We start from the raw sequence: 72,089 nt of genomic DNA, 5'->3' as shown, positions 1-72,089 counted from the left end.
ACTAAAAATAAAATAAATTCCAATCTTAAAAAAAATAAATCTTTAAATTTCAAAATTAAATATCAAAAATCCAGAAATCAAATGTACAAATTTTAAGAATGCTAATTCAAATTTTAATGCTAAAAATTCAAATTTAATTAATTATAATAAAGTACCCTTTAATTATGAAATAATAAATAATTTAAGTCTTAAAACATTTAAAATTAAATCTTAAAAATTTAGGAAACAAAAGTTTAAATTTTAATTATTGTAATTTAAATGATAAAAATTAAAATTTAATTAATTATAATAATGTACCAGTTAATTAAGAAATAATGAATAATAAATTCAAATTTAAATACCAAAATTTAAGAAAAAGAATGTAAAATTTTTAACAAATTAAAAATAATAATAATAATAATAAACTCTAGTTTGATAAATTCAAAATTTTGGAAACAAATCTTAAAATATTCAAAAGATAAAAAAGATCAAATTTTAATATTTCTAATTTAAATACAAAAAATATGAAATTAGTCATTATAATAAAGTATCATTTAATTATGAAACTACAAATTCAAGATTAAAATTTGAAATTAATTACAATTATTCAATAAAATAAATCAAGAGGAAGAGGAATAGACGCACACAAGGAGAGTTTTCTTCCTTGTGGTGGTCACAATAACAAGGGGAAAGGATTCCCCTTGTTGGTGGCCGCAAAGAGAGAGGGGAGAGGGAGAGGAGAAGAGAAATTAGGTTAAGGTTTTCCAAAAACTTTACAAGCCAATTAATGATCTCATGTGTCTAATTTTCTCTCAATCATATCAATATATAGCCCTCATTAATGAGTTGGATTAGAAAGCTCAAATCCAACCCATTATCCCTTAACCAAAAATTAGTACATTAATCCGTTGGTTTGGTTCACAACTAAACCAAGTTGGTTCATGACTAATTCATGATTAAACCAAATATGGTCCAACTCTTCCATAAGAGATGTAGCTCATTCGTGCTTCCATTGCGACAAATATTTCCATATCTGTCTTATGTATGGTCCAACCAAATATTTATCTCTTGATCTAAGAATCCTATTCTTTAACTTATTTTACGTCTTTTAGAGACTCGTTAGTGCGTGTGACCCAATAGGTTCCCGGTTTATCTTGGTCATCCATAATTAACTACTTAATTATAGAACGATCATGAGTGACATCTAGTAGTACATCATAATTCCCAATTAGCCAAAAAATCATAGTTGATCTTAGAATTAATTCTAAACTCTTCAACAGCTATAGTGAGTCGTGTCTCGTTCCTTTCACTCATCTTATACTCATTTGGTTCGGAACATGGTCTATGTATCTTGTCCCCACTAGGTTGACACGTCACACCTAGCCCAAGTAATACTTTCTCATTCTACGGATTCAAATTACTTGTACATGTGTACGAGAGTCTCTCACTCTTAACATGTGATGCTTTAGCCAAAGACTTTGAGTAATAGTCCTAACGAGTGGTCATAGGGTATACGTCTCCTCGTAAAGAGCGGTGAATCATCTGTGGGTTATCCAAAAACCTTCAGACACTTTAACTTATACCCAATCATCCCGGGTCCACACTGTTAGAGTGTACACTAAAAGCCTATCTTTTTGTAAACATTTATATTTGAAATAAAAAGAATCACATTGGTCAATATCTACATTTATATGCTAAGTGTAGTTGTTCAATTGATTTATATTATAAATAACATGGTGTGTGGTGTCACACACAGAAAATCATGTTATCAATTCCTTATAAATTATAAACAGTAGCTCACGACTAAGATGGAAAGGAACAAACCATTGGAATAGTCCTAGTGTAATTAGGTATTAATTTATTTTGACTAATAAATTACACTAGTACACTCTGAGTGTATTGAGTAGAACCATTTAAGGTAAGTTCTTTTATGTTGACTTAATAAAAGAACAAGACCTTAGTTATTATGGAAGTGTGTACTCTTAATCCTAATATAATAACAAGCACATATATTTAGTATTCATTTCTTTAACTTATCAAAGGGTGAGATTTAGCTCGATAAATCAATAGGCCCGATAAGTTGGGAAATGATATTACTTATAGTGTGTGTTGTTGATTATAGAAGGAAACTGTGTCCTAGTAATCTAGGTTGAGAATGTCCCCAAGAGAAGCTCATAAGGATTGTCATGTTAAACCCTGCAGGTGGACTTAGTCCGACATGACGATAAGGTTGAGTGGTACTACTCTTGGATTAAGAAATTAATTAAAATGAGTTGTCAGTAACTCAATTAATTAGTGGGCATTCGATATCTTAAACACAGGGAGACTAACACACTCATGATGAGAAGGAGCCCATAATGTAATTTGGGATTGGTGCGGTAGTGCAATAATAACTCTCTAGTGGAATGAGTTATTGTTGATGAACTTGAGTTGTGTGTTCGGGGCGAACACGGGATACTCAAGCTCATCGGGAGGCCAAAACCAATTCCTCCTCTAGGTTCCTATCGTAGCCTCATTAATGCCTCAAGTCTGTTGGTGCAACCTTAGGTCAAGGTTGACCTGGTTGACCTGACTCGAGTTGACCTGACTCAAGTTGTATTTTGATGTTTGACTTAGGAAGATTGTCGGTGCAACCTTAGGTCAAGGTTGACCTAGTTGAGTTGCATGTTGATGTTTGACACTCGTGGAAGAGTTGTATTCTTGATATGGGACAAGAATAGATGTTTGGGAGATTATTGGTGCAATCGTAGGTCAAGGTTGACTTGGTTGACCTGATTCGGGAAAAAGTTCAAGTATGGAGACTTGGCACTGGAAAAGTCCAAGCAGGGAGCTTGGCACGCGAAAAGTCCAAGTATGGAGACTTGGCACGGGAAAAGTCCAAGTATGGAGACTTGACACTGGAAAAGTCCAAGTATGGAGACTTGGCATGGAAAAGTCCTAACTGGGATGTTAGGCAGTGTGGAAAGTCCTGGTAAGTGAAGCCAGGCAGTCGGGAAATCCTGGTGAGTGAATCCAGGTGAAAATCCTAGTGAGTGAAGCTAGGTGAAGGAGAAAGTCCTGGTGAGTGAAGCCAGGCATTCGGGAAAATCCTGGTGAGTGAAGCCAGGTGAAAATCCTGGTGAGTGAAGCTAGGTGAATGGGAAAGTCCTAACTGGGATGTTAGGCTGTTGGAAAGTCCTGGTGAGTGAAGCCAGGCTTGTGGAAATCTCGGTGTGAAGCCAGGTGAAAACCCTGGTGAGTGAAGCCAGGTGAAATTCCTGGTAAGTGAAGCCGGGCAAGGGAAAATCCAGATGGATCAAGGGTGATCGGACATCTGGTGATGGGAAGTCCAAGTAGGTCATAGGAGTGACCGGATACTTGGTACGGAGAGAAAAGTCTAAGTGAGTCTAAGGGATTGACCGGACACTTAGCGGGGAGTCCTAGCAGGTCAAGGGAGTGACCGGATGCTAGGCGCAATGTACCAACAGGTCAAGATTGACCGGATGTTGGTTTGGACTTGGTTTGGGCAAAGACCAAGCTCTGGATCGATCCACTGATCGATCCAGCGATACGCTGGGTATCTGATCGGTCTGGTGACCGATCAGATAACGATCAGTGGCTTACTGAGGCTCTTCTGATCGGTCTGGAGACCGATCAGAGACGAGCCAACTTTCACAGAGAGTTGGCTGATCGGTCCACAGACCGATCAGAGCACGATCAGTGGCTCTGTGAAGATATGGCTGATCGGTCTGGGGACCGATCAGACTAGAGCCTGATCGGTCCCATGACCGATCAGAGAGGCTCTGGACCGATCAGGGTGGAGCCTGATCGGTCCAGGTCCTAGCCGTTGCGACACAACGGCTAGTTTCTGTGTCTTCTTCTTCACAGGTTATAAAAGAGATCGAGCCTCTGCTTCTAGGTCTTCTTCTTCCTGATTACGGCGATTAGAGCTTTGCTGAGCTCTCATTGTGCTGAAGCTCTGCGTGAGTTTCCTGCTGGTTTTCTAGCTGAGTTTGGATCCTAGAAGCTGCTGTTTCATCTGGGTTCCAATCGACAACAAGAGGCAAGCAAGTGTTTTTACATTCCTGTTGTTCTTGTGTTCTTGTTCTTCTTGTACTCCTTATTGCTGTTGCAAAGATTGTGGTGAGGTTTCTCCACCCCGAAGGAGTTTATATTAGCCGGTTCTCCGGGGACTCATCCACCGACAGATTGATAGGGCTCGTCCACCTTACGGACACGCCGAGGAGTAGGAGTATCACCTCCGAACCTCGTACATCGCTGTGTTAAGGTTTGATATTCTTCCTTTCGTTTCTAGTTTAGTTTTCCGCTGCGCTAACGAATTGTAGGAAGAAACGAGCGATTTGGGGCGGCTATTCACACCCCCCCTCTCTAGCCGCGATCATCGATCCCAACAAGTGGTATCAGAGCAAGGCCGCTCTTCATTGGATCAACACCCGGGGGAGCACAAGCGCTAGAGAATGGATCGGTTCGGAGAAGATGTCACAATTCCACCTTTCTACGATCGCGACGACTTCGCGTTTTGGAAGGTAAGAATGAAATATTTTCTTATGACTAATCTTGAAAATTGGAGTTGTGTTCAATTAGGGTTCAAGCCTCCGATGGACAAGAAAGGAGAAACCCTAGAGAAGAAGAAGTGGACCAAGGAACAAGTCCACCAATCCCTAGTCAACGATGAGGTATTGAAAATTTTTGAATTTTCATTACCTAATGATATATTGTGTAAGATAGGTGGTTACAACAATGCCAAGGAATTGTGGAACAATTTAGCCAAGCTCCATGAAGAAAGCTCCATTTCAAGTCATGAAGAGGAGTCAAGTGAGCTAAGTAGCTCACACCATGGGGATGTGGATTTAGAAGTTGAGGGCCACTCAACATCTAAAGAAGAAGAGGAGGAGATTTCTTCTTCAAGTTCGGAGCAAGAAGAAGAAGTTTCTACCTCCGGAAGGGATGAAGGAGAGAGCATTCATCCATCCTCAAACCTAGGTAACTCAAGCCATTTAATTTCTAGCAAATTACACATAATGTGCTTTGAGTGTAGGGAGTATGGACATTACAAGAGTAAGTGTCCAAGGAGGATTAGGAAGACTCCACCGGCACCAAAAGTCAAGGAAGCCGGAATCCTGATACGCAAAGGCAAGGAGCACGTGGTGTGCTTTCAATGCAAGCGAAGGGGACATTATCGGAGCCAATGTCCAAGGGGGAGGCAACCTCACAAGGACAAGAGATCGAGCACATGTATAGGGGGAGCTAGGGCAAACCCTAAGGTAATCTCTAAGGCACATTCTTGCAATTCTAGTAGGATGCATGCTAGTAGCCTTATTGCTATTGTCAAGAATGATAAGCATGTTAATTCTAGGAACCAATATATGTGCTTAGGTGCCAAAGATGTTAGTCTAGATAAGGATAACACTAGGAAAGCCAACCCTAGGATTAACTCATCTAAGGTTAAGGGAAACCTAGATAGAAATCCCAAATCATCTAGACATATGCCTAGGAATACCTCAAAGAAAAATGAAAAATTAAAAATTGAGGTATTAGAGAAGGAGAATCAAGTCTTGAGGTCAAGACTTGATACTTTGGAAAAGGCTCTTAAGAACTTGGAGAAGTCATCTCTAGGGTCTAGGGGTCAAAAACCCAAGTCCAAGGACAAGAAAGGTTTGGGCACAAACCTAAGTCCTAAGTGGTCAAGCCCACTTATCATAATGTTCCATTCGATTATGGAACAAAACCTAGGGCTAGGAAGACCACCACCAAGGTCACAAGGGGAGTCACCCCTAGAGTTGATCTTGATGAGTCCCAAATGACCAAGGCTTTAAAGCCTAAGAGGGTCATTAGGAGGGTTGCTAGGGAAGTCATCCCTAGTGAATATTTAGTGAACCCAATGAGCTCAAATAGGTATTGGGTTCCTAGGAGCGTGATTTCATCACGCTAGATGAGTTAGGGTGTGCCAACCTTACTTGAATAGGTAGTTAACCTAATCATGGCAAAAGGTGGCACTTTAGGAATTTTCAAGGTGTGAACAAGCCTTGAAAATGAACTTAACAATTATTCCTAAGGTGATGTGCCAACTACATTTGAGGAGTTCTCTTAAGTCAATCTAATTGGCACATAGTGATCTAAACATCTTTGATGTATGATTTTAGATCTATTGCACTTAGGAATATAGAACCTATGGCAAAATGATCAAAATTATCAAAAATGGCAACTAAGGCTAGAATTAGGTATTTCCTATACCTTTACATGTTACTTGCCATATTTTGTTTGTCATATGCCATGTCATGACATCATACTTAATTTATCATCATTTGATATGTCATGATAAAGCTTAGGTTCTTTATATGTCATGCTTTAGTTAAGTTTCATACTTTATGCCATGATATCATGACATTGGCACATGTTTTCATTTATGATATTATGTCATGCCATGTCATCATCTCTTGCAGTAATAATCAATGAAATTGATTTAAGGATAGAAACACAATTTGATATTGAGATCAAATTGGTGTTTAGAAAATGCATGAGAACTTAGCCTAAGATGACCTAAACCCATATCTCACATCAAAATTGACTTGGATGTGTTTGATACACTTTAGATGTGTGTGAGATATTAGGATCATGAGTTAGGATCAAGGTGCATAGTTCTTGTACCTAGATGAGCCTAATTCAAGAAATGAAGGATCATAGGAAAGCTTGTGTACAAGTCATGTACATCTAGCCCTAAGATTATGGTCCTAAATTCAAATGGTTTTAAAATCATTTTAAAATTGATTTGAAAAATCTTGATGAAGCTTTCCTAGTGATAGCATTCATCATTGAACATTGTGATACAAAGTTAAGTTAAACTTGAACTATTTCAAAGTTTTTGAACTTTGTATCAAGATTGAAAAATGGAAACTGTTTTCATAGAAAACTATTTTTCCATGATAGTATATGTTATGAGGAATGTATCCTCAAAATTTCACAATTTTTCGAATTTTCTGGAATTTTCTAGGAGTTTCTAAATTTCGGGAAGGAAATTTCAGAAATCTGCCTATCAGAGTCTGGATCGGTCTAGGGACCGATCCAGGTAAGTCCTGATCGGTCTGTGGACCGATCCAGAGAAGCATGGATCGGTTTGCAGACCGATCCAGTGAGTTCCAGTAGCACGAGTGCGATCTGGTGAAGGGCTGATCGGTCTGGGGACCGATCAGGGCGTGCCGAATTTCTGATTCTTCAGCTATTGTCTGAAATTTCAGTTATGGAAATGGTGTTTTTGGATTTCTAAAGGTTTGGAACTCACAAAGACATTGTTGGTGCAATGGTCAAGGGGGAGTTGACCTTTAGGGGGAGTTTTACCTATTTGTCAAGGGGGAGTTGACTTTTAGGGGGAGTTTTTACTCCTTAAGACTTTTGAGGATTAGTGATATGGGATTATCGCTAAGTTGATTGTTGAGTTTAGTATCAAGGGGGAAATTAAGAGTTTCAATGAAAGGTATGGGACTTTCATTAGGAAGAAACTCTTGACCTTGATACCCTCTTTTTCTTTTTGATGTGTGTCAAAAAGGGGAGAGTGTTCATTGGAGAATTATTGGAGAAACCCAAGTTAGGTTATCGGGTTAACCTAAGCTAGGGGAAGAATGTCAAGGAATGTTCAAGGAAGAACATTGGAATTCTTTTTGATGTGTGTCAAAAAGGGGGAGAATTATTGGAGAACCCAAGTTAGGTTATCGGGTTAACCTAAGGGGAGAATGTCCAGAGAATGTTCAAGGAAAGAACATTGGACATTGGAAGATGATTGGAAAACCTAAGTTAGGTTATCGGGTTAACCTAACTTGATTATGGGTTTTGTCAAACATCAAAAAGGGGGAGATTGTTGGTGCAACCTTAGGTCAAGGTTGACCTGGTTGACCTGACTCGAGTTGACCTGACTCAAGTTGTATTTTGATGTTTGACTTAGGAAGATTGTCGGTGCAACCTTAGGTCAAGGTTGACCTAGTTGAGTTGCATGTTGATGTTTGACACTCGTGGAAGAGTTGTATTCTTGATATGGGACAAGAATAGATGTTTGGGAGATTATTGGTGCAACCGTAGGTCAAGGTTGACCTGGTTGACCTGATTCGGGAAAAGTCCAAGTATGGAGACTTGGCACTGGAAAAGTCCAAGCAGGGAGCTTGGCACGCGAAAAGTCCAAGTATGGAGACTTGGCACGGGAAAAGTCCAAGTATGGAGACTTGGCACTGGAAAAGTCCAAGTATGGAGACTTGGCACGGAAAAGTCCTAACTGGGATGTTAGGCAGTGTGGAAAGTCCTGGTGAGTGAAGTCAGGCAATCGGGAAATCCTGGTGAGTGAATCCAGGAAAATCCTAGTGAGTGAAGCTAGGTGAAGGAGAAAGTCCGGTGAGTGAAGCCGCATTGGAAAATCGTGAGTGAAGCCGTGAAAATCCCGTGAGTGAAGCTAGGTGAATGGGAAAGTCCTAATCGGGATGTTAGGCGTTGGAAAGTCCCGTGAGTGAAGCCAGCAGCTGGAAATGTGAGTGAAGCCGGTGAAACCCTAGTGAGTGAAGCTAGGTGAAAGTCCCGTTAGTGAAGCCGGCAAGGAAAATCCAGATGGATCAAGGGTGATCGGACATCCGGTGATGGGAAGTCCAAGTAGGTCATGGAGTGACCGGATACTTGGTACGGAGAGAAAAGTCTAAGTGAGTCTAAGGGATTGACCGGACACTTGGCGGGGAGTCCTAGCAGGTCAAGGGAGTGACCGGATGCTAGGCGCAATGTACCAACAGTCAAGATTGACCGGATGTTGGTTTGGACTTGGTTTGGGCAAAGACCAAGCTCGATCGATCCATCGATCGATCCGCATGGTTCCTCGATCGGTCCGGTGACCGATCGGGCGTGCTGAATTTGCTGAGTTTCCGATCTCCAGACCGATCAGGCCGAAGCCAACTCTCACAGAGTTGGCTGATCGGTCTGGGACCGATCAGCCTAGAGCCTGATCGGTCCACTGACCGATCAGAGCACGATCGATGGCTCTGTGAAGATATGGCTGATCGGTCCGGGACCGATCAGACTAGAGCCTGATCGGTCCCATGACCGATCGGACTGATCAGGTCCTGTCGGTCCGAAGGTGATCCCCTTCTGATCGACGGCTAGTTTCTGTGTCTTCTTCTTCACAGGTTATAAAAGAGATCGAGCCTCTGCTTCTAGGTCTTCTTCTTCCTGATTACGGCGATTAGAGCTTTGCTGAGCTCTCATTGTGCTGAAGCTCTGCGTGAGCTTCCTGCTGGTTTTCTAGCTGAGTTTGGATCCTAGAAGCTGCTGTTTCATCTGGGTTCCAATCGACAACAAGAGGCAAGCAAGTGTTTTTACATTCCTGTTGTTCTTGTGTTCTTGTTCTTCTTGTACTCCTTATTGCTGTTGCAAAGATTGTGGTGAGGTTTCTCCACCCCGAAGGAGTTTATATTAGCCGGTTCTCCGGGGACTCATCCACCGACAGATTGATAGGGCTCGTCCACCTTACGGACACGCCGAGGAGTAGGAGTATCACCTCCGAACCTCGTACATCGCTGTGTTAAGGTTTGATATTCTTCCTTTCGTTTCTAGTTTAGTTTTCCGCTGCGCTAACGAATTGTAGGAAGAAACGAGCGATTTGGGGCGGCTATTCACACCCCCCCTCTCTAGCCGCGATCATCGATCCCAACAAGTGGTATCAGAGCAAGGCCGCTCTTCATTGGATCAACACCCGGGGGAGCACAAGCGCTAGAGAATGGATCGGTTCGGAGAAGATGTCACAATTCCACCTTTCTACGATCGCGACGACTTCGCGTTTTGGAAGGTAAGAATGAAATATTTTCTTATGACTAATCTTGAAAATTGGAGTTGTGTTCAATTAGGGTTCAAGCCTCCGATGGACAAGAAAGGAGAAACCCTAGAGAAGAAGAAGTGGACCAAGGAACAAGTCCACCAATCCCTAGTCAACGATGAGGTATTGAAAATTTTTGAATTTTCATTACCTAATGATATATTGTGTAAGATAGGTGGTTACAACAATGCCAAGGAATTGTGGAACAATTTAGCCAAGCTCCATGAAGAAAGCTCCATTTCAAGTCATGAAGAGGAGTCAAGTGAGCTAAGTAGCTCACACCATGGGGATGTGGATTTAGAAGTTGAGGGCCACTCAACATCTAAAGAAGAAGAGGAGGAGATTTCTTCTTCAAGTTCGGAGCAAGAAGAAGAAGTTTCTACCTCCGGAAGGGATGAAGGAGAGAGCATTCATCCATCCTCAAACCTAGGTAACTCAAGCCATTTAATTTCTAGCAAATTACACATAATGTGCTTTGAGTGTAGGGAGTATGGACATTACAAGAGTAAGTGTCCAAGGAGGATTAGAAGACTCCACCGGCACCAAAAGTCAAGGAAGCCGAAATCCCGATACGCAAAGGCAAGGAGCACGTGGTGTGCTTTCAATGCAAGCGAAGGGGACATTATCGGAGCCAATGTCCAAGGGGGAGGCAACCTCACAAGGACAAGAGATCGAGCACATGTATAGGGGGAGCTAGGGCAAACCCTAAGGTAATCTCTAAGGCACATTCTTGCAATTCTAGTAGGATGCATGCTAGTAGCCTTATTGCTATTGTCAAGAATGATAAGCATGTTAATTCTAGGAACCAATATATGTGCTTAGGTGCCAAAGATGTTAGTCTAGATAAGGATAACACTAGGAAAGCCAACCCTAGGATTAACTCATCTAAGGTTAAGGGAAACCTAGATAGAAATCCCAAATCATCTAGACATATGCCTAGGAATACCTCAAAGAAAAATGAAAAATTAAAAATTGAGGTATTAGAGAAGGAGAATCAAGTCTTGAGGTCAAGACTTGATACTTTGGAAAAGGCTCTTAAGAACTTGGAGAAGTCATCTCTAGGGTCTAGGGGTCAAAAACCCAAGTCCAAGGACAAGAAATGTTTGGGCACAAACCTAAGTCCTAAGTGGTCAAGCCCACTTATCATAATGTTCCATTCGATTATGGAACAAAACCTAGGGCTAGGAAGACCACCACCAAGGTCACAAGGGGAGTCACCCCTAGAGTTGATCTTGATGAGTCCCAAATGACCAAGGCTTTAAAGCCTAAGAGGGTCATTAGGAGGGTTGCTAGGGAAGTCATCCCTAGTGAATATTTAGTGAACCCAATGAGCTCAAATAGGTATTGGGTTCCTAGGAGCGTGATTTCATCACGCTAGATGAGTTAGGGTGTGCCAACCTTACTTGAATAGGTAGTTAACCTAATCATGGCAAAAGGTGGCACTTTAGGAATTTTCAAGGTGTGAACAAGCCTTGAAAATGAACTTAACAATTATTCCTAAGGTGATGTGCCAACTACATTTGAGGAGTTCTCTTAAGTCAATCTAATTGGCACATAGTGATCTAAACATCTTTGATGTATGATTTTAGATCTATTGCACTTAGGAATATAGAACCTATGGCAAAATGATCAAAATTATCAAAAATGGCAACTAAGGCTAGAATTAGGTATTTCCTATACCTTTACATGTTACTTGCCATATTTTGTTTGTCATATGCCATGTCATGACATCATACTTAATTTATCATCATTTGATATGTCATGATAAAGCTTAGGTTCTTTATATGTCATGCTTTAGTTAAGTTTCATACTTTATGCCATGATATCATGACATTGGCACATGTTTTCATTTATGATATTATGTCATGCCATGTCATCATCTCTTGCAGTAATAATCAATGAAATTGATTTAAGGATAGAAACACAATTTGATATTGAGATCAAATTGGTGTTTAGAAAATGCATGAGAACTTAGCCTAAGATGACCTAAACCCATATCTCACATCAAAATTGACTTGGATGTGTTTGATACACTTTAGATGTGTGTGAGATATTAGGATCATGAGTTAGGATCAAGGTGCATAGTTCTTGTACCTAGATGAGCCTAATTCAAGAAATGAAGGATCATAGGGAAAGCTTGTGTACAAGTCATGTACATCTAGCCCTAAGATTATGGTCCTAAATTCAAATGGTTTTAAAAGCATTTTAAAATTGATTTGAAAAATCTTGATGAAGCTTTCCTAGTGATAGCATTCATCATTGAACATTGTGATACAAAGTTAAGTTAAACTTGAACTATTTCAAAGTTTTTGAACTTTGTATCAAGATTGAAAAATGGAAACTGTTTTCATAGAAAACTATTTTTCCATGATAGTATATGTTATGAGGAATGTATCCTCAAAATTTCACAATTTTTCGAATTTTCTGGAATTTTCTAGGAGTTTCTAAATTTCGGGAAGGAAATTTCAGAAATCTGCCTATCAGAGTCTGGATCGGTCTAGGGACCGATCCAGGTAAGTCCTGATCGGTCTGTGGACCGATCCAGAGAAGCATGGATCGGTTTGCAGACCGATCCAGTGAGTTCCAGTAGCACGAGTGCGATCTGGTGAAGGGCTGATCGGTCTGGGGACCGATCAGGGCGTGCCGAATTTCTGATTCTTCAGCTATTGTCTGAAATTTCAGTTATGGAAATGGTGTTTTTGGATTTCTAAAGGTTTGGAACTCACAAAGACATTGTTGGTGCAATGGTCAAGGGGGAGTTGACCTTTAGGGGGAGTTTTACCTATTTGTCAAGGGGGAGTTGACTTTTAGGGGGAGTTTTTACTCCTTAAGACTTTTGAGGATTAGTGATATGGGATTATCGCTAAGTTGATTGTTGAGTTTAGTATCAAGGGGAAAATTAAGAGTTTCAATGAAAGGTATGGGACTTTCATTAGGAAGAAACTCTTGACCTTGATACCTCTTTTTTCTTTTGATGTGTGTCAAAAGGGAGAGTGTTCAGAGAATTATTGGAGAAACCCAAGTTAGGTTATCGGGTTAACCTAAGCTAGGGAAGAATGTCAAGGAATGTTCAAGGAAGAACATTGGAATTCTTTTTGATGTGTGTCAAAAAGGGGGAGAATTATTGGAGAACCCAAGTTAGGTTATCGGGTTAACCTAAGGGGAGAATGTCCAGAGAATGTTCAAGGAAAGAACATTGGACATTGGAAGATGATTGGAAAACCTAAGTTAGGTTATCGGGTTAACCTAACTTGATTATGGGTTTTGTCAAACATCAAAAAGGGGGAGATTGTTGGTGCAACCTTAGGTCAAGGTTGACCTGGTTGACCTGACTCGAGTTGACCTGACTCAAGTTGTATTTTGATGTTTGACTTAGGAAGATTGTCGGTGCAACCTTAGGTCAAGGTTGACCTAGTTGAGTTGCATGTTGATGTTTGACACTCGTGGAAGAGTTGTATTCTTGATATGGGACAAGAATAGATGTTTGGGAGATTATTGGTGCAACCGTAGGTCAAGGTTGACCTGGTTGACCTGATTCGGGAAAAAGTTCAAGTATGGAGACTTGGCACTGGAAAAGTCCAAGCAGGGAGCTTGGCACGCGAAAAGTCCAAGTATGGAGACTTGGCACGGGAAAAGTCCAAGTATGGAGACTTGGCACTGGAAAAGTCCAAGTATGGAGACTTGGCACGGAAAAGTCCTAACTGGGATGTTAGGCAGTGTGGAAAGTCCTGGTAAGTGAAGCCAGGCAGTCGGGAAATCCTGGTGAGTGAATCCAGGTGAAAATCCTAGTGAGTGAAGCTAGGTGAAGGAGAAAGTCCTGGTGAGTGAAGCCAGGCATTCGGGAAAATCCTGGTGAGTGAAGCCAGGTGAAAATCCTGGTGAGTGAAGCTAGGTGAATGGGAAAGTCCTAACTGGGATGTTAGGCTGTTGGAAAGTCCTGGTGAGTGAAGCCAGGCAGTTGTGGAAATCCTGGTGAGTGAAGCCAGGTGAAAACCCTAGTGAGTGAAGCTAGGTGAAAGTCCTGGTAAGTGAAGCCGGGCAAGGGAAAATCCAGATGGATCAAGGGTGATCGGACATCTGGTGATGGGAAGTCCAAGTAGGTCATAGGAGTGACCGGATACTTGGTACGGAGAGAAAAGTCTAAGTGAGTCTAAGGGATTGACCGGACACTTAGCGGGGAGTCCTAGCAGGTCAAGGGAGTGACCGGATGCTAGGCGCAATGTACCAACAGGTCAAGATTGACCGGATGTTGGTTTGGACTTGGTTTGGGCAAAGACCAAGCTCTGGATCGATCCACTGATCGATCCAGCGATACGCTGGGTATCTGATCGGTCTGGTGACCGATCAGATAACGATCAGTGGCTTACTGAGGCTCTTCTGATCGGTCTGGAGACCGATCAGACAGCCAACAGAAGGCAGAGAGATAAGGAAACGATCAGAAGTTGCCCGCAACTTTCTGTGGAGCAATCTGATCGGTCTAGGGACCGATCAGACCAGGGCCTGATCGGTCCCAAGACCGATCAGGGTGGAGCCTGATCGGTCCACGATTCGACCGTTGAGTCACAACGGGTCGCTCCGTCTTCTTCGCTGGCTTCTGTCTTCGCTGTGCAGGTTCGCAGGTTATAAAAGGAGATCAAGACTTTGGTGCGACTGCTTCTTCTTCCTCACTACTGCGATTAGAGCTTTGCTGAGGTCTCATTGTGCTGAAGCACTGCGTGAGTTTCTTGCTGGTTTTCTAGCTGAGTTTGGATCCTAGAAGCTGCTGTTTCATCAGGGTTCCAATCGACAACAAGAGGCAAGCAAGTGTTTTTACATTCCTGTTGTTCTTGTGTTCTTGTTCTTCTTGTACTCCTTATTGCTGTTGCAAAGATTGTGGTGAGGTTTCTCCACCCCGAAGGAGTTTATATTAGCCGGTTCTCCGGGGACTCATCCACCGACGGATTGATTGGGTTCGTCCACCTTACGGACACGCCGAGGAGTAGGAGTATCATCTCCGAACCTCGTACATCGCTGTGTTAAGGTTTGATATTCTTCCTTTCGTTTCTAGTTTAGTTTTCCGCTGCGCTAACGAATTGTAGGAAGAAACGAGCGATTTGGGGCGGCTATTCACACCCCCCCTCTCTAGCCGCGATCATCGATCCCAACAAGTGGTATCAGAGCAAGGCCGCTCTTCATTGGATCAACACCCGGGGGAGCACAAGCGCTAGAGAATGGATCGGTTCGGAGAAGATGTCACAATTCCACCTTTCTACGATCGCGACGACTTCGCGTTTTGGAAGGTAAGAATGAAATATTTTCTTATGACTAATCTTGAAAATTGGAGTTGTGTTCAATTAGGGTTCAAGCCTCCGATGGACAAGAAAGGAGAAACCCTAGAGAAGAAGAAGTGGACCAAGGAACAAGTCCACCAATCCCTAGTCAACGATGAGGTATTGAAAATTTTTGAATTTTCATTACCTAATGATATATTGTGTAAGATAGGTGGTTACAACAATGCCAAGGAATTGTGGAACAATTTAGCCAAGCTCCATGAAGAAAGCTCCATTTCAAGTCATGAAGAGGAGTCAAGTGAGCTAAGTAGCTCACACCATGGTGTCCAAGCAAAGAGGGGCCAGCCACAATAATTCATAATAGGAGGGGTGTTTTGAATTTTTAAAATCTTCTCTTTGTAGATATCTACAAGTTTTAAAAGAGAGATTTTAAAATTTAAAACTTTCCTTATTTGAATTAGACCACATGGTTTAAAAGAGAGTTTTAAAAGTTTTAAAACTTTCCTTTTTTAACCATCCTCATGATTTTTAGAAAAAAGGAAGAGAAATTTTAAATTTTAAACTTTCTATTTTTGTAACCATGTTAAAAAAGGAAATTTTAGAAGAGAAGTTTTTAATTTTAAAACTTGGTTTTAATTTTTAAAACATTCCTTTTTTAACATCCACTTTAGGAAATTAAGAGAGCTTGTAAAATTTTATCAGAGCTTTTCTTCTTTGCTTATAAAATTTTTACAAGAATTATTTTCTTCCTTTTAAGGGTCCGGCCACCCTTGCTTGGTGCCCAAGCAAGGGGCCGGCCAATCAATGATTGATTCAATCAATGATTGAATTAATCAAGAGAAAGGAAAAGGAAAAATAAAAGGGGAAAAGGAAAAATAAGAGGAAGATTTTAATTTTTGTAAAAAGTTTTTCCTTATTTGTCTTGGGCAAGTAATATAAAAGAAGGGGAGGGGAGGCCTCATGAATTATCAATTCTTATTCTCTTGTTGGAGCTCTCTATTGTGGTCTGCCCTCTCTCCCTTCCCTTTCCCCTTGATCTCTTTGGTTCCTTAGTGGTGGTGGTGGCCGGATTTTAGAGAAGGAGGAAGAAGGTTTTGGGTGGTGTTCATCTTGGAGGATCGTCGCCCACACGACGTCCAAGGCGAGGTGAGGAATACTGCAGAAGATCTCGAGGTTATTAGCATACAAAGAAAAGGTATAACTAGTTATTATTTTCCGCATCATGCTAGTTATTTTTCTTTGTATAAATTCCAAACACAAGAGGCATTAGATTCTAGTTTTTCGAATTTGTTATTCGAGTTTGTGTTTTATTTTATTTTTTGAATTTGTTATTCGATTGTTCCTTTTGTTAAACCTAGAGCTATATAAGGAAATTAAATATTAGCTTTCCTTAAAAGGCTTTGTCTAGGCGGTGGTGGATGCTCCCATACCCAAGAAGGCCATGTGCCTCGCCATGCAGTCCTGAAAGCCAATTTTGGAAATTAATATTTAATTGAATTTATAACATAGGTTGATTTGGATCAATAGTGTTAAGTTTCGCTTGCGATCCAAATCTAAACCATTAAGAACAGATAAGTTAAATTTGGAATCAATAATGTTAAGTTCCGTTTGCGATTCCTAATTTAACTTCTAAAGAACACAATAGGTTGTTTAGGAAAGGTTCGACACTTGTACAAAATTTTTGTACAGTGGAACCGGTACGATCTTCCTAGGACCAACCAACAATTGGTATCAGAGCTAGGGTTTACCTCTGTGTGTTTTGGTTTTCAGTTAATTATGCACATGTCATACATAATTTAGGCAGGATAATAGTAGGATGTGCTAACTCTTTGGTTGCAGGCTCCAACTATTATGGCTTATAGATGTTGTGTGTGATTGGACCCTTGGACATATCAAGAGCATTATTTTTGTGTGTGCATGATTGTATGTGATTAATACAGGAAGAGTTGTATTAGCCCTAGGATTTTAGAATTTTATTTTCGATCTAGATTACATGTACATTCCTTCGCGGAATATAGGATCGATATATGTAAAATTCTATTTTTGTCACGGATCGTATCCTTACGAGGCGTGGTGCTATTAGAGAACCAGAGGCGCAGCGGAATAAGAAGCAAGATAGATGCGATGATTGGACCCGATGGCGGTGGCTAAAGATGGCAACAGCTAGAGTTGGTGCACACGGAGGACAGTGATAGAAAAGGCCATAATAGTTAGAAAATTAATTTCCAAATTTATTGGTTTTATTTACTGTGATGTGTGTGTGTGCATGTGATGTATGCTTGCATAGGTTAAAATTCCTCACCTTAAATAACTAAGTGGGAGAGAGATTTTTTAAATAAATTCCATGGTCTCCATTACTGGTTTGTAAGTGATGCAAACAAACTTACGCGTTGGCTCTGAGTGCCTTCCTCCATATCGGATGAGTTTGTTTGCGGATCACTAGATCAAACTTTCATTTTGGATGGTTATAGGAAATTAATTAAGAGTGTGTGATCTTCCCTATCGGAAGGGGCATAATCTTATTTAATGGACTAAGTATCAAGTAATGGTATACACTTAGGCACATTTAATAGTATCCTCCCCATCGGAGTCACTGCTATTATTTGTGTGACCGAAGGAAAACCAACTATTAATTTGTCATAAAAGATAGGTTGACAAGATAATAAAATTATAACCCTCCTCTTACAAATGTTGAGATTTTGTATACGTCCACACTATCGTGACATACAAAATTCACGGTGTTTGAGGAAATTTTATTTGTCAGGTTGACAAGACAATAAAATTAATGGGTAAAACCCCTCTTACAAATGTTTGAATTTGTATACGTCCACACTATCGTGGCATACAATATTCACGGTGTTTGAGGTAATTTTATTTGTAATAAAGATAGGTTGGCAAGGTTATTAATGGGTATAACCCTCCTCTTACAAATGTTCAATTTTGTATACGACCACTCTATCGTAGCATGCAAAATTTACGATATTCGAGGTGTTGGTGAATTTAAATGATATTGTTTTGAGGAATCAATATTATTTCAAATTCAAAGTTTTGATCAAATATTTGATCAAATATAGACCAACTATTAATTTTATTTGTCATAAAGTTAGGATGACGAGATAATAAAATTAATGGATAAAATCTCCTCTTGTTTTTTGTATACGTCCACACTATCGTGACATACAAAATTCATGGAGATTTTAAGGTGTTGGTCTTGATCAAATATTTTTGTGATTCTTAGGATGTTTGTCAATTCCCTAGTTGTTATGCTATAGAATAGACTTAGTAGTCTCAATTAGGATTGGAAACAAAACTTGGACTATAAGGTAGACTGTCCTCTTAGAAATGAGAACAATAAAAGTGTATTTTATTCATTAGTTGTTGAAACATGTTTAGTGGTATTATCTACCGGTACCTGGTGTGTAGATACGGGAGCCACTATCATGTCTGTAATTCATTACAGGGGTTCTAGGAAACCTGACAACTATATGAAAGGGAAAATACCGTCTACATGGGCACCGCTGCAAAAGTAGCAGCGTTGCAGTGGGAGATGTTTATCCTTTGAAAGGAATAAAACATTGATTGTCTTGACGTACTAAGTTTTAGAAAGAACTTGATTTCAGTTTCTAAAACTATTTAAGGATTGATATACTGTCTCTTTTGATAACAAAGTTGTTATCAAGAAAAAGAGGGAAGTTATATGTTCTGGTACGTTGGTTGGAAATTTATAACTTCCATGATGCGACAAATTGGAAATTAATAACACATCTTCTAACTCTAATAAGAGAAAGCAACCTTCGGAAATGAACCAATCATATCTTTGGCATCTAAGGCTAGGTTATATTAACTTAAGTAGGATTTAAAGGATAATAGCCGATGAACTTTTGGGTTCATTGGTAGTGGAAGCCTTTCCAACCTGCGAGTCTTACTAGGAAGGAAGAATAACCAAGAAGTTTTTAAATCTAAGGGGTATAGAGCCAAAGATGTGTTGGAATTGGTTCATTCTTATTTGTGTGGATCTATGACTATCCAGGAAAGAGGTGGTTTAGAATAGACAACTATTCAAAATACGGGTACATTTACTTGATGCGCCGCAAGTCTAAGTGCTTTTATAAGTTCAAAGAGTATTATGCTAATGTGGAATAACGTCAAGGTAAAAGTATCAAGACACTACTTTGAGATCATAGTGGCAAGTACCTCTTGGGAGAGTTTAGGAGTCACTTATCAGAAGTCGGGATTCAATCCCAACTAACTGCACCTGGTACACCCCAACATAATGGTGTAGAAAGAAGATATAGGACTCTTATGGAAATGATTAGATCGATGAGTTATTCAGAAAATTACCAAATTCATTTTAAGGATATATTCTGAAAATGGAAGTGAACATAGTACCTCCTAAGTCAAAACTCTCTACACACATAGAATTGCATAATAGGCGTAAGCCTAATTTGAAGCATATTCGGATTCAGGGTAGTCCAGCACATGTGCTGAAGGGAGACACTGATAAGATGGACAGGAGTTCACTTATTTATGGGTTATCCTAGAGAAACGAAAGGAGGTTTATAGTCCTAAAAATCAGAAGGTCATGGTTAGCACCAATGCCCAATTTTTCAGAAGAGGACTATGAAATGAATCACAAGCCCATAAGTAAATTTTCTCTTAAAGAAATAATAAAGGACACGTTTAATCTAGTACCAACTTTACAAGGTGAAATATCACAAGAAACTGCAACACGTATCACAAATGATATACAATTACAGACAGTGCCTCATCGTAGTGGGAGGGTTGTTAGGCAACCTAAAAGATTCATGTTTTGGGAAAGTCTTTGGACTTGATCCCTAGCGAACATGAACCTGATCCCCAGACATATGACAAAGCGCTCCAAGATAAGGATGCAACATCTTGGCAAAGAGCAATGAATACAGAATTAGTATATATGTATTCTAATAAAGTTTGGGAGCTTATAGAACCACCATATGGTGTAAAAGCCATTGGGTGTTAAAAGGTCTACAATAGGAAAAGAGGGATAGACAGGAAGGTGGAAACTTTCAAAGCAAGGCTTGTTGAAAAAGGAAACTTTTTCACCGGTAGCCATGCTTAAGTTTATCCGGATTCTTTTATCTATTGCTGCTCATACGGACTATGAGATTTGGCAAGTGGATGTCAAGACAGCTTTCCTTAATAAAAGTCTTGAAGAAAACATCCATATAAAGCAACCAGAAGGGTTCATTGCAAAGGGCTAAGAGCATCTTGTGTGAAAGCTCAATTAGTCTATGGACTGAAGCAAAGCTTCAAGGTCTTCGACATCTGGTCTAATGAAGTAATCCAGACCTATGGATTTATTCAGTGACCTGATGAGTTTTGTGTATACAAGAAGTGTGATGGAAACGTGGTGGTATTTCTTGTACTATACGTAGATGATATTTTTGGTAGTTGGAAACAATATCAAAGTGTTGTCGGAAGTAAGGGTATATATGTCCAAACAATTCGATATGAAAGACTTGGGAGAATGCACACATATTCTCAGGATCAAAGTGATCACAAGAAAGAATGTTGTGCTTATCCCGAGCTTCATAAAATTCTAGCTCGTTTTAGCATGCAAAACTCCAAGAAAGGTTTCTTACCTTTTCAGCATAGAGTAGCTTTATCTAAAGAGATGTCTCCAAAGACATCAAAGGAGATAAAAGGACATGAAGGCAGTTCCTTATGCTTCGGCTGTCGGAAGCCTAATGTATGCTATGTTGTGCACGAGACCGGATATCTGTTTTGCCCAGGGCATAGTTAGCAAATATCGAAGTAACCTAGGACCGGGACACTAGACTGTCGTAAAGCATATATTAAAGTAGCTTAGAGGGACTAGAGATTATATGCTAGTTTTCTAGGCAGATGATTTGATCCCTGTGAGTTACACGGATTTTGACTTCCAATCATATAGGGACAATAGTAAGACGACCTCGGGGTTTTGTGTTTACTTTAGGAGGTAAAGCCATATCTATGGAGGAGTGTTAAGCATAGGTGATTTTCCAGACTCCACCATAGAAGCTGAGTATATGGTAGGCTCTGAGGCAGCCACAGAAGTTATATGGCTCAGAAACTTCATGATGGACTTAGACATGATTTCTGGTTTGTCCAAAATTATTATAATTTTTGTAATAATAGTGGTGCAGTAGCAAACTCGAAGGAACCATAAGTCCATAAGGCAAGTAAACACAATAAAGCGCAAGTACCACCCAATACGAGACACCGTATAACGAGGAGAAGTTGTTGTCGCCTAAATTGCATCATATGATAGCCTGAGAGATCCTTTCACTAAGGACCTTAAGGCAAGAGCTTTTGATGGGCATGTTGAAGGGTTGGGAATCAGATGTATGGCAGCAGATATGTCAGCTTAGTCTTTTAGTATAAGTGGGAGACTGTTAGAGTGTATACTAAAAGCCTAGCTTTTTGTAAACATATATATTGAAATAAAAAGAATCACATTGGTCAATATCTACATTTATATACTAAGTGTAGTTGTTCAATTGATTTATATTGTAGATAACATGGTGTGTGGTGTCACACACAGAAAATCATGTTATCAATTTCTTATAAATTATAAACAGTAGCTCACGAAAGGAACAAACCATTGGAATAGTCATAGTGTAATTAGGTATTAGTTTATTTTGACTAATAAATTACACTAGTATACTCTGAGTGTATTGAGTAGAACCATTTAAGGTAAGTTCTTTTATGCTGACTTAATAAAAGAACAAGACCTTAGTTATTATGGAAGTGTGTACTCTTAATCCTAATATAATAATAAGAACATATATTTAGTATTCATTTCTTTAACTTATCAAAGGGTGAGATTTAGCTCGATAAATCAATAAGCCCGATAAGTTGGGAAATGATATTACTTATAGTGTGTGTTGTTGATTATAGAAGAAACTGTGTCCTAGTAATCTAGGTTGAGAATGCCCTCAAGAGGAGCTCATAAGGATTGTCATGTTAAACCCTGCAGGTGGACTTAATCTGACATGATGATAAGGTTGAGTGGTACTACTTTTGGATTAAGAAATTAATTAAAATGAGTTGTCAGTAACTCAATTAATTAGTAGACATTCGATATATTAAACACAGGGAGACTAACACACTCATGATGAGAAGGAGCCCATAGTGTAATTTGGGATTGGTGCGGTGGTGCAATAATAACTCTCTAGTGGAATGAGTTATTGTTGATGAACTTGAGTTGTGTGTTCGGGGCGAACACGGGATACTCAAGCTCGTCGAGAGGCCAAAACCAATTTCTCCTCTAGGTCCCTGTCGTAGCCTCATTAATGTCTCAAGTCCACTCATGAAAAGCCCTTCTTGGTATCCAAGAGGGGGTCGGCCCATAGCTTGGTGACCAAGCCATAGGGGTCGGCTAATTCCTTCTCAAAGGGGTCGGCCCTTTGCATGGTGTCCAAGCAAAGAGGGGGCCGACCACAATAATTCATAATAGGAGGGGTGTTTTGAATTTTTAAAATATTCTATTTGTAGATATCTACAAGTTTTAAAAGAGATATTTTAAAATTTAAAACTTTCCTTATTTGAATTAGATCACATGGTTTAAAAGAGAGTTTTAAAAGTTTTAAAACTTTCCTTTTTCAACCATCCTCATGGTTTTTAGAAAAAAGGAAGAGAAGTTTTAAATTTGAAATTTTCTATTTTTGTAACCATGTTAAAAAAGGAAATTTTAGAAGAGAAGTTTTAAATTTTAAAACTTAGTTTTAATTTTTAAAACTTTTCTTTTTTAACATCCACTTTAGGAAATTAAGAGAGAACTTGTAAAATTTTATAAGAGCTTTCCTTCTTTACTTATAAAATTTTTACAAGAATTATTTTCTTCCTTTTAAGGGGCCGGCCACCCTTGCTTGGTGCCTAAGCAAGGGGCCGGCCAATCAATGATTGATTCAATCAATGATTGAATTAATCAAGAGAAAGGAATAGGAAAAATAAAAGGGGAAAAGGAAAAACAAGAGGAAGATTTTAATTTTTGTAAAAAGTCTTTCCTTATTTGCCTTAGGCAAATAATATAAAAGAAGGGGAGGGGAGGCCTTATGAATTATCAATTCTTATTTTCTTGTTGGAGCTCTCTATTGTGGTCGACCCTCTCTCCCTTCCCTTTCCCCTTGCTCTCTTTGGTTCCTTGGTGGTGGTCAGATTTTAGAGAAGGAGGAAGAAGGCTTTGGATGGTGTTCATCTTGGAGGATCGTCGTCCACACGACGTCCAAGGCGAGGCGAGGAATACGGCAGAAGATCTTGAGGTTATTAGCAACAAAGAAAATGTATAACTAGTTATTGTTTTCCGCATCATGCTAGTTATTTTTCTTTGTATGAATTCCAAACACAAGAGGCATTAGATTCTAGTTTTTCGAATTTGTTATTCGAGTTTATGTTTTTTTTATTTTTTGAATTTGTGATTCGATTGTTCCTTTTGATTAAACCTAGAGTTATATAAGGAAATTAAATATTAGCTTTCCTTAAAAGGCTTTGTCTAGGCGGTGGTGGATGCTCTCATACCCAAGAAGGTCATGTGCCTCGCCATGCAGTCTTGGAAGCCAATTTTGAAAATTAATATTTAATTGAATTTATAACATAGGTTGATTTGGATCAATAGTATTAAGTTTCGCTTGCGATCCAAACCTAAACCATTAAGAATAGATAAGTTAAATTTGGAATAAATAATGTTAAGTTCCGTTTGCGATTCCTAATTTAACTTCTAAAGAATACAATAGGTTGTTTAGGAAAGGTTCGACACTTGTACAAAAAAATTTTGTACAATGGAACCGGTACGATCTTCCTAGGACCAACCAACATACACCTCAATGAGATGCTTGCTTAAGATGTCAAAGTATAAGTCTTCATGACCAAGATGACTTGTATATCTCAAATCGAAGGAAACTTACACTCGTGCTGTAGTAAGAACTTCACAGAAATATCTATATATTTGTAAAGAACCATATGAAGTCTTATAGTGAGTAACTCCAATGAACTAGTTATCATAATCAGCATCCACGTTTAACTCTTGGCATCCCAATGTCTCCCAGCTAGTGAGAAAATAGCTGCTTGGTCGAATCAAGGAGTATAATCTGTATTAGTCTTACAGAATTGATGGTGTCCGAATACATCAATTCGACGACTAGGGAAATTTTAATATATTTATAATTTCACTTGTAGAGATAATCACTAGTTGCGATCCAATCACAAATTCACTCATACTATGAATTATATTAGGGATATTCAGTAAATGAGTTTAAGACAATCAAACATATAATATACACTCAAATAGTGAATTTATACTTATCAAATAAATATAAAAAACATAAGGCAATTGCCTTAGGACACCCCTCAAATTCTAACAGGAAGATAATGTGGCAAAAGATCTTATTCATTTTTATGATTTGGATGAGGATAAGGATAAGCCAAATGATGTGGATAGAGATAAGGTTTCATCCAAATAAGGCTTCATCCATATAAGAGTTGATCTAGATAGGAATCTGATCCAACTCTATAAAAGGAGATGAAGGATTTATGTTCAAAGTATCCATTCTTTATATTACTACCATCTCTGCACTCAGAAAGTTACGCCATGAAGCTCTGTGACCATGGAAGCTCCAGGAGGAGTGCGCTGCATTCAGGGCTTCCAGATCGGTCGTCATCCTTTTTGTTTGGTTTATTTTACATATGTGCTAAGTCTTTATATTATTTGTGATTGTAAAACAAACTGTAAGCAGTTTCTTCACCTCTGAAAGGTTTTTATAAAGGAGAAAAACTAGTGGAAGGACGCCTCCTATGATTAGACCTTGAACATATTAATCCTAGGGGGTTGGGAACTAAGTAAATTGTCGGTGTTCTTTTGTATCTTTATTGTTATATTTCTGCTTCTACTAACCAATTATGATAGAACGAACGAAAGAACAAGCGATAAATTAGAAAATGTATATGAACAATGTATATAAGCAAAGTCTGGATGTACAATTGATTAGAAAATAAATTTATTAGATATGATTTTATTACTAAATTTGAACGATTTGTGAACTTTGGCATGCTGCATTATTATGGATGATCAGTGATTTTTTAACATACTCAATATTGTCAAGATGGAACATAACTGATAAATTAACATACCCACACTGCATGACAGAGTCTAATGCATTTTCACTGTCTTATAGTAGGAATGTATCTTTGTTTTATAATCATCACGAATTTTTATCAGTTGATCACCATTTCAGGTGAAATAAAAAAAATTCTAAAAAATGTTGTAGTCAGAAAATTTCCCCGAACAATCCATACTTCAGGTAAAAAAATCATTGAACAAATAGACAATTATGAATTTCTACCAGTATCTCAACTTGATTCTGATGAGATAAATAAATACATTGTTATGATGTGTAAATATGGTTAGAAGAAAAGGAGCATTTTTTGGGAGCTATCATATTAGAAATATCTACTCATTTGATATAATTTAGGTGTGATGCATGTTAAGAAAAATTGCTTCGATAATATCTTCAATACTATATGCCTGGAAGAACTAAAGATACTACAAAATCACACGAGGAATTAAAGAACTAGTCAACAAGCTAGAGTTGCATCAGAATGAAACAACTACTAAATTTGCAAAGGCTTGTTATACATTGGACAAAGATGATAAGCAAGCTTTATGTTGGTTGAAAGAAATCAAATTACTAGATGGGTGTGCGTTGAATATGGCTCGATGCGTGTATATGAATAAGTTAAAGATGTTTGGAATGAAGAGTTATAACTATCACGTGTTCATGCAAAAACTTATTCTAATAGCTTTTTATGATTTACTTCCTAATAATGTTTAACAAACACTTATGAGATTGAGTCTATTTTTTAGAAATTTGATAGCGATGTGTATTATGATAGTTGATATGCTTCAGCTAGAAATAGACATTTCTCTCATACTATGTAAGCAGGAGCACATATTTTTACCTAGTATTTTTGACTCAATGGACATCTACCAGTACATTTACCATATGAGTCATAAATAACTAGTCTTGTACAGTACAGATGGATGTATCTATTCGAATGATTTTTAAATAAATTAAATAATAATATTTATAACAAAGCAAGAGTAATATGTAATGCTTATCTAGTTAAAGAAGCATCTCCTTTCTGCTCCAATTATTTTACTGATAATGTGAAAACTAGACATTGCAAGTGTCCTAGAAATTATGATGACGCTCGATTGATAGATCCATCGATGCTTTCTATTTTTAAAGTTTCTGGTAATCCAATGGGTGCATATGTTTCTAAATGGTTAACTCAAAAATAATACCATGCTGTAAGAACATACATACTCTTAAACTGTGATGAAGTAAAATCTTACATAAAGTAAGTTAACTTCTCTAATCAAATATTTATCCTCCAGATAATTTGTTTGCTTGATATCCCAATTGTTTTAAAATTACCTTCTTTCCTAACTTATACGAACAACAACTATATCTATAAAATCCATCAATAGTTGCAAGTGATATAGCTGAAAAGTTAGAGGTCGAATTTACATTATGGTTTCAAATATATATAAGTTAGAGAATTTTTAAAATTTTTTAGTTTATGTGTATTAAGTCTGATCCTAATTTATATTATAATTAGTTTTATAGGTGAAAATCCGTAGAATAACAAATGTGCAAGATCATAAGATAATAAATCTTACATCAGGGCCCCTATGTAAAATACTGGTGTACTTTGGTTACTATGTTAATGGCCACAAATTCCACATGGTACAATAAGATTCATGGAGATTAACCTATAATTCTGGTGTTTATGCCAAAGAATCTATGGACAATAGTAACATTGAGTTTGATTACTATGATAGACTTGACGAAATCATAGAGATTGAATATCCTGCATTACCTATAAAATTTGTGTTGTTCAAATGTTCATGGTATAATCCAACCCCTAAAATAGGTACCATAATACATCCAAACTATAATTTAGTTAAGGTTAATACAAATAAAAGGTTCGATAAGTTTTAACCTTTCATTTTTATAGTATAAACTGGTTAAGTTTTCTATCTTGAATACCCTATAAGAAGATCTAGTGAATGGTTATCCATTTATCAAATTAAGCATCACTCGACCATAAAGATGTCGAACACCATCACTGCTCAAAATCATAATGCATTTCAAAATGATGAAGTGGAGAGACATTTAGTTGATTCACACCTCTAATCCATATCTCAATTACTTGTAGATGCTAATGTCACTTACGAGGAGATAGATGATGGAGAGATGTCCAATAATGAGAATCTTGTTGAACTAACAAAGTTTAGCGATGAGGACTTAGAAACTGTTAATATTGATTAATCAGATGTTAATGATAATTAAATATTAGCATTAATGTTTATCAAATAAGTTATGCTTCCATATTATTTTGTATTTATATTATCATGTTAGTAAACTTTATTAAGATGTATTGTAATATTATTTTGTAGATATTATTATGGAAAAAAGCAACAGGAAGTAACACTCCATGACTACAAGGTACATAGAGTTGTTGGGAACTCGTAAGTATTTTTTTATTATTAGTAATTCAAGTTCATATATGACTTTATTTATAATATAATTCTCATACCTTAATTTTTGTTTTTTTTGCAGTTTTACTCCTGATGGCCACTGAGTTATCACTTATAGCATCAGAAAATGCAAAGAATGAGTATGCGCTTCTGGTACTACGTGGAGGCATGTAGACCAAAAAATGAAGACGTTTTATTACAATGAAGTTGTAATAAGTAAATTTAATATATTTGGTATTCTATAATATATTTATCCTTTAATATACTAAATTTCTGACTTATAATTGTAGAAAGATATAATAGGAGGAAGGTCATAAGGAATAATTTAAAAATACTTAGAATAATTATTGTGCAAAACTCCACAGAGAACTTCTTTATTATATGAGAAAAAAGGGCACCAGGTCGGCGTATGTTTTAGTCGAGATATAAGGTGCATGGTAGACAAATGTTGAAAATGCTCGATCAAATAGAAATACAAAGCCAAGTGGCCCGAGTATCGGAATCGCTCAACATACATCATGATCCAAGTCTATTGTTGAGCATGTCATAGATCTGGTGATTTTAATTTAAAGTTATATAAGTAAATTTTGTATTTATTACCAAACTTATATAACTTTGTCCCAAATTATTTGTGTAAGCAGGAATGTAAACTAATTCACCAACCCACTTTTATGGAGGTCTTTCTCAAGACCCATAAGAAGAAGGATGACGCATTTGTCGATCCTCAATCCCAGGCCATACACATAAGATTATTAACTTTATTATATTTAATTATTTCTATCTTAATTAATTTTAGCAATTGTGATCAAATTAGATATTAATCATATTATATTTTTCCACACAGGAGGAAATGACAAATAGAGTGACTTAGACATCCTAATCACTAGCAGGGGGAAGTCATAGTCTTTATCCACCGAGGTGCTAAATGAAATATATTATGATGTTAACAGTGGATGGACAAAAAACTCCACCCTCTATGACCTTGGCTCTCAGGCCAAAGTTGTATTTGATCATTTGAGAACTCCTAGGGGTCGTGTTAGTTCCTCTTTTTCTACTGAGGTGTAGTCTCTGTTACGTCACCGCAAGTGCACGATTTCATCGTCAGTAATAAAAAGATATCGATCCCACACGGACTGATTATAAGCACTAGAGATGTCTCACGAAGAATTAGCTAAACAATCGACTAAATAAGAATTAATTTAGGTAAAGAAACTAGAAATAGAAATAAGAAAGTAAATGAGGTACTTAGTTTTTGTAAATATTCTAGGAGTTAAGTTTATTGTGATATTCATCAATGAAAAATGGTTCACCAATTAATATGCATTTGTAGGAAGTTGCTACTTTTCTCCTGTAGAAGATAATCAACAAGGGATCTAGATCTATACCACTAGTAATCAAATAGATATAATTCCCATGAAGTCCGTTAGCGGGACTGCCTATCACTAGCGTCCCTCGGTCATACAACACAGAAACACATCTCTACTCAATACGCATAATGGTGTAGGTAATAATTGCATTCAACCATCCCACTTCCTTGTAGAAACTTACTTCACCTTTCAAGGTGACACCCTAGACATCCGTTAGCGGGACTATCTATCACTAGCGTCCCTCGGTCATACAATCTAAAGTATCCCTCTATGAGATCCACAAGCATCACAAATATTCAATCAAACATGGTAATTAAGTCCACACACATGAATTCATCAAGATCAAATAGATACAAAACATGCTAACATCATCTAGATAAGAAATTGGCATATCTATGAGTTCTTACATCAAATCACACCACAATTACTCTCTTAATCCTAGAACAATAGATCTACTCCATAGCACAAAGATAAATATCCGAAGATATAAGGATTACAAGCATTCCAATCCTAACTTGAGAAAGAGAAGAGAAATGCTTATCTAGTTGCGATGAGTGATCTTCAAAACCAATCCTTAGCTTCCGGAGTTGATATGGAGATGGAGATGGCCTCGGATCATCGAACCAAGAGCGGAGATGATGGAGAATAGCACCAAGATGGATCTCCCCAAAGGGAGAGCCTTCCGCCCTTAGAAAGGGGAAGAAATCCCCTTTTATAGAGCTAGGCACAAGCACCACACGGCCCGTGACACGGTCATGTGGCCTTCACATAGCCTCGTGCATCTTCCTCTCGGCCAGGGTGACACGGCCGTGTGGATTCCACACTGCTGTATTCTTCTTTAGCTCTGGACAGCCTACACGGTCGTGTGTCTTACACTGCTTGGCCATTCTTGGCCTCTAGAAATCCTGCACGGCCAAACCCTGCTTGCTCTCTAGAAGTGTTGAATGGTCGTGTAGATCCATATGACCATACTCTGGATATGCTGCTAAGGTGACACGGTCGTGTGGATCCACACGGCCATATCATGCTCCCCCTCTGATGAAGCCACACGGGTTGTGTGCACCACACGGCCAAGGTCACTTTTCTCCTTGCTTCTTTGACATGGCCATGTAGGTAACATGGTCAGTGATATTTTCCTTCAATTGTTGTCCGGATTGACCACAAATACTGTTTCCTCTCCAAATTCATCTCCTATCAACAGAAAATATACAAAGAGTAGATCTTCGAACAAATAAGAGTAATTATGCTGAAAGTAAGACAAAGAGTATGAAAGTGCATAGACAAAGTATGCGTAAAATATATGAATGTGCATCAAAACATGCTTAATAAGTGTATATAATCTACGCACATCAGTCTTTAATACATGAAAATCTAGAATTATGCACTCAACTAGCCTTAATAGATTAGAGGATGGCCAATATGGATCAATGGAGGGCCACTGAGGAGCGGAGGAGAGCCGAGGATGATCGAAGGAGAGTCAAAGAGGATCAGAGGAGGGGCACTAATCATGAAGCCCTCATGGCCCATATGTGAGTGGTCATTAACTAATTTCACCCCGACACCATATGATTTTAAGTCACAAAAGACTCAAGACCTATCAGACAGTGTTGATTAGTTTTTTCTGAGATTTGTTCAACTATCAATTAGTTTTTTTATTTATCATATATAAATCATGCAAAATATATTTATTCTATTTTGATATTCTAATCTGCACATTTCTAGATATTGTATTACTATATGTTTTAGAAGTCCCTATAGACATATTGATCATCATCATCATCATCACATGCTCATTTCTATCCAAGTATCAAAATTGGTTATACATATATGCACAATTTTTAATTATATATAAATCTGATCATAATATATCATATTTTACTTTCTGCAGATTTTTCTATTATATGTGGATGTATTATTTTGAATATTTTCTATCATGGTATATATTTAGATATTTGATTCTGTATTATTTGGATTTAGATATGAATATTTGGATAATTTAGTTTGTTTCTATTATTGTGATTTTTTTAGATTTTGTTTATTTTAGATGATTGTGATTGTTTCTATTATAGATATTTAGATATTTTTTATTAGTTTGCTTCCATAATTTAGTACTCTTGTTTGTATGGATGTTAGTTTATTTGTGTTTGTATAGATTGTATGAAATGTATGTATGGATTGTTAGGATGTATGAAATGTGTTTGTATGTGTGGATTATATGGATGTGATTGTTAGGATGTATGTGATTATTTGTATGTATAAAATGACATCGTATGTGATGGTTTCTTGTATATATAGAAATTATAAATAGGGATGATCCTAATATAAATTATTCCATGTTATTTTTTTATTACTGATGGAATACTAATGAAATCAGTATTCTATTAGTAAATATCGATAATATTTATCGACAGAAATAGATTTTCCATTAGAAACTATCGTTATTATTTATCGATAGAAATAATGTTTTCATCGATATTCCCTAAAAGAATTCAGCGATGAAATCATTATTTTTGTTAGGGTTTACCGACGGAAATAATGTTTCTATCGGTATTCACTAAAAGAATTCACCGACGGAAATAATGTTTCTGTATGGTTTACAGACGGAAACATTGTTTCCGTCGGGGTGTTTTCGTTAGGGTTTACTAATGAAAACATTGTTTTTGTCGTGGTTTACCGACGAAAACATTGTTTCCGCCAGTGAATTCTTTTAGTGAATACTGACAGAATAGTATTTTCATCGGTAAAATTACTATGAAAATTTAATTTTCGTTGGAAAATATTACTACAGAAATTTAATTCGTTAGTATACAATGACGGAATTTAAATTCCATCGGTAAAAATGTTTCTGTTGAACTATCTTGTGACAAATGATTTTTTGTCGTAATTCCATTACTAAACGACTACACTGACGGAATTTTGACAGAAAATTCCATCGGTAATCACGGTTTTTTTTTATAGTGGTTGTTTGAATGTAACTTGTTGGTGCAATCGACCTCTAGAGTTTTGATATTTGTTTAAAAATATGTTTAATGTAGTTTAGTCAGGTAAAGATTGAACGGATGACTAACAAGAGCGAGTAGTCTACCGAGTGACTGACAAGTCAAGCAGGTCAAGGTGACCAAATGACTAGCAAGGGTAAATAGTCCACCGAGTAACTAAAAAGTTTAAGCAGGTTAAGGGTGACTAGATGTTTGGCAAGTGAAAAATCTTAGGAGAAAAGTAACCCTAGGTAATGAGAAGTCTTGGAGAAATGAACTCTAAACAAGGAGAAAATTCTATGGGGAGATAACCTTATATATTGAGAAGTTTTGGAGGAATGAACTCTAAGAAAGGAAAAAAAATCCTAGGGGGAGGTAATCCTAGATAATGAAAAGTCTTGGAATTTAGTCTATAAATAGACTAAATGTTCCTTGTAAGTTTGGTATTCAACTTGGTAAAATATACAAGAATAGTTTGAATGACTCATTAAACACTTACAAGTTAAGTTTACTAATGTTAATGAATAAAGATTGTGACCCCCTGAGCATGACGTAATGGTAAGGCACCCAAGAGTTCGAATCTCAGGGTTGGCAAGGAATGTGTCAACTAAGTTCAAACTATTGGGATTTGGCACCATAGTTTGCATAATCATGATCCTATGCGATCGATTTAGGATCAGGGTTAGATCGGTTGGGATCAGATCATAAAATCGTATAATCCTACCTAAAACCCTAGAAATTTTATAGTACATGATTAATAATTAGAAAAGATATTTAAATAAGTCATTTGTACTTAAATAAATTAATAATTTTGCATATACATGCAATCGTCGACACTTGACACTAATATTATTACCTGTATAAATTTAAATTAACTAATAATTTAACTACTATTATAACACAGTCGCACTCAATAATATTTATATTTTCATATTACAAAATGAAAGAGTATAAAATTTTACTATCACAATAACAATGATCACATTCAAACTCAAGAATATTCTCTTAGTTCACAAGATGACACAGTTTAAAAGCCAACAAAGCAGCTAACGCAACAGAAGCTATTGAATCCATTAATTCGAACACAAACGCTAGAAATAATCTTCTAAAGATCTATTTATTTTGTAGAATACCAGACAATAGATATTAAAAAACTCATCATTTTGGGAAAAAGAAACGGTAAAATATTATTGATAAAAAAACTAACTCAGAAACAAACAAATGTTTAAATAGTCTCAAAACTCTAATCTAATTTTACAAAAGACAAAAATAAGCTAAATTATAAAATAGTTCGGAAAGATAATTTAGAAAAAAAAAGATTAAAAATCTTCTTAGCCTTTGAAAAAACTTTAACGATATTTTTTTATCTAAAATTGTGCGGTTACCATTAAACCTGGTAATCAAGTGTAGATCTCTAAACGAGGTTTGATTTGATATATTATAGGTCCCATGGCTAAACCTAAGTAAAAAGTTATAACCTCTTAAAACTTTCATATTAGCAGCCCCTAACAAAAAAATGCGTAGAATCGTTTGTAATGTAGGATCGTACTGATCCTAAGAATCCTATTCGGATTCTACCAATCTCTTTAATCATGCTCCTATTCCACCGCAAAAAATGATCCTACACAATCTCGAAGTGATTTGGTGCTTCCGGATAATAGGATCGTGCGATCCTACAATCCATATCGTGATTTTACAAACTATATTGATTGGGGCAGCTGAGCTTCTGGGTCGTCAGGCCGCTTGCACTTTTGGATTTACCCGATGGATGGACTAGGGAGAAGGCCGACCACCTACAGGATTAGTCGGGATGTTAGGCGTGGATATCTGGATTACAAAAAAAAAAAGATTGTGAACTCATTGGTTATTTTTTATAGTTGACATTAGGTGTCCACTTTACACTAAGTAATCCTAGGGGTGTCTGACATAGTCTCATGAAAATTTTTAACCTACCATCAGGATAAATTGAGAAGTGCTTGTAGTAAATAATCAATCAGTTAAGCATTCTTAGGTCAACGACCCATTGAAGAAAATTCATACATTAATTCTTCAAAACTGGGATTCGATTCTTAGATGTCTGAGAAATTAAAAAAATATCTATCATTAGGCATGTGAACTCATTGTTTATGAATAATATTCATAAATAAAATTTATAAATTAATTTTATCAATAAACTTCTTATTAACTTTGTAAATAGAACTAGAAGCTTTTAAAAGAACAAGTTTGTAATATTGAGTTCACTAACCAAGATTAAAAAATTAAAATCTAATTTTTGAATCATAGATCAACATTTTATTTTGTATCTCAAAAATAAATCTAATTTGTTTCTCCTTAATTCGTTAACACGTAAATGGAACGAAGAGGATAATTAATAAATAAATAAATTTTGAAAAAACATGTTGAAAATCCTTCTCAAGAATTTGTTTGTGAGGCCGAGGTGAATGATTCTTAGATGATATTTTGATGGAGTATCCAAGTAAACTCACATATAAAAATAGAAATGATAAGGTAATAGGAGGGAAATTTGAAATATAAGAATGTAATTGAATAAAAAAAACAAAATATTGATTTAATTTTCATCAGAGACGAAAATTTAAGATGTATTTTTGATAAATTAAACGGCTAAAAGTTTGGTCTTGATAAATTTTCTGCAATAATTTTAGTTAAAATAAAAGGTAAAATATTTTTATTTATTAAAATTACTATCCATTGAGTACTATTATATTAAATTATTATTATTATTAGTTAAGATAGTTGTAATTTGAATTCCATTTAATATTGTAACATTAGTTTTGAACAAAAATGCATTTTTAGAATGAAAAAATAAATAAATGAGACGTTTGGATAATTTTTTTAAAACGGTAGTATTCTTTTAATGGAAATAATAATAAGGGGATTTCGAATTTTTTTCCTATTTAATATTTTTAAAAAAAAATGATATTTACTTTAATATATTTAAAAAATTTCAACGATTAACAAACACCACCGTCGCTTTGGCCGAGTGGTTAAGGCGTGTGCCTGCTAAGTACATGGGGTTTCCCCGCGAGAGTTCGAATCTCTCAGGCGACGAAAGGTTTTTTTATAATATTTTCTTCCACACAATTTCACAGATGTTGATTGCATGGGCTTTCGGATCATTTGGGCTTGTAACAGTTTGTGAATTAAATGTCCCTCAATTTTTGGAGGCCCAAAAGCATCTGTTCAAAACTGGAATATTCTATAATATATGACTTACTATCCTTTCTTATACAAAAATTTTGATACATGTTCGCGGGACTGATAGGCTGCTACGACAATTTTCCGATTTATCTTAATAAAATTAAAAAATATTATATTTTCTGATGGTGTTCACTAAAAAAATAAAAACAAAAACAAGCCTGCATTTCCTATATTTTTCCTAAACCAACAAGGAACTCAACTCATGACCCTTTTTTTTTTTTTTGTTGAAAGAAAACTTTAGCATAATAGTAAAATTATTCCACCTTGTAATCACAGATTCAAATCCCAAAAATAACCTCTTATAATTTTAAATAAACATACAATAAACCAGATACCCTACACCCTACACTGACTTACGTGGGTACAACAATTTTTTACATCTTTCCTTAGGATGTCTGAAAATGATTTTGAGAAACAATTTAAAACTTTATTTGCCAAACAAAAAAAATAAATAAATAAACTCAAATCAAATCCTATCTTATTTTTCCTCTGACTCGTTTCCCCAAAGAAAACAAAAAAAAAACGAACTTAATAGCAAAAATCGCCTTGGCCAAGTGACTAAGACTGGCAAAACGAATATCGGAAGTATATTCGATTAACAATTCAGAATGCTTGTTCAATGACTAGCACATATTGTAGTCTAATATTTATGAACTCTATCGAGCACTTACGAAAATAAATACTGCATTCATAAGAATTATTTCATAAAAAGTCATGTTCTACCAAGCTTCTGGCGACCAGTTACCCAAAATCCTTCGAGTTGGTGGTAGCTTTTCTGCCTAGTTGTAGTTTCATGCCATCCTAATAGTCACTGGCATGAGCAACATAAAGAGCACGAACACGATACGAGGTGGAGAAATTTACACAGAAAAAGGTTCGATCCATTGCCTTATCATACTTATTGTTCAAATCGTGGAAACAAACGAGCTTTATAGTTTTCCTGAACCGAACAGCAGCACTTAACCTGAGAGGGGAAATTGTTCGCCAATTGACATTGTCAGGCAGCAACCAAAACTGCTGCCTCTTCAAAAGACTTGTGTTCTTGGACCTCATCCTGATCTGCCCCTCTTCGAGATCACACAGTAGGCTGCAAGAGAAGAGAAATGTTACCCAATTCTGTAATACATCTTAGAAAGATGTTGCGATTTGAACGATGACCGAACAAAGGGGAAAAGCGAATTGCACAGAAAAATACCAGATGCTTCATCAGAGTATAGTGTGACACGAGTGTCTCTTTTGGTCTCTTTAGTTTTTGTTAATGACGAAAAGTTGAAAATTATGAGACCGATAAGTGATCCTGATGTAAGAAAACAGAAACTAGGATCCAACTAAGCAAACAAAATTTTGAGATACCTTTACGATCAATGTGTGAATTTATTTAAGTGATTTGTAGGAACAATTCAGAACTTTAAAGCACATTATAGCTATAACACATCTGAATTCTATGCAGACTGGTAAGCAAAAACAGCATTTAGAAGTACCACCACCAGAAAGAATAATAAACACATGCTCGAATTAACTACAAAAACAACATATGACCCTAATAATGTATTGCATGACAATGGTCTCGTATGCAGGTGAATCGATATATGATCAGTTAAGTGGACAGAAGACAAAACAATGACGTTGTGAGGAATAAAGTCATCAAACAGCTACCATATCAAAATAAGAACTTAGCCAAAAAAAGATAAATAAATGATAGACCAAGTGCCTAAGATAAAACTTCATTTCCATATGATAATGCATATGCCACAAAACAGTATGCATATTAATATTTCCATGGTCCTATTACATGGAAGAAGCTGAGTTTCTTTTCTCACTAAAATTCTCAAACAAGTGGCCAATTGACCGTTCGCAGCACTCCCTTCATAATACCTCCACCAAACACATACGTAAAATTTGGAAGAGATTAGTATCTACATCAACGCAATGATTGCTCATTGTGCCAGAATGTAAGTGACAGCAAATTTTGAAGCATATGCACAATTGTAAAAGAATAGAAGATATAACAAATGGTAATTTAATTATATTTTAATTTAAGAATTGGCATGACTTACACAATTAATTATCATATTTGAAAACTGTAAGAAGCATGATACACACTGCTACAAATGAAAAATAGTCACAAGAATATTAAACAAAGTTTAAAAGATTAAGATTAAGCAACAATTCAAATAATAAATTATATAATTCCTCATAACATTTGTTAAATTCTCGAACCTTGTCTAGCAGCATATTTATTTCAGGCATGAGGCGCCTAAACGCGCATAAGTGCTATGGGGCTTGAGGCACAATGCACAAGGTGAGGCGCACAACTTATCAAAGTAAGGCGCTCCGAATATAAATTTTTACAATTCAAACATATATAGGGAATTTCTACTAAAATATTTCATTAACAAAACTATAGTGGATAAAACATTAAAAAATAATATAAATATAAAATTCACTAGTAAATAAATATATTATACACATAATTCAAATTAAAAAAAAAAACTCCAAATATCTAAATCATCATCAAAATCTTCATCATCTTTCTCAATCATATCATTATCATCATCACCAGATGTTTTAGATTTGTATAGTTGAATCTTCATCGATTTCGTAAGACCAAGCGCCTTAAGCGTGCCTGGTGCCTCTAACAAGGCACATGCTTAAGGCGACGAGGCACAAGAGGCTCGCCGGGTTGCGCCTTGCGCCTAAGCGCAGCGAGACAAGCACTTTTAATAACTATGGTCTAGCAGTAAGCATGCCTAGATGTATAACATTTGTTGAAAATCGCATCATAACATTCTTTGCAAACTTGTGGGACTAAAATAGTGGATAGATACAAATCCATCCTTAGATGAATACTACCTATTATCCATGAATAAAGTATTTTTTTTAAAAAAAGTAATTGCCTGTATTCACACTATGCTTGGCCCAACCAATCAATAATGATCAGTATGTTTTTATCTGGCCACCAATTTAATTATGATCTGCGCAATGCAAATCAATTTCATCAACTTTAAATGCTCCAGATTATAGGTCAATCTAGTGTTCTTGATACTACTAGATCTACTAAAGAATAATCAAATATCATTCGTTTTGTTCATAACTTCTATGGTTTGATTAGGGCATGATCCACTGAGAAGTGTAGATAATCATACTATTGGATTTCACAGCGACTCCTAGCTGTTGCAAAATGATTTACACTGAAAAAGAATTTCATCAAAGTCTATTACCATACGGTAGCCTTTTCCACAAGCTAATAACATTAACAGATTTGAAGCTGCTGGCCTTGCTTGGAGCCAAAAGCAATAACAAAGAAGAATGGGCATATTATAGTTACCTTTTTATGAGTACTAAAAGCTTGGGATATGTAAACAAATTTATCAGAATAGAGCTTTGGAAATGCCTTTATTATGAGTACTAAAACTTTGGACATGCAAACAATTAATCAGAACATAGATTGCAGTGGAGTGCTTATTCAGGAAAAAATGACTTTATCATGAGACCCTCAGAAACAATGCAAACCTATTTAACATTATCACATATTTCAAGCAAGAGCAATCAAATTCAAACCTTAAACACACACAAAAAAGCAGAGTAAGTCCCGATCCACACCTCTATCGCATTGGATCGATTCAGTTAGTCTTGGGATCTGGCATAGGGAACAGCCCCGCTCCAGCCGCCCCTCTCGGGGGTGCGAACCCGAGGAGCTTCTGCAGATTGGTCCGGATGCTGATGGAGCAGAGGAAGTACATGAAGACCATGGAGCAATCAGTAGGATCGGTTCCGGACAGACCACGATGACTCATCTTGAGGACCAGAGGGACGGGCCTGAACGGGAGTTTGGCTACCACGCGACCCTCGAAGAGGGAGTTGAGAAGACCGAACGCGATGAAAAGGACGGCAGCGACCACCGCGCCAGACTTGAACTTGGACAGCGAGAGGTCGCGGGTAGCGTCCTTGAGGCTGGTCTCCACACGGTCCATCTTCTTAGCTCGGGACGAGGACGAGGACGCAGAGGGCGCGGAGGAGGACGCCGGCTTCTTAGAGGAAGAAGAGGAAGAGGAGGACTTCATGGAGTCGAGCTTCTTCGAGGCCTTGTCGATCGAGGAGCGGAGAGCCTTGTAGTTGGAGGTGCGATAGATAAGGACCCAGGAGATTAGCTCGCAGATGAAGGCTGTGGCGATGGAGATGCCCACCACCGCGAGGCTGTCGCCGTATCTGAAGGCCGGAAAGAACGACATGATCCGGAGCCACCCACCGCCACCGCCACGAAAAGGGTTGCGGCGGGGGAAGAGAGGTGGAGATCTGAACCGCCGTAGGCCGCAAGCAAAGAAGAAGGAGTCACTTGAGTTCGATTTACCTAAATACCCTCGCCCGTTTTATATATACCGAACAAAATATATAAAACTAGACATGAGTATTTAAAGCATCCGCAATTATTCATCGTCAATCAAATATACGAGTCTATGATGATGGAAATCAGACATCTTTTCCAGATTTTCGTATCCTCATATCGATGGGACGGATTTAACATCCCATAATAAGGGTAGGGATGACAATGGATCGGGTTCGGGTCAGATTCTATATCTTCTGTATCCATACCCATCGGGTATAGGATATCCAATGGGTATACTCATACTCATTAAAGGACCGGATATATTCTATACGTGTAATTTTTCTTCTTTCTATCGAGCTATTATCATTCAACAAAAACATATTAAAATTAACATCTTATTAAAAAATATATATATAATTAAAAAAATAGATTAAACATCTATATAGGCCTACTAATATCAACAAAAAATAGTAAGTTGATTTTAGAAAAAGAAAATTTTCTTTAATATATGTATATATATTATTTAATCGGGTATTCGGGTCGGGTATCGGGTATTGATAGTCCCTCCATACCCTCCTCCATTCGGGTCGGATGTCGGATCCTCCATCGGGTTCGGGTGGAATTGTCATCCCTAAATAGGTGCAAGATGCTTGGATGAATCTAATGATTAACACATCAAATATTATCATTATGAGGTCTGATATTCGAATCTCGGTAAAATTGAGATAAATGTTTTTTTTATGTGTTAGTCACTATTCCAAAGGTTAGTAGTCGTCCGTGATTTATCTCTTCCGTGTTAGTCCTGGGACGAGTTGACGGGAACGTTGGGGGGCGAACGTATTCACCTTTTACCACTGTATCTTTAAAATATGATCTAATCTATCCGATCGATGAGAAAATATAGGAATATAGAAATCTTGAGACATAGAATTTGATCATGATGATGAATCTGGACCAAAACAGTATCTCACTGGTGGCAAAAAGGTGAATACGCTCGCCCCAGCGCCCCCCGCCAACCCGTCCCACGGTCAACACGAAAGAGGTAAATCACGGACAGCTACTAGCCTTTGGAATAGTGACTAGCACATAAGAGAGGTAAATAGTATTTATCTCGACTTTGCCAAAACAGTATCTCACGATCCTAGTATTTGTGGATATCTCATTGTGTATGTGCAACCCTCTTGAATCCGTCTCCACGACTCAACTACAGGGATAGCCAAAGAAGATGGGTTCCTAAATCTCCTCTTGAGATCCATATAAAGTGCCACTCTTGTTTGGCCCTCGTGGGAAATCTCTGTTATGTGCCTCCGTCTAGTATATCACCATGTGATTTAGCTGTAGATAGCTCTTTTTGTCTCCTCAAGTTGGCACGATAGTCAAGATATAGGGCATAATTATATAAGATCTTGGGATTAAAATTTAACGTATTCGAGCATGCCTTATCATTTATACTAATGATTAATAGTCATTTAAAATTTACCTCCTTAATTTAAAGATGAATTGACAAGACACTAAAAATAAACGAATCATCTTTTATCATGTATAGATAGTTCTTTCTAACTGTATTGACCCAAAACTTATTTGGATTCAACAAAAAAAAAAAAACTCATAGGCCTTACCAACCCGGTCAGTCTCTCCATCAAATCAAGCAGTCATCATCTAAGTAGCAGCCAACGATGTCTCAACAGCAGCCAATAATTGAGTGTGTATTTACAGTAGCCTCTTTGATCAGAGGCGAGTTTCTATGTCTCGACTAACATATCCATAAGTCACCTCCGCGGAGGTACAAGTGATGAATCGACTTAATCCAAACTACTTCTACTTCTCTTATGATACAATCTGTAATAAACAGACTCAGAAAATAATTTGACAATTAAAATTAGGGTGAGATGACAACTAAAATCAAAGTGACATGATAATCAAAGTTAAGATAGGAGTATACTTTCCAGCAAACTTTGTGGTTTAACCGGTAGTAAGGCTCTTGGGTCTAGCCCAATCGACTTACAAGTCATGCGAGAGAGGGATGATCAGCTAAAATAAAAATCGGTTGGGCCTAAAGGACTTAATTCCATTACTCTTTATGCGCGCTCAACCAAATGAAAGACTGGTCGACCCTAAAACACTTAATCCCATAACTCTCTATGCGAGCCTAGCCGGATGAAAGATCAGCCAGTCCTAAAGTACTTAACCCCATAACTCTCAATGTGCACTCGGACGGATGAAAGATTAGCAGGACTTAAAGCACTTAGCCCCATAACTATCTATGTGTGCTCGGCCGGATGAAAGACTAGCCGAGCCTAAAGCACTTAGCCCCATAACTCTCTATGCGCGTCCAAGCAGATGAAAAACCAACAGGCCTAAAGCACTTAGCCCCATAACTCTCTATGTACGCCTGGCCGGATGACAAACCGACCAGGCCTAAAGCACTCAACCTCATAAATCTCTATGTGCACCCGGCCGGCTGACAAACCAGTCGAGCCTAAAGCACTTAACCTCATATCTTTATGTGTGCCCGGCCGGATGAATGACTGGCGGGGCTTGAGGCACTTGACCTTATAAATCTTTTTATATATGCCTGGCCAAATGAAAGGTCAGCTGGATCCGAGATAATTAACTTCATAAAGCTCTTCATGCACGGTCGGTCATGAAGCAGGCCAGAATTAAGAAACTTAGTTGCATACTTACTTCCAAATGGATATCTAGTACACACAGTTTATTAAAGGGTTGCTTAAACAGATTTCTAGCATGCTCAATGTATCATTTGAATCTCCGACGGAGTTTAATGCAAGAACAGGTATAAGGGTGATCGACCTTGTTAGCTGGACGAAATATATTTAGTAGACAAGCAATAGACAATATTTTAATAATATGTCAGAATTATCGGGGAATATTCCTTTGGGACCTCCTTCGGAGGTTATCTTGTTTTCTATTGGACAACCATTTATGATAGCATATTCCTGTAATGGCTTCATCAAAAGGCCTAAGTCATGCATGACAAAAGAGGTACATCTGTGGGTATATAAAAGATTTCTCAAATACTCATTACACAGCAAACTAACAAACTCCAACACATGATGTCACCTTATGATCATGGAGGTTATAAGAGATGGTATATAAAAGGAGGGTACTCTCTATTGGCAAGGTACGTAATCTATATCATTTGAGCATTATTCTCACGCGAAGACCTTTTTCTGCTATTCCTCATTCCTTCATCCAGGATCGTACTAACTTGAGCATTAGAGGGTCTTACCAAGGATCCCCTTCCCTGGTTTTCGGTCGCTAACCCTCTGTTGGATCATCGGCGTGTGCGCAGGATCACAAGGAGGCCTTTCCAAGAAGGGAAAAGTCTTGCTCCAGTCAACCATCTGTCCATCGTCACCAGCGCGCCATCTCTCCAACTTTCAGACATAATCAAATTTGGTGTCGTATGTGGGAATCTTCACTTGAATCTAAGACTTGGAGATGGAGGAGGCTAAAAAACTCACTACGATTACTTTAATGCAAGAGGAGCTAGAGATGATTGTCCATGCTCGAGTGCAAAAGGCACTACAACAACAACAAACGACTACTGTTATTATGCTACCACCATCAAATCCTGTAACATCAACAACAACCCACCAGAGGGAGAGAGGAGCTCAAGAGGAAGTCCCTCATTTTCTCCGTGCACCTTGATAACCATGATTTTATTTTATTATTTTCATTCATATAATCATGGTTTGATATAGTTTCATATATAGAACCCATATTTACACTACATTTTATACTTTGTGTTAATTTTGGACTTAATTATAAATTAGTCTATTTTCATGGTATTTTGATGCTGATATTTGTTCATTATCTTGTAGGTATCAAAAGGGTCATGGACCCGATCAGATTAGGCTGCATTTGGGCTCAGATTTAGGGTTAAACGAGGCGATCACATCTTGGAGCTATTTGGACCGTTCATCTTCAATCAAGCAAATCTGAGCTATCCGTGGAGGATCTGGTCCATCCGAAATACAAGGAAGCACATCATAGCCATAGATGAAGATCCAAGAGCTTTGATCCAAATCTGAGATGTCTCCACCGTTGATCAAGCCCTGAAAGATATGGACCGTCCGATCAAAACTGAGGAGGTTTAAAAGCTTCGCGTGAGAAGCTACAGTTGAGCTCGGTTCGCGATTTCTCACCACTGTTCATCGTCTTCAACCTTTGCGATGCCGAGGCTCCCGTCCACAATTCGAGATACATTTTAGTTCGGTCATCATCAGCAATTAATCTTAGAACCGGCGATCATCTTCCGGTCATTAGATCACAGTAGAGGGAGTTCTTTTCTGCTGTGATCTCCATATCACGGGAAAATCAGATCGAGGGAGTTTTCTTGATCTGGAAGATCCTATCAAATTGAAGGAGCTTCGGAGGAGTTTTTTCCAGAGTTCCTGTCTACATTCCATTCATCAAGGACTCGCGTTTCCAGATCGGAGCCGATCAACTAATTTGGGATCGCGACGCCATTTCCTCTGCTTTTCGGATGATGAATATCTGATGAGATTGCAAGCTCGTAGGGAGGTTTCTGCTAGTTTCAATTCTCATAAACTTTAGCTACAGAATTTGATCATTGCTGTGATTGTTCAAGGGAGTTTTCTTGAATTTTTCTATGATATCGCAGGGAGACAAAGCTTGAATGTTGCTTGAATTTGTGGATGATTTTTAATTGCATTTCTATTTAGTTTAAACTTTCAGATTTATTGTTTTCATTTGTTCTCCTTTACGTTGCAAGAAAAACCCCATAAAAGAGTGTTTTGTTAGATCTAACTAATATATCTTTGTTCTAGTAAGTTTAGATTTGTAGTTAAGTTTTGTTTCCTTACATTGATTCAACTACGATTCATTAATATTTCGAGTTCTGATTTTTACGGAATTTGCAATTTAGTTTAGTTAGTCTCCAAGTGATCTGTATCAGTTTACTTAGGTTTAATTAGAATTCAATGTTTAAGTGGAGTTGTTATTAGTTCATTTGGAATTAGTTTAGATTTATTTCGGGAATCAAGTAATTTGATCAGAACCAATTTTGTGAGCATGAATTTCTTTTAATTCTTTAGCATTTGATTTTAAGAGTGAGCGATTCCAATTCTGAGTATGCAACAATAAAAACCTTCAGTCAATAAAATGGAACGAATAAATAAGAATAACATCTAATCATTCTCACTTACTAGTTGCCTTTGGAAAAATACGACTTGAGACTCCATACTACATCTCTTATTTTAAGTATTGAACCGTTCCAATTTTAATTAATTTGATGCACCACGTGACATGTAATATGGTTGACACCAAATTTTGGCGCCGTTGCCGGGGAATATGACTAGAAAAGTGTGATTGTTCTAGATTGTGGAATTTTTGATTACTTTGTTTTGCATTTTATTTGCTCTCATTGGACTTATCTGAATACTCCTTTTGTTTTTGATGTCATGACCAGGACTTCGAAGGACAAATTATTTGAGTTAGATCCAGAGATTGAGAGGACTTTCAGGGCTTTGAGAATTCAAGAGAAAGCTTCAGAAGGCTCTGAAAATATCTTATCACATTCAGATATTCCCATGGCTGATCATAATAGAACCATGAAGGAACTTGCAGCTCCTGATGAGGCTTTCAAGTATTCGTGCATCACTTATCCAAATTTAGCAGGAGATTTTGAGTTGAGATCAGGGCTGATTCATTTACTTCCTAAATTTCAAGGGTTATCTGGAGAAGATCCAAATAGACATTTGAATGAATTCCATGTGGTATGTTCAACCATGAAGCCACAGGGAATTTCAAAAGAAGATATCAAGCTAAGGGCTTTTCCATTTTCATTGACTGGAGTAGCAAAGGATTGGCTATTTTATTTGCCACCAAGATATATTACCTCTTGGATTGATATGAAGAAGGCTTTCTTGGAAAAGTACTTTCCAGCATCAAGGACCGCTACTATCAGGAAGAGTATCTGTGGAATTCAACAAGTGGTGGGAGAGACACTGTATGAATATTGGGAGAGATTCAAGAAGTTATGTGCAAGTTGTCCTCAGCATCAAATTAGTGAGCAGTTACTAGTTCAGTACTTCTATGAGGGATTATTGCCTATGGACCGAAGTATGATAGATGCGGCAGCTGGAGGGGCTTTGGTGAATAAAACTCCAGAACAAGCTAGAGAGCTCATTTCTAATATGGCAGAGAATTCTCAACAATTTGGAAGTAGGGCTTTGACTACAAGAGGAGTTGGAGAGGTGCAAATGTTTTCTAGTGAACAAAAGGAGATAAGGAATTCATTATTGGAGTTGACATCTTTGGTGAAGCAATTGGCGTTGAATAATGTTAATCAAACTTCCACTTTGCCGAGCACACAATTTCCATATCAATCAAGGGGAGTTTGTGGTATTTGTTCTAGCCAAGATCATGATTCGGAGTTATGTCCTAATCTTCATCAAGACGAGTCTTTGGCAGCGTTTTCTAGGGCTCAATTTTCTCAAAAGTATGATCCTTATTCTTCTACTTATAATCCTGGTTGTAGAGATCATCCAAATTTGAGGTATAGCAATTCATTTCATCAACAACCACCCTTGAATCAAAATTTCCAGCAGCAATTCCAACCTTTTCAGAGACAATTTCAGTCATATCAGCAAATACCTAATCAAAATCAGCAACCTCATTTTCAAAATCAGCAAAATCAGCAAAGTTTCCAGTAGCCTGCAACTCAATTCCAGCAGCAACAAACACTTCCAGCACCTTCAAGGCTGAGTTTAACTCAAGGGAACTCTAGCAATACCTCAAGTTCTGATCCACAACAGGCTAGATTGGAAGAATTGATGCAACAAATCCTTCTTCAGCAACAAAATCAACAAAGGACAGATTCGGCAATTCAGAATATAGAGAGGCAGATTGGGCAGTTAGCTTCCAGCCTTAATCAAATGCAAGCCCAAGGATCTAGCCAATTACCTTCACAAACAACTCCGAATCCTAAAGGTAATGTTAGTGCTTTAACTTTGAGGAGTGGGAGGAGAGTTCAGATTTTTCAGGAGAAGGAGTTGCTGAAAAGTTTCCAGAAAATCAGCAAATAAATTTCAGCAGAGGAGGGATTCCAGAAGTTCAGAATGTGCCAACTTCGAGTTCAACTCAAATTAACATGGATCCTTTGGATTTGGAGCATTCGCAAAGAGGTGGGAGTTTAATTCCAGGAAATTCCAGCAGCTTTTGTCCAGCTGAACAAATTCCAGCAGAATTGCAAAATTCCAGCAAAGTTGGAAATTCAGGGGTTCAGAATTCTATCCAAGAAGATTCAGAGCCGAGCCTTCCTTTACCCTTTCCTCAACGCAAGGTTCAACCAAGAAGGGATAAAGAGGAGGAGAAAGCTAAGGAGTTCCAAGAGCTTGTGAATTTATTTAGCAAGGTGGAGGTAAATGTTCCTTTACTCACAATGATTAAGCAAATTCCAAAGTATGCAAAATTTTTGAAAGATCTTTGTGTGCATAAGAAAAAGTTGAAGGGGAATGAATTGATCAGCTTAGGAAAGAATGTATCTGCTCTTATTCAACCAGTTCCCCAGAAATGTGAAGATCCAGGAGTGTTTACAGTACCTTGCGAGATTGGGAGTAATTTTTTCAAGGATGCTATGTTAGATTTGGGGGCTTCGATTAATGTGATGCCAAGATCAGTTTTTCAGACTTTAGGCATTGGACCATTACAGCCTACAGGAGTTGTTATTCAGTTAGCAGACCGCAGTCAGACTCACCCAGCTGGAGTTATTGAAGATGTATTGGTGAAGGTGAGAGAACTTATCTTTCCTGCAGATTTTTATATCCTTGATATGGAGGGAGATTGCTTGGCTAGTAGATCTCCACTTATTTTAGGGCGACCATTTTTAAAGACTGCAAGGACCAAGATTGATGTTCATGCGGGCACACTTTCCATGGAAATAGGAGATACTGTGGTCCAGTTCAGTATTTTTGACGCTATGAGGTATCCTAGAGAGGATCATTCTATTCTCAGCATAGATATTTCAGAGGAGCTGGATATGGATTTCTTTTTAGGTATTGATTCAGATTTTTCAATGGTTGATCAGAGTGGTGTATTATCTTCGGTATTGGGAGACATTTCAGCCGTGGGAGTGAATGATGAGTTTAGTGGGTTATTCTCGATTGAGTCAGATGATTTATGCGTAGGGGATTGCTTAGGAGAAGCTCTACCCCTAGGATCGCCCAGAGGAGAAGAATTATGTGTAGGGGATTGCTCAGCAGCATTACCTCTAGGATCACCTAGTGTTGATCAGATACAGGATGATTTGAAGCCATTGCCTCAACATTTGAAGTATGCCTACTTGGAAGAGAATCAGCAGTTATCTGTCATCATAGCTCAGAATTTAGAACCAGAACAAGAAAGAAGATTATTGGAGGTTCTGAGACAGCACAGGAGATATATTGGGTGGACATTGGCAGATATACTTGGTATCAGTCCTTCTATTTGCATGCATAGAATTTATTTGGAGGAGGATGTGAAACCAGTGAGACAACCCCAGAGGAGACTTAACCCATTGATGCTTGATGTAGTGAAGAAAGAGGTGACTAGACTTCTACAGGCAGGTATCATTTACCCTATTGCTGACAGTCAGTGAGTGAGTCCTATTCATGTGGTGCCAAAGAAGTCAGGAGTGACAGTAGTGGCCAATGAAGAGAATGAGTTGGTGCCTATCAGGGTGAAGAATTCGTGGAGAGTTTGTATAGACTACAGGAAGCTGAACCAAGCAAGCAGGAAGGACCACTACCCTTTGCCTTTTATTGATCAGATGTTGGAGAGATTGGCAGGTAAGTCACATTATTGCTTCCTTGATGGTTACACGGGATATTTTCAGATTTGCATCGCCCCAGAGGATCAGGAGAAGACAACTTTCACTTGTCCTTTCGGTACATTCGCTTATAGACGCATGCCATTTGGACTTTGTAACGCTCCAGGAACCTTTCAGCGGTGCATGGTGAGTATTTTTGGAGATTTATTAGAGCATTGCATGGAGGTTTTTATGGATGATTTTTCTGTATATGGTTCATCTTTTGATGCATGTCTGAAAAATTTATCTAGGGTTTTAGATAGATGCATTGAGACAGACTTGGTACTTAATTTTAAAAAATGTCACTTTATGGTTGAACACGGTATTGTTTTAGGACATATAGTCTCTAGGAGAGGAATTGAGGTGGATCCTGCTAAAATTAGTGCTATCTCTTCTTTATCTTACCCCGCATGCGTGCGGGATGTTCGAGCTTTTCTGGGTCATGCAGGATTTTACAGGAGATTTATTAGAGACTTCAGTAAGATTGCTCTTCCACTGTCTCAGCTTCTTCAGAAAGATGTGGAGTTTCAGTTTGATCAAAGGTGCAAGGAAGCTTTTCAGAGATTGAAGGAGGCTTTGATTTCTGCACCTGTCATCAGGTCACCGGATTGGACATTACCATTTGAGCTTATGTGCGATGCTTCGAACTTTGCCATTGGGGCAGTTTTGGCACAGAGAGTAGAAGGAGCACCACATGTGATCTGCTATGCATCGAAGACCTTAGATTCGGCTCAAGCAAATTACACTACGACAGAAAAGGAGCTTCTTTCTATTTTTTTTGCTTTAGATAAATTTCGTTCATATTTGCTTTGTTCTCACGTGGTTGTATTTTCTGATCATGCAGCTTTGAAGTTCCTCCTTAAGAAGCCAGATGCTAAGCCTAGATTGATTAGATGGATGCTTTTACTCCAGGAGTTTGATTTGGAGATTCGTGATAGGAGTGGGAAGGAGAACTTGGTTGCAGATCATTTGAGCAGAATTGAAGGGGAACTGGATCACACAGCTATTGATGATGATTTTAGAGATGAGTAGCTTTTTAGGGTGCATGGTGAGTCTCCATGGTATGCAGATCTAGTTAACTTCTTAGTAGGTAAGGTTTTTCCTGCACAATTTTCAAAATCTCAAAAGGACAAGTTGAAAAGTGATTCAAAATATTATGTGTGGGATGATCCTTATCTATGGAAATTTTGTAGTGATCAGATTATTAGGAGATGCATACCTAATTTTGAGTTTCAGTCTGTACTTACATTTTGTCATTCATCTGAGTGCGGGGGACATTTTGGACCTCAGATGATAGCTAGGAAAATCCTAGAGTGTGGATTGTATTGGCCTACCCTTTTTCGTGATGCTTATGTATTTTGTAGATCATGTGATAGATGTCAACGAACTGGGAAAATAGGACCTAGGAATGAAATGTCTCAACATTACATGTTATTTTGTGAGATATTTGATGTATGGGGTATTGATTTCATGAGTCCATTTCCTGTTTCTTTTGGATTTTCATATATATTGTTGGCAGTTGATTATGTTTCTAAATGGGTGGAGGCCATTCCCACTAGGACTGACGATTCTTCAGTTGTTGTTAGTTTTGTCAGGTCACATATTTTTTTCAGGTTTGGAGTGCTTAGAGCTATTATTAGTGATCAGGGGTCACATTTTTGCAACAAATACATGAAGGCTATGTTGAGCAAATATGGGGTTTCACATAAAGTGTCTACACCTTATCATCCCCAAACAAATGGACAAGCTGAGGTATCGAATAGAGAAGTGAAGTCAATTCTTGAGAAAACTGTGAGACCTGACAGGAAAGATTGGAGCAAGAGATTAGATGATGCACTATGGGCTTACAGGACGGCTTTTAAGACTCATATAGGGATGTCTCCATATAGGATGGTTTATGGTAAAGCTTGTCATCTTCCGGTGGAAATTGAACATAGAGCTTATTGGGCAATCAAAGCTTGCAATTTTGATGCTAGCCTGGCAAAAGAAGAGAGGAAATTGCAACTCCAAGAACTTGAGGAAATTCGACTAGAAGCATTTGAGAACTCACGGATCTACAAAGAGAAGACCAAAAATTTTCATGATAAGCACATTGTGGGTAAGGAATTTCATATTGGTGATAAAGTGCTCTTATATAGGTCACGACTTCAATTGATTAAAGGTTCGTTGAGATCTCATTGGGAAGGACCTTATGTTGTAACTAATGTGTTTTCTTATGGAGTTGTTGAGATTAGGGAAGAGGCTACCAACCGGATTTTCAAGGTGAATGGGCATAGACTTAAGTTGTTTCATGAGCTTGGCAATGGGGAGGTTATGCAAAAGCGGAAGATTGATGATGCTATCTACTCATGTGAAGGGGAGTTTGTTCCAACTTAGTTTTCTTCTTATTTTCATTTCTAGTTGTTTTAATAAAATGTTTGTTTTTGTTTGATTAATAGATTTTTAATGTTGAAGTTTTGTTGTTGAAATTTATTTTGCTTTGAATAAGAAAATGGCACCCCCTAGCAAATTGTTCTATAGCATGTTAGAAATAGAGATTGTGAGCTAATTTGAGAATCTATTTTGGGGCTTAATGTCAAAAATGGACTTTAAATTTTCTCAAGGTTTCTACTTTAATGATGGACATTTGATTGATAAATTGAATTGATACATTTTCATGCCTAGTGAGGATGAGCCTTAATTGAGTGATGCTTTTGTGTTATTGCACTCTAGAACTTGCTTTGATTCTTTCAAAACCACAATCTAATGGATTAAATCATGTTTATGAAGGTAAATCTATTTGTTTCTTTCTTCCACACAAATTCTTGTTTTTCTTCTTGATAATCATCATATCAATTTTTGTCTTTTCATTTGTAAATCTTTTGGATGTGGATACATTGTGTGCTATATGATGGATATTTTGGCCAAGGTGGATTAAGTTGGAGTGTGGGGGGAACATTAGAGGTTTTGGAGCTAATGGATGCATGAAAAAGATTGGAGTGGCTCAAGATTGGATAGAGCATTTGTTAGAGAATTAATTTTGTGAAGGATTTCTTGTGCTAACTGATATTTCTGATTTTGAATAGCAAGGTTTTAAATTCAAACTTTTAATATTGCAATGCCAAATAGAATCATTTCTTGAGCTTAATCATGTTTTAAGCAAGTTTAAAGAGTTTGAATTCTGGAATTGTTACTTTGGTGAAATTTTCAAATTATTTGAAGATATGTTGAAGAAGGTTTTGAGATGCTGGAATTTGAGCATTCTGTTGGAGGGGATGCAATGAGTTATGCTGAAGCAGAAAAATAGAAATCTAGTTGGGTTTTATTGTGAATACAATTAGGGAGTGATGCAAAATTGAATCTGTGACTGAAATAAGGATGGAATTATGCAAGAATGTAATTCTGAATTTTCAGATACATATCATGGCCTTGGTGCAGTCATTGCAGAATCTGGTCATTAAAGTCAGAATTCGAAATTCAAGTAATAATCAGAGCTAATTGATACTCAAATGGTGTTTCATTGTTTTCCATTTCTTCTCAAAATGCTGTGAACAGAATTTTGAAAGCTTCACAAGGGCACGTTCTGTGCTGAATCTGAACATTACTGCTGTGCAGCAATTTTAGAAGTTTCAAATTCAGGAATAACTTCAGAAAGGTGGAATGCTTGGTGGTTATAAAGGCTGTGGACAGTGCAATTATTTCAGGATCTGTATATTGCTCAATTCTGCAGAAGTATGATTAAAACAGTGAGGTAACAAATAGATTTCAGTTTTTGAACTGTATCAAGTGTGTACCAACTCTGCAGAGCTAATTTTTAAATTCAGTAAGAAAGCATTTGAAGATTTTTTATTGTCGATTAGAAAATGACAGAAGTTGAAGTTTGAAGTGAAATCTGTTAAAAAATAACAGAATGCAGTAAAAGTTTATAAAAATGTTTTGTGCAACACTCAAATAAGTGAGGTAATAAACTGAAGCTATTGAATTTTCAGCAACATATGGAGTTTAATTACTTACCATGACTTCTCGAGCTGAATAAGATAGGATTTAGGAAGTATCAAATTGCTGAAATGGAGTCAATGAAGCTGCAGAATCTGTGACTGTTTGTTTTGTAAATGCAAGAATTCCTTTAACCTCATTGAATCTGATTTTGCAACTTTGGAACCTTTGATACTAAATTTTGGAAATGTATAGTTGGATCCAGTACTTCGAATCTGTTACTCCATTGCAACAACAAGCTGAAACATGAATTTTCAGAAACTCTGGAATCTGACCAAGCTATTGAAAGCTTCTGAATTAGTGATTTAATATGCTGAAAGAGTAATGCTAAATTCGAATCTATGAGCTTGGTTGCAATTAGTAAATCTATTGTAGTGTGGAGCTTCTCAATCCATTCTGAAATTGAACTTAAGAAGTTGCAGAAACAGTGAAGTTTTTATAGCTACTGAAATCTGATAAACATGGATCAAAATTTGTAATTCATTGGTAGAGCGCCATTCCACTTGTGGAGCACTTTCAATTGGAACAAGAATTCTGAAGAAAGGAGGACAATAGCTACTTCTTGATACACAACTCAAAACAGTGAAGAGAATTTGAAACGATTAAAGCTAAACACAGAAGAACTGAATTGTTGAATCTTGATGATACAGAAATATCAGAAATCCTGTTTTTGCTGTGATACTGAGTTAAAAGCTATTTGTTCATTGAAAATCTGGTAGCTAGTTGCTTGTGTGGTGTTGACAGAAGAAGATCTTACATCTCCTTAGTTTTTCTGAATATTTAGACTGAGATTTGATACAAAACAGGAATTCATTTTAATGGACAGAAACTGTATTGTTCACAGCAGCTGTACAATTCTTGTAACCTTTGTCTGAGCTAAATGAGGATTGATTTCATCTTTTTACTGATTGAATGCTAAATGAGGGACAATGTACAGTTCATTTATTCAGTTTTCAAGCTAGAATTACTTGGAATTCTAAATCTTGATACATTTTGCTAAATCCTTTGAGGTTACAAGAAGCTGCAAAAAATCAAGGGAATTGTACAGAATTTGCAATTCTGTTTTCATAGCTAATGTATCATTTTGTTGAGCATTTGTTGAGTTTAATTGCTCGAGACGAGCAAAGTTCGAAGTGTGGGGGAGGTAAGGTATGATCCAAGGGCAGAAATGTTGAAATGTTGAAGAAATGCTGAAATGTTGAAGTCAATTCCAGAATGCAGAATTTTGTATCAAGGGTGTGTTTTAATTCAGAGGGAAAAGCAGTGAAGATCTTGCAGTATTTGAAACAAATGGAGTTGCATTTTCCTTTCATGATGTTGTGAACGAATTCTATAGAATTTTATTGAATCAATTGCTGAAATTGGAATTGCAGAGCTGAATTCATGGTCATTTTGCAGTTAGTCAGTGATGTACTACAAGGTAAAGCTGTAGAAGTTCGAGTATGAGTAGGATCATTAGTTAGAACTTGAAGGAACAATTAAATGAGAGATGCACAGTGAGTTTTTGTAGCTTAACAGAAAGGAGATGTGCAGGGTACTAAAAGTCAAGCTTTTATTGTGCCGTTTGTGCCGGAAATTGTGAAAGGTTAAGAACTGCAATTAAGTAATGGAAATTGCTGAAATTGGTAATGAATGAAATGGTTTTCAAGGGTTGTTAGTTATGTATTCATTAAAGCTTAAGGGATAAGAAGTGGATTGTTGAACAGTGCTTAAGCGGTTGCAAGAATGTTAAGGAAGAAGTTTAAAGAGGGAAGTATGGTTAAGTATTCATTCATATAACACTCTTGTGTATCCATATCTTCCACTAGGACTTAAATTCATACTTTCTTTCTTCTCTTATCTTGTTGCTAATTTTTCTTTTCTTTTCTTTTCTTGCAACTAATGCTTTGACTTGTACTTAATTCACATGCTTACATTTTCTTTCCCATGATTAACCTTCATAGTATGGTTTGTATCCATGATCATGGTGGAGAGTAGAAGATAAGCAAGCTTATGGTACTTCATGAAGCGCAAGTAGCATGAGTGCTCTCCACTTTTGTGATTACATGAGAGATAGGATGAGGGCCACTAAAATTCAATCTTGTGAAGTTTTTAGTGTTAAATCAATTTCAATCTTCTCATGATGGATGGAAATTATTATGTTGTTAACTAAGAGTAAAGTTTTAAGTCCATGAATGCTTGAGATTTTGGAATGTGATAATCTTAGATGGTTTACTTTCTTTATTCTCTAATCATGTTTAGGAATTTGTTTAGGGGGTGCCATTTAAGTAGGATTTTAGTTTTCTTGACTTTCACGGGACGCTCAAGAGTAAGTGTGGGGGAATTTGATAACCATGATTTTATTTTATTATTTTCATTCATATAATCATGGTTTGATATAGTTTCATATATAGAACCCATATTTACACTACATTTTATACTTTGTGTTAATTTTGGACTTAATTATAAATTAGTCTATTTTCATGGTATTTTGATGCTGATATTTGTTCATTATCTTGTAGGTATCAAAAGGGTCATGGACCCGATCAGATTAAGCTGCATTTGGGCTCAGATTTAGGGTTAAACGAGGCGATCACATCTTGGAGCTATTTGGACCGTTCATCTTCAATCAAGCAAATCTGAGCTATCCGTGGAGGATCTGGTCCATCCAAAATACAAGGAAGCACATCACAGCCATAGATGAAGATCCAAGAGCTTTGATCCAAATCTGAGATGTCTCCACCGTTGATCAAGCCCTGAAAGATATGGACCGTCCGATCAAAACTGAGGAGGCTTAAAAGCTTCGCGTGAGAAGCTACAGTTGAGCTCGGTTCGCGATTTCTCACCACTGTTCATCGTCTTCAACCTTTGCGATGCCGAGGCTCCCGTCCACAATTCGAGATACATTTTAGTTCGGTCATCATCAGCAATTAATCTTAGAACCGGCGATCATCTTCCGGTCATTAGATCACAGTAGAGGGAGTTCTTTTCTGCTGTGATCTCCATATCACGCCATTCACGGGAAAATCAGATCGAGGGAGTTTTCTTGATCTGGAAGATCCTATCAAATTGAAGGAGCTTCGGAGGAGTTTTTTCCAGAGTTCCTGTCTACATTCCATTCATCAAGGACTCGCGTTTCCAGATCGGAGCCGATCAACTAATTTGGGATCGCGACGCCATTTCCTCTGCTTTTCGGATGATGAATATCTGATGAGATTGCAAGCTCGTAGGGAGGTTTCTGCTAGTTTCAATTCTCATAAACTTTAGCTACGGAATTTGATCATTGCTGTGATTGTTCAAGGGAGTTTTCTTGAATTTTTCTATGATATCGCAGGGAGACAAAGCTTGAATGTTGCTTGAATTTGTGGATGATTTTTAATTGCATTTCTATTTAGTTTAAACTTTCAGATTTATTGTTTTCATTTGTTCTCCTTTACGTTGCAAGAAAAACCCCATAAAAGAGTGTTTTGTTAGATCTAACTAATATATCTTTGTTCTAGTAAGTTTAGATTTGTAGTTAAGTTTTGTTTCCTTACATTGATTCAACTACGATTCATTAATATTTCGAGTTCTGATTTTTACGGAATTTGCAATTTAGTTTAGTTAGTCTCCAAGTGATCTGTATCAGTTTACTTAGGTTTAATTAGAATTCAATGTTTAAGTGGAGTTGTTATTAGTTCATTTGGAATTAGTTTAGATTTATTTCGGGAATCAAGTAATTTGATCAGAACCAATTTTGTGAGCATGAATTTCTTTTAATTCTTTAGCATTTGATTTTAAGAGTGAGCGATTCCAATTCTGAGTATGCAACAATAAAAACCTTCAGTCAATAAAATGGAATGTATAAATAAGAATAACATCTAATCATTCTCACTTACTAGTTGCCTTTGGAAAAATATGACTTGGGACTCCATACTACATCTCTTATTTTAAGTATTGAACCGTTCCAATTTTAATTAATTTGATGCACCACGTGACATGTAATATGGTTGACACCACACCTCCCTCACTAATCTGACATCCTTGAACACTTTTTCATACACCGCTTGACCTACTCCAAGAATCCTCTAGAGAAGTACCTGTTCGAGAATGGTGCAAAGGAAAAGCTCCACTGACTGATAGTTCTCCCGAGCGAATTAGTACCCCATTTTCTTAACGGGTGTTAGAGGATAAATTGCCAAAACATTATTAGACCCTAAACAGAGGAGAATACTTGGGATCAACTGATCATGTTGGTCCCTTGGTGGCCGGCAAGAGGGGAGGGGTGAATTGCCCTACAAAAATAAACTCAACTCTTTCTCGACTTATAGCTTAATTAAGAACACTTGTAATTAACAATTAAGAGACTAATTAAAAAGATAAAAACACAAGAAGAATTACTTGGTTTGCAATCAAAATATTGTTAATCCAAGGAAAATGAAGCACACTTTATGAAGATCTCCTTTGGGCGGAGTAACCTCTTACAACGTTAACAACTCACAATTAATAGTATAACAGAAAGAAAGGAATTATAAGTTATCTGATCTACTGAAATCATAGCTATATTTATAGCACTGTTCCGGGCACTTGGAAGGGTTCCAGGCGCCTAGAGTGAGATAAAATTCTATCCCCGACGTGTCAGTCAACATACACGTCAAACTTGATAAAAGTTGAGTTTCGGGCGCCCGGAAGGGTTCCGGGCGCCCGAACCACCAAAGTCAACAATGTTGACTTTTTTTGTCCGGGCCCTCGGCTCTGGTTTTGTTCACCTCGGTCCGAGTTTTATGCTTAAGCTCCGTTCGCTTGGATGATTTTGTCCATCCGGAATAGGGCTCACCCAAACCCAACTTCCGGCCTTCTCCTTAAGCAGTCTTTTTCCCCATCTTCTCGTCCCTCGAATGTCGCGTACGTTCTTCTCGTCCACTAGTATACTCTTCTACGGCACCTCGTCCCTCGAATGCACTGTGCCCGTCGGCTCTCTCCCGTGCCATCCTTCTGGCTAGTCGCGTCTTCCGCTTGACTTTCTGTGCTCCTAAGCTCCTACACACTTAGACACAGGGATTAAACCAATCAAAACCTAACCTAATTTAGTTGATCATATTAAAATAACCACGGGGTCCAATAATCTCCTCCTTTTTGATGTGAATCAACCCAAGTTAAGTTAGGACAAAAAAAATATGAAATTAAAGACATGAAATATTATGTAATAAATTGAAGATTGACAAATATACCTCCCTCTTAAACTTAACTTCTAATTCTTCCCCTTTGATCACATAAAAAAGAGGGGTACTAAATAAAATCTTTAAGGGAAAAAAAAAGATTTTAACAGAAATAATTTAAATGAAGCATGCAATTAAAAAAATTTCTAAGTGAGATTTGAAAAAAATTTCTAAGTGAAGTTTGCAAGTAAAGAAAATATTTTAACAAATGTTAAACAATTGACAAATATTGAAAGTATTTAATTTAATTAACTTTTTCGTACTTATCAGTTTGTCAATTAAATATTTAATTCAGAAATTAATTTCCAGGTTATGGCGAGGCACTAGGCCTTCTTGGTTATTGGATCATCAACCACTTCTAAAATAAGCTTTTTAATAAATTTAAATATTTAATCTTCTATCTGAAAACCTTAAGTCTAATTTCACTTTTAATTTAAATAAGTTTTTGGAAGCCAATATAGGTTCCTTCCTACAGGGTTAATCAGGTATTTTCTAGGGATATAAGATTTGGTTACTTTTCTAATCTGCCTTTGTAAAATCTATAGTACCAGTTTAATTCTCTATAGTTTCTAATCTTTAAATCAAAGACATTTGAACATGAAGAATTTTTTAAGTTTTTCTATTTCTTCCTTTAATTTAACATTTTCAAGTTTTATTTTTTCAAAATCTTCTATTAGGCATGATTTTGCTAAAATTCTTTCTATTTCTAAGTTTTCAATTTTTAATTTATCATTTTTACTTTTTAACTTGCACATTGATTTTGTCATAGATTTAATTCCAAAATAAAGCTGATCAGGAGGTAAGAGGCATACCTCATTTACCATATCAGACTTGAAGCCTAACTCTCCCCCTGCTTCGCTGCATTCATCTGAAGTTTCTCCCCCTTCATCGATGCTGGCTTCTAAGGTGCTTTGCACTTTATGGCTCGCCATCAGTGCTAGTCCAACATATTCTTCTATTTCTGACTCGGATGATGAGCTATCATCCCAAGTAGCCATTAGAGTCTTGTACTTGTTTTGCTTAGGGATCTTTCCTTTTTCCTTTTTGAGTTCTGGGCAGTCCTCTTTTAGGTGTTCTTCCCTTTAACACTGGTAACAATGAACCCTTCTTCTATTTCTTGGATTTTTCCTATCCTATATTTCTTTAAATTTGTTAGATCTAAAGAATTTTCTGAATTTCCTTACCATGTAAGTTTTTTGTTCTTCTTCTAAGTCTGACTCGGATTCATCCTTCTTGGTTGCATTTAGGGTCATAATTTGGCTTGACTCTTTTGTTATACCTGCACATCTAGTTTCATATAATTCTAAAGTAGAAAAGAGTTCCTCTAGGGTACTTACCTCAAAGTCCTTTGAGATGTAGTAGGCGTCGATTATCGAGGTCCATTCTGAAGTCCTGGGAAAGGCATTGAGTGTGTAGCATATCGAGTCCCGGTTGGTTACCGTTTCACTGAGGTTTTTGAGTCTGGTGATTAGTTCTTTTACCTTTGCGTGTAGGTCGACTACCTTCTCACCTCTTTCCAGACGGATATTCGTTAGCTTGTTCCGAAGTATGTCTCATCTTGTGAGCTTGGCTTCGGATGTGCCTTTGTAGAGTTCCAGGAATTTTTCCCAGAGTGCTTTGGCCGACGAGTAGCTCCCAATGCGGTTGACTTCTTGAGGCGGCAGCACACTCAGCAAGTGATATTTTGCTCTGTTATTTTCTATGGAATCATTTTGTTCTTTCTTCGTCCAAAGACTCTCCTCCTTCTCCTCTCCGTTTTGATCCATAGGAACTACAATACCATACTTGATTATTAAATGAATCTCAAAGTCAGTTTTTAGAAATACCTCCATTCGGCGTTTCTAGTGTGTGAATTCTCCCTCGAATTTTGGTGGAACGATGCTTAGTCCGGCCATTGATTTCTTTGCTTCAGTCGGCGATTAGTCCTTCTGAAGTGTCCTCGCTTTGATACCACTTGTTGGTCCCTTGATGACCGGCAAAAGAGGAGGGGTGAATTGCCCGGTAAAAATAAACTCAACCCTTTCTCGACTTATAACTTAATTAAGAACACTTGTAATTAACAATTAAGAGACTAATTAAAAAGACAGAAACACAAGGAGAATTACTTGGTCTGCAATCAGAAGATTGCTAATCTAAGGAAAATAAAGCGCACTTTATGAAGATCTCCTTCGGGCGGAGTAGCCTCTTACAACGTTAACAACTCACAACTAATAGTAGAACAGAAAGAAAGGAATTATAAATTGTTATCTGATCTACTAAAATCAGAGCTATATTTGTAGCACTGTTCTGGGTGCCTAGAAGGGTTTCGAGCGCTTGGAGTGGAATAGAATTTTATCCTCGACGCGTCGGTCAACGTGCACGTCGAACTTGATAAAAGTTGAGTTTCGAGCACCCTGACCACCAAAGTCAACAATGTTGACTTTTTGATCTGGGCTCTCTGCTCCAGTTCTGCTCGCCTCGGTCTGGGTCTTCCGCTCTGGCTCCGTTTGCTTGGGTGATTTTGGCCATCCGGAATATGGCTCATCCGAACCTAATTTCCGACATTCTCCTCGAGCAGCCTACCTCCCCTGCTTCTCGCCCCTCGAATGTCGCGTATGTTCTTCTCGTCCACCAGTGTACTCTTCCGCGGCACCTCGTCCCTCGGACGCACTGAGTCCGTCGACTCTCTCCCATGTCGTCCTTCTCGCTAGCCGCGTCTTCCGCTCGACTTCCTGTGCTCCTAAGCTCCTATACACTTAAACACAGAGATTAAACCAAATAGGACCTAACCTAACTTAGTTGATCACATCAAAACAACCACGGGATCCAACAGTTCATCTCTTTAAATTTAAAAATGTTGCCCTCCTTCAACAATTTACAAACTGTGTAAAGTGTCGAATGTTCCTCACTACATTCAGCGGTTCGCCCCAACGATGGTTCAAGCGACTGTCGGACAACTCCATTCACCGTTTCAAGGATTTTAAGACCCCCTGGAGCCTCTTTTCTCTCAAGTAGGGGCCCAAGGAGACCCTTAGAGCTTATATTAAAAGATTCAATCAGGTGGCTATGGAAGTCCCCATAGCCACCATGAAAATTTTTGTGAGTGTCTTTTCTCAAGAGCTTGCTGATAACGACTTCTTTCATAATTTAGTTAGAAGACCTCCAAAGAACTTTGATCTTCTGGTCGACTGAGCATGAGCATCTAAATTCATCAATGTGGAAGAAGCACAAGCCACTTGGAAAAATAAGGTCGCCACACCTGCCTCAACTCCAACCTCCGAGCGGCCGACACCGCTTGCTCCTCCACCTAAAGGACCTTGGGTGGGTCCTCAGTTTCGCCATCAAGAATCATGGTCTCAAGCCGTGCAACATGTAGAGGCCCCTTGAGAAGTACCGCACCTGTGGTGTAGATATCATTGGCCAACTACTCATGACACGTAGGATATTACTCTCTGATAAATTGCCAGAACACCAATTAGAGATTTTGTCAGCGCACCCCATCACCTAACAGTCGCCCTTATCAAAAACCAAATGGTTCACCTAAAAGAAATCAATGAGAGATCGAGCGATGCCAAACAACACGTCCACCGCCAACTGACTGGGCGCAAGTTCCAGCACAGGCTCAACCAAAGCTAACAACCCGGCAGGAGGAAAACTGCAATAATGTCGCCCGAGGCAACATCAACATGATAGTTGGGGGCCCGACTGATGGAGATTCCAACCGAGAAATAAAGTCCCACGTTCAGCATTTGAAGATTCATGCGGTCGGATGCAGCACATAGCAAGCGACCGAGCTTGAAATTAGCTTCAGACCTAAAGATTTGGAAGGGGTGGAAACACCCTATTACGATGCTTTAATAATTAAGGATATTATAGCCAATTATAATATTTCTCGTACTTTTGTTGACACAGGGAGCTCAGTTAATATCATTTTCAAGTAGACATTTGAGCAGTTACAGATAGACTCGAGCAACCTACTGTTGATGCGGTTAGCACTAACGGTCTAACTCAAGTTTTGATGAATGACAAAATAAGTTAAGTTAGTTTCATTGTTATCTAACACTCTAACAGAGTGTCCAAGAGAAGCTCAGACAGGTCGACGGGCTGACCTGATGTCTGGCACGAAGCCCAGCTAGGTCGACGGGCCGACTGGATAGCTGGCACGAAGTCCAAACGGGTCGATGGGTTGACCGGACATTTGGCACAAAATCCAGCTAGGTCGACGGGCTGACCGGATAGCTGGCACGAAGCCCAGATGGGTCGAAGGGCTAACCAGACGTCTGGCAGGTAAGTGAAGGTAAGTCACTGGAGGGGAGTGACTGTGAGGATGCGTTCCCGGGAAGGGAACAGTAGGCATCGATCCGACTTAGATCCATTTCGGATACCTAAGTCGAGATCATGACTAGATTCCGGTCTCGAGGAGACGGAATCTAATTACTATTCTTTTTTGATCATAAACTGTGCTAACACTCTATTTTGCAGGATATTTTCCATTTATGCTTCGGACTAACATTTTCTTGCAGGGAAATGAAGTTGTTGGAAAATGGAGCCCAGGCGCCCGGAAGGGATCCGGGCGTCCGGAATGCAAGTTTTATCCACAACGTCACTTCGCCACGTGGAGCGCCCCTGGTTGGCTCGGGTACGTCATATTCAGGGTGCCCGAAGGGATCCAGGCGCCCCGAACCTCCTATATAAGGAGGGTAAAGGCTGGAGTCAAAAACAAGAACTTACGATCTACTCTCCTGTACTCTTGCTACGCTGTGAAGGCTCTCCGACAAAGTGCTAATTTGTTTGTTCTTTTTCTTATTGTTGATTGTTTTTTTTTGTAATTTCTGTACTTATTTTGTAATAAATATTTCGAATTATTAGTGATTGCCCAACGAAAGCACTCAACGAGTGTGGGCTTTGGAGTAGGAGTCGACACAGACTCCGAACCAAGTAAAAACTACTTGTGTCATTCTTTCTGCTTTCGATTTTTTCGTTGCGTACTTTTGTTATAATTTTTAATCGATATTCACCCCCCCTCTATCGAATTCATGATCCAACAAGTGGTATCAGAGCAGGTACCGCTCTGATTTAGTGCAACCACCAATCAGACAAGGGGGTGAAACCTTTTTCATTTTTTTTTTTCGATTTTCAATTTTTTCATTATATTCTAAACTGGTATTGTTACCTTTTTGGAAATATTTTTCGTTGTAAGTTATCTGAATTGGTGTAACACCAATTCAACTTTTATATTATTTTTTTTCTTCCCACACTATTAATCCAAGACTAAGTCTTGGGATTTTCCTTGTCTATTTCTTTACTTGTGTGCAGGTTAAAAAATGTCTCAAATTTAAGGTTTCAGCATAGTATGTCCTCCCCTATTCAATGGGGATGATTTTCTGTACTGGAAGAAGTGGATGGAAGTCTACTTGAAGACAGACTTCGACCAATGGTTCAGCGTCACCAGAGGCTACAAGGTGCCGGTCGACAACTCTGGAATTCCACTGGACCTGGAACAGTGGACTCCGGACATGAAGAAAAATTTGTCAACAAATTTCAAAGCCCTCAACACCCTACAATGCGGACTGACAAAGGAAGAGTTGAATCGGGTAGGACCACATCAAAACGTGAAAGAGCTATGGGATAAATTGATCGAGCTACACGAAGAAACTAACGACGCTAAGGTAACAAAACACGACCTCCTCTTAAATAAGTTATTTAATATTAAAATATAGGAAGGAGAAACAGTGAGTCAGCTTCACGTAAGGATTAAGGACATCCTCAATGGACTCCACGCGATAGGTCATCAAATGGAGAACCGCGATCTAATAAGGTATGCGTTAAATGCCTTTCCAAATAACACCTTGTGGGCATCCATCGTGAATGCCTACAAGATTTAAAAAAATTTATCTAAATTAAAATTAGATGAACTGTTTTGTGAATTAGAATTGCATGAGCAAACTAATGTCGGGACCGAGAAAGGTGTAGCCTTGTTTGTAGGTTCATCCAAGGAAAGAACAAAGACCAAGCCTGAGGTTGAAGATGAGTCTGACCAGGATTCTGAAGACGAAGAGTACCTGGTGAACCTGGTAAGGAAGATGTTCACCAGGAGAAAGAAAAGCTTCAGCAAGAAGGACCTACAAAAGATCAACTCCCCAAACGAACCGAGAAACGTAACCTGCTTTGGATGCAACAAGAAGAGACACTACAAGAACGAGTGCCTGAGGTTAAAGAGCGACAAGACGAAGACAACAAAAAAGAAGGCTCTCAAAGCAACGTGGGACGACTTGTCCTCAGAAGAATTGGAGGCCGAAGATCAGAAGCACCAGATTCACCACGCATTGATGGCCCTCGAAGCGGAGTCGTTGGACGAATTGGAAGACGGGTCCGAACCCGAATCAAGTCATGAGTCCGTACTCGTTTCCGAAGGTTCCGAAGAGGTACACTTTAATTTGAATAGAAAATTCTTTAAAATTATTGCATGTTTAAATAGGAAATTAATTACAATAGAAAATGAAAACAAATTGCTTCTTGAGGAAAATCAAAATCTCAAGGAACAAATCACAAATTCAAATCCAACTCAAGACCTAACTTTTGAGGAGGAAAATCTATCACTAAAAATAGAAATTAATAAATTAAAAGACCTCTTAGAAAAATTTACAACAAGATCTAAGAATTTAGATCTAATTTTAAATAATCAAAAAGTAATTTACAACAAAATCGGACTTGGCTACAAGTCAAATTCAAATAAAACATTTAAATCGTTAATAACCCAACACAAACAATCAAGTAAAGCTTGGATTCCGAAAGCGTGCTTAACCATGCAAGTAGGACTCAACCAATACTACATACCCAAAGAAAAAATATATTATGTAAAATCAAATAAATCAAATCAAAAACCAAAATACAAACCTAGACTAACAAATTCAAAATCTAAATATTTGAAACCCACCAAAACTTAGAATATCATCAAGTCAATTATAATTATAAAATGAACAGACATAAACCAAGAACTAAAACTTAAAAATAAAGGCCAATAATTCAGGGGGAGGCTCCAGAATAGCTAGCACCTCCAAAAATAATCTACCCGACAGGGTAACCGAAACTAACCTACCCGGCAGGGTAATTAGGACTAGTTAGAAAGGGATCAAGTTTAACTTGACCTATGGTACTGGTGAAGTTTTGGATAATAGTACGTTAGGGAAGCTTAGCCTATGCATGTCTAGGAAGATATGACTTCGACCTAGTGCATTTGGCTAAATGAAACTAACCGAAGCTACCCTTTATGGATCCTAACCAGTTATACCAAGGTTTTGTATTAAGTTCAGTGAATAGGACTATTTGGAAAATCTCGAAGGCATGGTCACTTTAATGATATCCAAGTGACTCACCATAGCCTAGAAGTTTATCCAGAGAATGTCTATTTGTTGAGCCTAAAGCTAAATCTGAATCTAACACATAGTTAAACCAAACCCTAAAACTGAACCTAATTCATCTCACAAAATTATAGGATTCCCTAATTAAAAATTTAGATCAGGTGCGATGACTAAGGACTAAACATAAAATTAAGTAAAAATAAAATTAAATTAAATTAAATACAAAATTATTTTTAAAAATCCCTTTAAAAATTATTTTTAAAAAATCTTTTAAAAACTTTAAAAATTCTTTTAAACAATTCTTTAAAAATTCTTTTAAAAACTTTAAAACTTATTTTAAAAAATTCTTTTAAAAATTTTAAAAATTCTTTTTAAAAAAACTTTAAAAATTGTTTTAAATTTTTTTTAATAATAATAATAATAATAATAATGATGATGATTATTCTTACCTAAACAAAATTGGAATAAAAACATAACTTAACCTTCGACCCCTACTTATTGTAGGAGACCAAGTGGATCTTAGATAGTGGTTGCTCCAAACATATAACTGGGGATCACACCAAATTCACTCAACTTACCTATAAAAGTTTAGGAACAGTTGTCTTTGGTAACAATGACAAACTCAAGGTAATTGGTATAGGTAATATTGAGCTTAAAATTGACTTTATTATTACAAATGTTTTACTTGTTGAAAATTTCAAGTATAATCTCCTTAGTATAAATCAATTGTGTGACACCAGATATAAGGTTTGGTTCTTATCTTCGGAATGCTTAATCAAACACCTAGATAATCCTACGATAAGCCTAAAAGGGTTTAGAAAAGATAACATTTATGCCATTAACTTAATCACTTCTTCAACTAAGTGTTATCTAATACAAAAAGAAGAAACTTGGCTATGGCATAGAAGAATGTCACATACAAATTTCAGAAATATAAATAAATTAAATGGATTAGTTAGAGGTTTACCAAAATTACCTAACTTAGACTCAATAATATGTAATTATTGTCAACAAGGTAAACAAACAAAATGTAACGACCACCCTTCTTACTACTACTACTACTCTCTAAGGATGACCGTTACTTAACTACTGCCTCTACTTAACCGGTGTGATCGAAACCACGAGGAATCCCTACCGAAAAATTTCGGCAGAGTCTCCCCTGTACCGGTGACCAAATTCATCAATACATGCAAATAATACACAGCCACATGCGGCTAGAACATATATCAAACACCCACGCAGTTTAATAAATGACAACAACTAAAAACAAACTATTCTAGCAATAGTACATGAATAAAGCTCCAATAGTGGAAACAACCAAACTAACAATGCGGAATAATAAGAAATAACTCTTTAACAATCTCAGTCGACAATAAGCATAAAGTACGACTCAATTCCCCTGATCTCTCCCACAGTCCTGGCATCACACACCTTCCGCACCACCTTGTCGCCTTCCTTGCTAAATCTTTTCCTTTCCTTTATCTGCAGTAAGAGGAAGTGCAATCTATAAGCAAAATTTGCTTAGTAAGCGCTATCTAACTCACAAAAACACGAATATGCATGTATACAGAAAGAACTAGAAACTATATGCTCTAAAAGAAAATAAAGCATAAACATAACTACTCATGTCAAACTAATAGCAAAGAAAAGCTAAGGAAACTACTCATGTGATTCTAATAGCTAATCATGCTATACAAGAATAAAACTGCATGCTAGTAGATAAAGCTAATCATGCTAAATAAACTAATAAGGAAACAAATAAAACTAATACTGCATGCTAGAATTCAAAAGAACTAAACTTACTGATTCTAAGCATATGTGAAACTTGTTTCATTTGTTCCAAACTTATTCTTTTATACTTTTATACTTATGTGAAACTTATTTTGTTTGTTCAAAAACTTATACTTATAATACTTCAAAATAATAATCAACTTTCTTCTTGGGCCCGGCAACTGTACTTGCTATGCGCGCATCCCTAACTAGACCCGAGATAGCTGGTCTTGAATCTAGTAGGGTTTACTAGGTTATCTAAACTTAGGGACGACTATGGGAGCCCAACCCAAGGACAACTGAGAGTCCAGTATAGTGTCACTGATAAAAGTAAAATACTTGTTATCTTTTAATACTTATATAATGCCTCGGCATTTTCTTTAGCACCTTGTGTGCCAAATCCCTAAAGTCTTGACTTTGGGATCTACTTAAAGCCTTGGCCTTTTTCTTTCTTTTCTTTACCTTTCTTATACTTTTCTTTATCTTTCTTATACTTTTCTTAAACCCAAAATACTGTTAGGGTATCTTCCATATGCATCTATGAGTGAAACTAACTAGATAACACGCAATCATGCATAGAACACAAAAGAAATCTGCACATACAATACTTAACAAAAATCTGCACTAATGCTTAACAAAAATTTGCATACTAGCTTAATAAAAATCTGCATACTAACTTAACAGAAATCTGCATACTAGCTTAATAAAAATCTGCATACTAACTTAACAGAAATTTGCATACTAGCTTAATAAAATCTGTACAACGAAGGGATCTAAACTGCATTAAAATTCTGCACTACAAGGAGATCTAAACTTCATTAAAACTTCCAAATTGATTTCCAACTTTGTTCTGTATTCTCTTCCCACGTTAACTTAAGAGAGTAGGTCCTGGATGCTTAATTTATCTCTTTCACTTCATCTTTCCTAACTTAATGAAGAAGATTACTCAAAATACTCTCAATGTCTGAAGATCAAATCAAATAATATCTTCAACTTCAAGTCTAACCATTAACTCCTTTGGAAATCAAATTTCTATCTACAAAAACAGAATCAATAACTTACAACATGTAACTGAAACATGTAATTGAATGCCAACTAAATGCTTAACATATACTATCATATATGGATCAACAGCAAGGATAGGAACATAATTTAGAGATTCACTTCCGAGGCATTCAGATTTGACAACTAGACTTCTATATGGAAACAACTAAGCCACTGTTATCTAACTAAACACTTCCAGAACTAAACTAGAAATCTGCTACTGTTTAAATTCTATATAAAGGCTTGAAAAGAAATAAATCTGCATTGCCACTACAGACTGTTCTAAGCTCTAAATAGAGTTGTGCGTTTCTGCAGCAAACACAAAGAAATCTGGACTGGAATGAACTCCAAAAAGGGGTTGTTCTAAGCTCTAAACAGAGCTGATCACGCCTACAGAAATGCAAAAAGGAATGTGGCTGCTCTAAGCTCCAAATGAAGCTATTTGTGCCCCTATTGTAGTGTAAATCAACCCAGAACTTGTTGGAAAATTAGAACCTAAACCACATGCTCAAAAATCTAAACCATCACAGGTTCATTACCTGGCAGCAACAATATCTGAATTGCACAGCAAGCCCCAAAGGGAACTGCTCGTGCCCCTTTCCTAGCACAACCGAACTCCACAGAACACTTCAAGAGAAGCTGCTTTTACCCTTTTCATTGCACAATACTAAGTTATGCTTGCTGGTTTGTTTTTAAAATAAAACCTATGCAAAACTTATTCAATCTTTGAGCATGCTACCGCAGAAACACAAAGGAGGAATCAATTCTCAGAACTACACTTAACCCTCTAGCAAAAACTCAATTCTGCACATCACTCCGGAAGCAAAGAAAGAGATCAAAATCCCTAGCAAATATGAATTCGGCACAACACAATCCGAAACAAAAGAAGGAAACTAAAACCTGAAACTACTCTTACCGCAGGTGAGTAGCACTTACCTATCCTTGGACTCAAAATCGGGAAGAGGAGCTGCTAGGGTTCGAAGAAAACTCAAGTTCTCCGACTCTTCCTCGTGCTCACGGCATCAAGCTTCCTTGTCAACAATTCCTTACAGCATATTCTTTGCGTTCTTGCACTCACAGCCGGGAAGAAGGCAGCTAGGGCTTCGGGAAGACTCGAACTCTTGACCTCTTCGTGCTCACGGGTCCTCCTCGACGGAAGGATCACAACCTCGTGAAGAGTCCCTCGAAGAAACCCTCGCCGGTCGCCGGAGGAACCCTAGCTTCTAGCCGCGTCTTCGCCCGAGAGGAGAATCACCGACGCCGTCGCGAGAGAAGAGAAAGGAGAGAAAGATTTTCGGGCAATTAGGTTTCGGGTATCATTAAGCTCCCTTTTGTAACTAGGGTTTCATTATAACTTAACTATATTTCGATATAGGTTTAGTTAAGAAAAGTTCTGCTGGTCTGTTGGTTAAGCGGATCTCTGCTTAACCTGAGGTTTCCGGTTCAAACTTCGTCTTGGACATTATTTTTGTCAAAACTTCTTTCGTTTTGTAAAAATATCAAACGACTTCCAAAAATTGCGTAAAAATTTATAAAAATTTATAAAAATCTATAGAATATTTTAAAAGCATTTCCAAATATTTTTAAGGATATTTAGAACTCAAAATAGAGAAATTTGGGGTGTTACACAAAATCTACTCACAAACCAACTAATCAAATTCAAACCAACTCAATACTAGAACTCCTACACTTAGACTTATTTAATTCTCATGGGATCAAATCAATAAATGATAGTTTATATTGCCTAGTAATAATAGACGACTATTCTAGGTTTACCTGGGTCAAATTCTTAAAAAATAAGGATGAAACTTTTGAAATTTTACAAACTTTTGTAAACAAGTTGAAAATGAAAAAGACCTTAGAATTAAAAGAATTAGAAGTGATAATGTGGGAGAATTTAAAAATCATAAGTTTGATAAATTTTGTCTCGAAAACGGATATTATCCCGAATTTTCGTGTCTTAAAACTCCTCAACAAAATAGAGTTGTAGAAAGAAAAAAATAGAACTCAACTTGAAGCCTCTAGAACTATGCTGAATGAATACAATCTATCTAAGTATTTTTGGGCAGAAGCTGTCAGTACAGCCTGCTATGTGCAAAATAGAACAACACTAAATAAAACACATAATAAAGCCTTTTTTAAAATTTATTATAATAAACAACCAAATATAAAATACTTTAAAGTTTTTAGGTGCCCAACCTTTATCTTAAACACAAGAGAATACTTAGGAAAATTCACTTCTAAAGTAGAAGATGAAATCTTTGTAGGATACTCCCTAAATAGTAGGGGGTACAGAATATATAATAAAGTTATACTAAGAATTGAAGAAACTACTAATATAAAATTTGAGGAATCCAAACAAAACCTAGAACAAACTCAACTTCAATCAATTGAATTTATTCAAGAAAACAATAATCAAGAAGGAACCAATGGCCACGAAGAAGAAGAAGTACCTCAGAGAATCAACCTCCTAGAACCATAAGAGTCAACCCTAATCATCCAATTGATCAGATAATTGTTGATCCAGACTTAAGGGTTCAGACTAGGTCATCTTTTAGAAACCACTACTAGAAAAAATACCTATTAGGACATTTTTTTTATGACACCTATTAGAAAGTGTCATTATAAATCTGTTATAACGACGCTTATTAAAATTGATAATATTTTTAGAAAAAAATATCATATTAGACGGTTTATGATGACACATTTTATAAGTCTCATAATATTATAAATATATTAAACCTTTTCCAAACCTAAACTTTCCCTACCCATCCACCCGATCCTTTCATTTCCTCCTTGCAGCGCCGCCCGTTTTCTTCCCTCTCCCACCCCCTTCTTTCCTTCAACGTAGTCAGGTCCTCTCCCACCCCCTTCTTCCCTTCAACACAGTCAGGTTCTTCCCTCTCCGCAGTAAGCAAGAGGAGCTCAAAGGTAACCTATTTCTTATTTCTTCCCTCTTCGTAGCATCGCGCGCTACCTTGCTAGGTGACGAACAACCGCTTCGCCTATGGCCGCACTCAGGGGGCCACAGCCTCGCCAAGCTAGTGGTTTTGCTAACGGCCGGTTTTCACATGAACTCATGTGAGGGAGCTGATGCCTCGCCAAGCAGTCGATTCACAAACGGCCGCATACGAGGGGTGGATGCCTCGTTGGGCAATGGCTTGTTGCGAGGTAGCGACATCGCTACCTGCTTTTGAAATTCTTGCCCTTTTCTTTTTTTCCCCAATTAATTTGATCTGCATTGGTTGAATAACTATAGGAATTTTAATCATAAATTGGTTGATTTTGTTGACTGTGAATATAGTAGAGAAGTTACTTTGTTGTGTTTGTTGTTGGTAATTATGCATGATGCTTGTGATGTTTGTAATTGAGATTATGTGTTTACCACAAATAAAAAGAAGAGTCCAAATAGGGAAGAGGAGATTGTAAATTCTAAACTCTTGGTCTCATTCTTGGCTTTATGTCTGTATTTCTATTAAATGCTATAAAAGTACCTTCGGAATTGTGACTAAGATATTTACTTTAAATAAAAATAAATCAATCAAAAGTTAGTACCTAATATCATCTTTTGGAATTTGGTTATCAAAACTTAGTAAATATATTGAAATTGGCTTCGTTTCTCATCATTAGCATGCACCAATGGTGGTTTTTGACTTTCATAAAAAAATAGTGGTTATTGATGAGTAGGACAATGCTTCTCTAAAGATAAGTACACAAAGAGGACATAAGAAACATAAGTTGAGTGAATAACCATAACATCTATTTCTTTACAGTGGCATGCATATTTTCCATGTCAAACTAAACTAAAAGCAGATAGATTGAACTTTGTTCACTTGCATGGTCTAACTATTTCTATGTTTATAAACCTTTAAATCTCCTTTTATGTAATTTACAACACATATTTATTAAATGATATCTCACTCATATATCACCCTTTTTTATGTTTTAATGGCTTTAGAAGGAAGTAGTTGCAAACTTTGATTTTTCTTCTCTGCTAGTATGTTGTGTGAAAGGTCTTGTAATCATTAACCATAATCTTATATGTGCAGGCAGGCTAAAGCTCCACTGGATTTTGATAGTTCTTTGTATAACCAACTAACCCTATAAAAGATGTCACTGTATGGAGATTAGTTCATGTAAACTTGATATTAGACTAAATGTTTAGTAGGAAATCTCTGTAGAATCTGTTTTTCATTATCAGATTTGATAAATTGATACTAGCAACACTACTAGACTTGGGTAGTGAAAAATTGGAAAGGACAAATAGAAAAGAAGCAATTTGTTTAGTAGAAAAGAAGCATGGTATGCGTTTGTACAAATAGTTAATGGAAAAATTATGATGATGTAATAAATTGTGATGATGTGGGGGATGAATTGAATATTTTGGATGAAAAAGGCACCTCTCTACTGTAA

The 72,089-nt window shown here is 37.3% G+C and overlaps 3 protein-coding genes and 1 non-coding gene across 4 annotated transcripts; 3 read left to right on the top strand and 1 right to left on the bottom strand.

Moving 5' to 3' along the window:
- The first annotated feature begins 34,978 nt into the window (after window positions 1-34,978).
- On the top strand, window positions 34,979-35,060 carry TRNAS-GCU. The gene has a single exon. It is a non-coding gene; the product is annotated as a tRNA-Ser (tRNA).
- Window positions 35,061-35,877: 817 nt separating this feature from the next.
- LOC122045804 (calcium load-activated calcium channel-like) lies at window positions 35,878-39,536 on the bottom strand. Its single transcript, XM_042606172.1, has 2 exons — window positions 38,814-39,536; window positions 35,878-36,297 (listed from the first exon to the last, which is right to left on the bottom strand). The coding sequence occupies exon 1, from the start codon at window positions 39,440-39,442 to the stop codon at window positions 38,834-38,836; it is 609 nt and encodes a 202-aa protein (XP_042462106.1). The 5' UTR covers window positions 39,443-39,536; the 3' UTR covers window positions 35,878-36,297; window positions 38,814-38,833.
- A 5,448-nt stretch (window positions 39,537-44,984) lies between these two features.
- Window positions 44,985-46,238, top strand: LOC122048330. The gene has a single exon (XM_042609915.1). The coding sequence runs from the start codon at window positions 44,985-44,987 to the stop codon at window positions 46,236-46,238; it is 1,254 nt and encodes a 417-aa protein (XP_042465849.1).
- A 120-nt stretch (window positions 46,239-46,358) lies between these two features.
- On the top strand, window positions 46,359-49,402 carry LOC122048329. The gene is made up of 4 exons (XM_042609914.1): window positions 46,359-46,515; window positions 46,560-48,106; window positions 48,188-48,350; window positions 48,705-49,402. Exons 1-4 carry the CDS (start codon window positions 46,359-46,361, stop codon window positions 49,400-49,402), a joined length of 2,565 nt encoding a protein of 854 aa, XP_042465848.1.
- Window positions 49,403-72,089: the final 22,687 nt, after the last annotated feature.

The sequence above is a fragment of the Zingiber officinale genome, chromosome 2B (genome assembly GCF_018446385.1).
Source record: "Zingiber officinale cultivar Zhangliang chromosome 2B, Zo_v1.1, whole genome shotgun sequence".
NCBI classification, from domain to species: domain Eukaryota; kingdom Viridiplantae; phylum Streptophyta; class Magnoliopsida; order Zingiberales; family Zingiberaceae; genus Zingiber; species Zingiber officinale.
This window is presented reverse-complemented; position numbering and strand designations above follow the sequence as displayed.

Bases quoted from the DNA above. Each gene is read 5' to 3' on its own strand.
- LOC122045804 (XM_042606172.1), bottom strand. From the start codon at position 39,442: ATGTCGTTCTTTCCGGCCTTCAGATACGGCGACAGCCTCGCGGTGGTG.
- LOC122048330 (XM_042609915.1), top strand. From the start codon at position 44,985: ATGACCAGGACTTCGAAGGACAAATTATTTGAGTTAGATCCAGAGATT.
- LOC122048329 (XM_042609914.1), top strand. From the start codon at position 46,359: ATGCAACAAATCCTTCTTCAGCAACAAAATCAACAAAGGACAGATTCG. The intron at 46,516-46,559 runs GTAATGTTAGTG...AGGAGAGTTCAG, and splicing joins AACAACTCCGAATCCTAAAG to ATTTTTCAGGAGAAGGAGTT. The intron at 48,351-48,704 runs GTAAGTCACATT...GTATTGTTTTAG, and splicing joins GATGTTGGAGAGATTGGCAG to GACATATAGTCTCTAGGAGA.